Source organism: Notolepis coatsorum (genome assembly GCF_963971535.1).
Source record: "Notolepis coatsorum genome assembly, chromosome: 15".
Lineage (NCBI taxonomy): Eukaryota > Metazoa > Chordata > Actinopteri > Aulopiformes > Paralepididae > Notolepis > Notolepis coatsorum.
Genome location: NC_140179.1, coordinates 65,513,293 through 65,585,381, shown reverse-complemented (window position 1 = coordinate 65,585,381; position 72,089 = coordinate 65,513,293). Strand labels below are relative to the sequence as shown.

At 46.1% G+C, this 72,089-nt stretch overlaps 2 protein-coding genes across 3 annotated transcripts in view; both read left to right on the top strand.

The window, feature by feature from the left end:
- The window catches only part of ercc8 (excision repair cross-complementation group 8), a gene marked incomplete at its 3' end in the record, with an annotated part of 63,373 nt that extends 62,720 nt beyond the window's left edge, over nucleotides 1–653 (top strand). The window contains exon 12 of the mRNA XM_084331020.1: nucleotides 597–653. Within this exon, the coding sequence (XP_084187146.1) occupies nucleotides 597–653 (57 nt within the window). The remainder of the gene's footprint in view (nucleotides 1–596) is intronic.
- A 13,882-nt stretch (nucleotides 654–14,535) lies between these two features.
- On the top strand, nucleotides 14,536–60,188 carry elovl7a (ELOVL fatty acid elongase 7a). 2 transcript variants are annotated; one of them, XM_084330818.1, is made up of 8 exons: nucleotides 14,536–14,662; nucleotides 39,033–39,123; nucleotides 39,647–39,837; nucleotides 48,108–48,188; nucleotides 49,120–49,176; nucleotides 51,710–51,815; nucleotides 51,952–52,088; nucleotides 56,223–60,188. In XM_084330818.1, exons 2-8 carry the CDS (start codon nucleotides 39,057–39,059, stop codon nucleotides 56,472–56,474), a joined length of 891 nt encoding a protein of 296 aa, XP_084186944.1. In that variant the 5' UTR covers nucleotides 14,536–14,662; nucleotides 39,033–39,056; the 3' UTR covers nucleotides 56,475–60,188. The 2 variants fall into 2 exon arrangements, with proteins under 2 accessions (XP_084186944.1, XP_084186945.1); XM_084330819.1 differs by lacking the exons at nucleotides 14,536–14,662; nucleotides 39,033–39,123; nucleotides 39,647–39,837 and adding an exon at nucleotides 40,632–40,652.
- Nucleotides 60,189–72,089: the final 11,901 nt, after the last annotated feature.

Sequence of the window (72,089 nt, the reverse complement as noted above, 5' to 3'; positions counted from 1 at the left end):
TGATCCTACAATGATTTCATATCGAGCCAGGCGATCAGCGTGTGTGGTGTTCAAAACGAATGCCGTTGCTGGCGATCAGAGCATCAAAAAACGCCCCACCCCCCCTTTGATGCATTCATGATGAAACATAATACCTATTATATTCATTTGATTTGGAAATAGTAGCGTGTCCAGGTGAGAAACTTTAGCAAAATTCACACACCGCCCTATAACTCAGCTTTTCAGGAATTAGCCCGGATCACTCTGAAACTATACAATATTCACCACGGGATAACATTTGAACGTATACATGAACAAATTTACTCTTTTTTACATGTTGGACGGGAGATAGTGACTGTCAAATGACCATAGTATTGTCTCCATAGCTATAATATAGAATATAGATATAGCTCTGCAAACATAGTGACGCACAGTGAAAATAGGCTATGGAAAGCTGGCGCATTGACTACAGGGATGAATGAGGGTAATGGCTGGTGCTGAAAGTGTTAATCAATCTGTTGTTGTTGTTGTATTTCACATTTTCTCCATTGACGGTGGAAACTTGTATTCTCGTATGTAAGAGGAAACACTGACTGTCACCTGTCTGTCTGTCACAGGGCCAGCCGACGGTGAACCCCGCCCTCGAGGATGCATGGAGCAGCGATGAAGACTAGTGTTGTTGTTCCTGCACGGGCGGAAGTGCAGGCGGAGGCGTCTTCGTCTCCCAGCGAGGGACCCGGGGAGCCCAGTGAAGACGTTTATACAGAGCCTTGAGGAACCCAGTGAAGACGTTTATACGGAGCCTTGAGGAACCCAGTGAAGACGTTTATACGGAGCCTTGAGGAACCCAGTGAAGACATTTATACGGAGCCTTGAGGAGCCCAGTGAAGACGTTTATACAGAGCCTTGAGGAGCCCAGTGAAGACGTTTATACGGAGCCTTGAGGAACCCAGTGAAGACGTTTATACGGAGCCTTGAGGAGCCCAGTGAAGACGTTTATACAGAGCCTTGGGAACCCAGTGAAGACGTTTATACGGAGCCTTGGGAACCCAGTGAAGACGTTTATATGGAGCCTTGAGGAGCCCAGTGAAGACGTTTATACAGAGCCTTGAGGAGCCCAGTGAAGACGTTTATACGGAGCCTTGAGGAGCCCAGTGAAGACGTTTATACAGAGCCTTGGGAACCCAGTGAAGACGTTTATACGGAGCCTTGGGAACCCAGTGAAGACGTTTATACGGAGCCTTGGAGAAATCCCACATGCTTCATCATCATGGCACTGCAGCGGGGGACGCCCCAGGAGGGCAGGTCCACCAGGCTCTATTCACCAGGCTCTATTCACCAGGCTCTATAGGCTCTATTCACCAGGCTCTATATGCTCTATTCACCAGGCCCTATAGGCTCTATTCACCAGGCCCTATAGGCTCTATTCACCAGGCCCTATAGGCTCTATTCACCAGGCTCTATTCACCAGGCCCTATAGGCTCTATTCACCAGGCCCTATAGGCTCTATTCACCAGGCTCTATATGCTCTATTCACCAGGCTCTATAGGCTCTATTCACCAGGCCCTATAGGCTCTATTCACCAGGCCCTATAGGCTCTATTCACCAGGCTCTATATGCTCTATTCACCAGGCTCTATATGCTCTATTCACCAGGCTCTATAGGCTCTATTCACCAGGCTCTATATGCTCTATTCACCAGGCTCTATAGGCTCTATTCACCAGGCTCTATATGCTCTATTCACCAGGCTCTATAGGCTCTATTCACCAGGCTCTATAGGCTCTATTCACCAGGCTCTATAGGCTCTATTCACCAGGCTCTATAGGCTCTATTCACCAGGCTCTATAGGCTCTATTCACCAGGCTCTATATGCTCTATTCACCAGGCTCTATAGGCTCTATTCACCAGGCTCTATTCACCAGGCCCTATAGGCTCTATTCACCAGGCCCTATAGGCTCTATTCACCAGGCTCTATATGCTCTATTCACCAGGCTCTATATGCTCTATTCACCAGGCTCTATAGGCTCTATTCACCTGGCTCTATTCACCAGGCCCTATAGGCTCTATTCACCAGGCCCTATAGGCTCTATTCACCAGGCCCTATAGGCTCTATTCACCAGGCTCTATTCACCAGGCCCTATAGGCTCTATTCACCAGGCTCTATTCACCAGGCCCTATAGGCTCTATTCACCAGGCCCTATAGGCTCTATTCACCAGGCCCTATTCACCAGGCCCTATAGTAGGGTGACCATAGCGTGGAATAAACTCGCCGAAACGGTAAAGTGTGCCACGGGCACGCCGTGATTCTGATCCGCGTGAAAATATTCACGGCCATAGAGGAGACCGTGGGACACCTTTTTGCAACCGAATATGTGTCTTGAATTTGCTCCCACGCGGCGCGCAAAATCGCGCAAGTCTTGTTTACATCAGGGTCCCCCATTTTCAATTCATCATAAATGTACAGTTCCCTCCCCCTTGTATATATTTACTGTATGTCACAAATGTAACAGTACTGCTTTGAGGTCTTTCTCTGGTCTGCATCCCCTTAACAATTGTGTGTATTGAGCTGTACTGTACCCATTCTGCAATCTGTTAATAAAGTTTTCAATCAATCAATCAATCAATCCCGCAGTGCAATACTCCAATTCAGCCATTGGGTGGGACGGTCATGTGACCCAAATCAGCCAATGGAAGCGAGGGTCCTTAAAGTGTGGGTCCTTAAAGTGTTGCGGTCCTGAGAGTGTTGGTGCTCTCGTCCTGCAGCTGGATACTATTGCCTCACAGCGCGGCCGTCAGCGCGCGGCCCAGAGAGCGCCGCTGGCTCTGCGGCTCTGCAGCTGCATGCTTCTCCGGGAGTCCGGTTGGATAATGCCATGTAAAAAGTCGCATGCCTGACATATTGGCATGTAACTCGAGAACCGAGGCACGGATTTTGGCGATTCAGATGGCATTCGAACGGCAACAAATAGCGCTTTAATTTGGTAATTTATATGTTCGGCGAAAAATGCAGCCCCGAGCCTTCAGATGCTCGCAAAGGGCCGTGAAACTGAAACTGAAACTGAAAAACAGTGAAACCCTGGACATTTAGATGAATTAATAAACCCCCCCCGGACGCCCCGGACAGGGCGTGAAAAGAGGACATGTCCGGGCAAAAGAGGACGTTTGGTCACCCTACCCTATAGGCTCTATTCACCAGGCTCTATTCACCAGGCCCTATTCACCAGGCCCTATAGCAGGGCTGTACGTAAACTTTTTTTGCACATAGCACTGGTGCTACAGAGGTTGATCGTTTTGTAGCACAGGCCAAAATCTTGTAGCACAAGTATAAAATGTGTTATATTTGTAACAGTCACAAATGTGCCTATTGTATTTGTGTTATTTAGTTGCAGTGCCATGTTTGGCTGTCATTTTATGCTGACAAGTTGACGTCACACAGCCAGACACGTTACGTGTAAGGAATTATGGGATTTGGTGTTGGGTGTATGGACTCTACTAGGGGTGGGAATCACCAGTTTCATCACGATACGATACGATATAGATTCTTTGGACAACAATACGATATTTGCTGATATATGCCACGATATGATACGATGCAGGTGCCTGCAATCGATATGAGACGATATCATAACATAAGCCCCATTTAACACAATCAGTAACATTTAGATCAACTCAAAAAAGGCAACGGAAATATCATTTGACATTTTTATTTTTGACCTCTTCCAGACTTTTAACTCTTTCAGTGCCACGCCTGGTTTTCCGTTTTACCGCTTGAATGCCACCATCGGCGCCAATGTTAATGTTAATATCGCCTAATCTATGTTTTAAATTATGGCTATGTGTCTAATCTGCCCATCGCATTATCAAAGACTATTTTCCAGTCAGTGCTGTGAAGGCAGATTGTTTTTTTATCGCGTCGTTTCCGTTTCAGAGCAGTTAGAAAAGCCCCAGTTTTGATATAAAAAACAGCTCATTCTGGAGCATTCTATGAAAATCGTCTTTTAGTGGAATATTCCACAACGTTGATATTCGTCTGCCTTTTTATGAATCGTTTTCAAATAAACGCTAGATGATCAATATTATACGTGCACGCAAGCACATTACGGCCGCGCACTGATAATCGCTCCGTTGATTTCCTCACAGACTTTTACAGTGAAACCGAAAGAAGACATTTCACAAAACAGCTTATAACTTCATCAAACTTACTCCGATTATCCTACCACTGATAACATAGAGTCCTTACCTGACATCAGATGGTATCCAACTGGTATATTCCAATTCCTGATCACCATTCGAAAAAATCGATACGTGTATGGATCCAACGCGACACTGTAGATCTCCATGATCCGCGGGGATCTGAGGCTCCAGAATGAACTCTGGTAACCCCGGCTGGATCAGTGAACTGGAAAATGTGGAGTACCGGATTTTTTTCCCCATTCATTTTCATTGAGTCCATTCCAAAATCACTTATGTCATCTGGGAGACGACAGGGGGCGCTTTTTTCCACAGTGATCACCGGCGCAGCTCGGCTATACTCGGGTAGGCTCGGGTGATGCAATAATTTTTCAGATCGCAAAAAAATAATAATAATAATAATTCCGAGAAATCTCGTGAGTGGCACGCAACCACCTATAAAAAAACCAGAGAAATCTCGTGAGTGGCACTGAAAGAGTTAAAGGAAAAACAATCTATTGTTTTTAATACACATAGACCTCCTGTTCACTGTAAAGTGCCACGTTTTGATATATTGAGCTTTAAACTTTAAGTTAAATGTTTTGGAACTCACAACACGCAACCGTTTTATGTTGCATGATCATGAATACATTTATTTTGTATTGTATTTTTTATGTTTAAATATCAACATTATCTGTCCACCCTCAGTACATTTACTATCAATATAATATACTCGTCTGACTTCATGTGATCTTTCCAAACGCACACACACACACACACACACACACACACACACAGAGAAGGGAGAATGTCTGCCCCCTCCTCCTCACTCTGCCCGTCTGCTGTTCTCTCTATATGGCTATGAACAGCTTGTTGTTAGCTCATGCTAACGTAACGTTCATTTCGGACTTTATGACGCGAGGATTGCAAAGCATGTTATATGCATTTGACCCGTTGCCGAATAAAACAGCAGGGATTTGTTTTGGGTCGCGACAACACTATCCACTAGCTCTGTTTCAATGTCCGCGTTCCAAACGCTACTGTCTGCTGCTGAGACGAGTCCTGCTCACCTGCTGTGTTGTGAGCTGAGCCGAGCGGATATGAGTCACTGCTCGCAACTCGCGGGGATATTGTTCGCTAGGGATTATGGGATTTGGTGTTTGATATATGGAGTCTTACGCAGAAGGGACATTGTATTTAATCGCACAAGACTACAAGTACCAAGCGTGGCGCTGTTCAATTTACCGCGTCACTTTTTTTTTCTTTTTTCGCCAGGCACGGGCCATCGCACCAGTGCTATTGAAGTCAATCCTTTCATCGCACAGACTGACGTCAGTGTCGCACTGTACAGCCCTGCCTATAGGCTCTATTCACCAGGCCCTATAGGCTCTATTCACCAGGCCCTATAGGCTCTATTCACCAGGTCCTATTCCAACACTGTCTCGCGTGATGATGTTGGACTAGTACAAGTTCACCAGGTCCTATTCATCAGAAACCATGATACATGTCCTCACAGCCGGTCAAATGAATGCTTAGTGAGATTAACTTAGAAGGGACATGACTACCTAGCTTAGCGCAAATTAATGGAAGCGGATACGGACCAGCTAGCCTAGCTGTTTGCCGAAAACACAGTGGTCCCTATCCGCTTTCAGTTATTTATGCTAAGCTAGGCTAGTTTGCAGACGTATAGCTTTCTACTGAACACACAGAGACTGAACATATGAAACTCATTCTAATGTTTGGTATGATCAGTGGTGCGTTGGTCAGGGGACGGGGTTGCACGCCGTTCAACCAGGTCTGTGAGCAGGAGCATGCGCACGCACATGCACGGATGTGCACACAATGCGCTGCACTCGACTGATGCGCCAACTCGCCAAGTACCCACCTGGCTACTTTGCATAACAATAGCTCAGGTTGTCAGGTGTGTTCAAATACATCCTCAGATACATTCACACAAAACTTGTGAATGAAATGTATTACATTCCATTCCTAGAGGCAATTAGGCATTGTCTTTAGTCTGTGCACACGCAAGGGAACATTTATGCGCATGCGCGGGAGCGCACGTGACACCATTAAAACACAGTGCAACCAGGTATGAAATCACCAACGCACCACTGGGTATGATGTATCGTTTGCAACCATTTCCTCACATATGAAAACACATCTGATGATACTGTGAGCTTCCTAGGGTCTGGGTTAGAGAAGAAAGTGAACCTGTCCTATAGACTTCAAAGGACATTTTGAATATTGAATAAATGTGAAATATTGTACCTAAAATACTTGGTATCATCAGATAATACTGACATGGACACTTTTCTATTCTTTATATAAATATGTACATTGTGTATGTTTGTAAGTGATATATGATGAGCAGACTCATTTTTGTCTGGTGTCTAAATAAGGCATTTGGGGATCTGTTATTACATTGTTTCTGTTGCTACAAATCTGAATATTTCAATATTTATTAAGCATTGTGGTCCCTCGGATAGCCTTCCCTGGGCAGTGTCAAGTAACTGTTTGCACTGATGTGATGTACTTAAGTACAATTCTGAGATACTTTACTTGAGTATTTTCATTTCATGGAACATTGTACTTTTTCTTCACTACATTTCAACGGAAATATTGTACTTTTTACTCAACTACATTTATCTGAGCCCACCAGTTACTAGTTACTGTGAAGAAAAAGATTTAGCATAGAAAACATGGCAAAGATTGTTGAAGCCCATCAACTTCAAGAGGACGTAATCAGAGCAGCATAACTGGACCACATACCACTTTAACATAACCTTTAATCAGAGCAGCATAACTGGACCATATACCACTTTAACATGACCTTTAATCAGAGCAGCATAACTGGACCACATACCACTTTAACAACCTTTAATCAAGGCGGCTGGGTGGCGTAGCAGAGATTGCGCTCGCCACCAATGCAAGAGACTCCGGTCTCGACTCCCCGAGTCAGCATTGCCTGCGGCTTGGACCAGTCGTCATACTATCTCAATTGGCAGAGGTAGCGGGTGGAAAGTCGATGGGTGGGGATTGGACGTTGTGGACAGCGACTCCTACAGGTCGGTTGGGTGACGCCTGCACAGCAGAGACAGGAAGTATCGGGGGCAGCGTGAGCCTCCCACGCGTTACTCCTCGCCACAGAGTCTGTGCTGTCTGGTGAAAAGATGCTGCCTCCTCATGTACCGGAGGGGACACGTGATGCAAGGCTATCCTCACTACAGCCGACCAGTGGGAGGCATAGTCTAGCAACGTTCAAGACAGGGAAGGGGAGAATTGGCGATACGAAATTGGGATGGGAGAAAAATAGAAAATAAGGAGAAAAAGTGGATTAAAAAAAACATAACCTTTAATCAGAGCAGCATAACTGGACCACATACCACTTTAACATAACCTTTAATCAGAGCAGCATAACTGGGCCACATACCACTTTAATCTTGTAATCGTATTGTGTTACTCCATTGCTCCAATGGATTACCTCATGATTACAATTTTACACACAATCTATCCTCATCCATCTCTTCCCTCATCCCTGACAACATGTGTTTGTAGGGTTGTCCTAGCTGGCTGAAACGCATCCTTCCCATTGTTTATACAGACAAACAGGTCCTGCTTGCTATTGTCCTCAACTTTCACTTCACACACGCATCATATCTACAGTGATCAAATCTGAATGATTTGTTATGTATCATTCCATTTATTGTACTTTTTTGTATAACTTTTTTAATTTTATTTTAATTTAGTTACTTTGTCAGTGATGGGAAATAATGTTGTTAAGCCTAAACAGATTATTCACAGAGGCAAATGTTGTTTAAATAAGTAAAAAACTATATCTAGGGTTCTCTCTTCTGATTGGATAAAGTGGGAATGGAATACCAGAATATTTATATTCTGTAGAGCAGAGGGACTGAGAGACCTGTGTTACTGACCAAGCACTCCATATCAGTGATGGCTGTCGGACTGTAGAGCTATTTAACACTTATTTGAACACTAATACACCACTTACTGCACCTCTAAGCCTCATCAGATTCTTCACGGAGGCTGACGACTGAGTCTTTTTGGTTGAGGGTGTAATGTAATGAAAGCCTGTGTGGCGGCCTGGAGAGATACGGAGGACAGCAGAGGATGAACCACTTGGATCTCAGTGTTTATACAGGCAGTAGACACAATAAGTGGGTGCTCTGTACTTCCTGTTTCCGCCGCACCGGCGTCACCCAATCGACCTATAGGAGTCGCTGTCCACAACGTCCAATCCCCACCCACCGGCTTTCCCACCCTCTAACACTGCCAATTGTGTTAGTATGACGGCCGGCCAAGCCCGTAGCAACGCAGAGAGCTGGGCTCGATACCAGCATATCCTGCGTTAGTGGCGAGCGCCTTGCCCACTGCGCCACTCAGCCGGCCACATTTATTTTACATTTTAGTTTCAGTCCTTTGTCAGAGATATGAGAGGAACCATGAAGTCTATTTTATTATTATAACTTTTTTTTAATGTATTTATATATATAAATGCAACTACTGGAGACAAACTATATGTACAGTATACACTAGGTAAGACTAGAAGAGGGGCCCTTGTTCTGTTGTTAACTGAATTCACCACAGACCAAAACCAAGGTGTCTTGAATGTTAAGCTTTGTACTTGTATTTACTTTTCTAAAATTAAAACATAATTGGTTTCTCAAGACTGCCTTGTTTTTGTTGCCTATTCTCCAACATGCTAAATAATGTGTATTTGTTAACAGGGTATTTTTTTTTTTTTTTTTACTAGACATCACTCCGGTGTATTATTGATGCTCTCATTGATACTATGTTTGTTTCTGAAGTGTGTGTGTGTGTGTGGGATATATAGAGAGAGAGGCTTTGGTAGACTATTGCATTGGTCCATTCATTGAAGATGAACGCAATGCGACATCCTTTACTAGGCTCACCCACCAACAGTGCAGGTGCTGAACTGCTGATCCGAATGTATAGGTAAAAACCATATTATGCGTTTTCATCAATAACAAAATTGCCAAAAAAAATTCGCATTCACTGGGGGCCTACAAATACATTCTTTCACGGGGCCCAGAATCTGGAGCTACACCCCAGTGCATAAACCGTGCCTTCATAATGGCTTAAAGAAAATAAAAATCCATTGGTTGGTTGTCATTTTATAGCGTCGTGAATATAAGCTTTATCGCAGTTTTCGTCTCGTCTTTTTTCTGGGAAGCTAGATATGAGGCTAAAGGCTAGTCACGTTATATAAAACGCCATTTCTGTTGTATATATACGAATGAAATAAAACAAACTGCTTAGCATCCGGACTATTACAGAGCATCTATGGATGAAATGGGGGCGGCGCGGGACGCCGATTAATATTATTGATTAGCAATACAGTGTGCGTTCAAGTAGCCACATTCAACTGATCGATTGCTTGCGTGTTACAACAATGTCCAATCCGGCTAATTTGGGTGAATAGTATCCTACCGTCAGCCCATGTGATCGCCGGCAGCATTTCGTCATTAGTCATCGGAATCTGGTAGATCGATATGTCCATTGGCTGATCATAAATCCCATTATTCCAGGCTGAAATCTGCGTTCGGTAACGTGATCAAAGATGGAGGATGTTCAGCTGGGATCCAGGCCAGGGGCGTTTTTAGGGTTAGAAAACATTTTTTTTTTTTTTTTACACAGAAATACGCAATTTTAGAGTAATTAGAGATGAATACTGAAGAACTAGAATCATTAGAGGTTCTCAAAGTGAGGTCCATGTCCATGAGAGGGATCTGAGCAGTCCCCATAGAAAATTCAAAGTTAACAGGACCAAATCATCAGTTTCTTATTTATTTATTTAACCTTTATTTAGCCAGATAAAACATTGATCTGGTCCAAGAGGCCCCAACAGGAGTACAAATATACATATATACACATATATAATATATATACATATACTGTACATACATACACACATACACCAATAACAAAATAAAAACACAGTTAAGAATCATACACATAAGCAAACAAACAAACAAACATGCACAGCCTATGTACAAAAGAAATAAACAGTTCATCTCTAGTCTTTACAGTTTTCTTCAATTGCATAAACACTCAAATCAAAAGTATTACACAATTATCAAAACCTTACACTCAAGGAGCAAAACATAAGCCCAGATTTGCACCCCTATAAGCACAATGTCAGCCTCACACTTTTTGCAAAACAATACACACAGTGATTTGCAAAACACTAAACACACTTGCATTACATTAGACACAGAATGTCAAATGACCACACATATGAGCCAATTGGTTAAACACAGCCATCAGATGCACAAACACACCATTGCTTAATTGTAGATACACCAATCAGGTTTAAGCACTATACAAATGCAGCAGGTGAGTTCACCTGTCTTCAACCAAAATGGAAGGAGAGTGAAGTACTGTACACAGAGAATGTGAAAATATACAATACATTCACCAAACACTACACAAGACAACCAATGATGCAGACTGATGAAAATATACATTTTCCCAAATCAGTCAACATGTCAACATGGAGAATCACAACAAAAAATTATCTTGCCAGATCCAGCTAGGCAAAGAGATAATGTCTAGTATTTTCTGTACTCTATTTAAAAATTTTCAAAATAGTTTTTGTTTTACTGTAATTTTAACCTGTACTGGATACAGTATTTTATGTTTGTCTGATATTTGCTGAGCTTACAGTGTTATGCACATAGTAGCATGAAAACTGGGACATGTTTTGTTGTGATTCTCCATGTTGAAATGTTGACTGATTTGGTCATATGGAGAGAACATTTATATTTTCATCAGTCTGCATCATTGATTTGGGTATATGGAGAGAAATAAATTATATTTTCATCAGTCTACAGCATTGGTCTTGTGTAGTGTTTGGTGAATTTATTGTATATGTGCACATTCTCTGCGTACTTCACTTACAGTACTCTAATCACTGAGAAGTAGAATTGCTAAATGTGTTTTAGGTTAAGCACAGCAGTGTGTGTAACTGGTTCAAACTGAATTAAGTCATATGAAACGTGTGTTTCATATGGTAACAAAATGTAGTTTTTATAAATTAGTGTATGGTTTTGACAAGTGTTTAATTTAGCAAAGGATCTGAGGTGTTCTGATAATTGTGTGTGGTTGTGCTAATTGTGTGTTTTGAAACAGCGGGCCCCGTTTTCAAAATCATGCTTAAGCAATCGAAAAAAAACTGTATTGTGTGTTTCATTATATACATATGTTTCAGTCTTCTCAAAAAAAAATTTGATTTTTGGGTCTTTTCCTGCCTTTGGTCCGCTTTGCATTCACATCTCAAATGAACCGCAGCAGGGTTCACTTGCAAGAGTGAATGAGCTTTCACACCACCCGAAACCAACCGGACTATCCGAGGAAATGAACCAGGGTTCGATTAAAGCTTATTATAGTTTATCATAGTATCATGAGCATGTCTTTGTCAGTGGACACTGGACATGGGTATGGATGGCTCCAGGTGCTGCTGCGTTAAAGTGCACATCTTCAATACCTATCTGTACTATTTAAAAGCACAGTGCAGGACACACTCAAAGGTTATCGCACCTCAGAGATGGCAGTGGACATGTATGACAGGACAAAGGCCATATGTAATGGCCTTTGGATTGAGGAACATACTACCAGCCAAAGGAGGAAGCAGAAAAGGATGGACGAGTATGTAGTTGAGTCATCTTGTGGCACAAGCTCAGACCTCAGCTCAAGAGATCAGCTGAGACAGAGACTGTTCTATCCAGTCGTCGACAGAATGCTGCAAGAGCTTGAGAGCAGGTTCTCATGAGTTGGATAACAACTTATGAGAGGCATACAGGCATGTTATCCAGCCTCAGACCAGTTTCTCTCAGTGGAATTGCTGCAACCCCTCGCCACACATTACAATATCCAACTATTGCCAGAGGAGATCACAGTTGCAAAGTGTTTCCTGGTCAGGACAGGCAGATATGCAGTCCCTACTATCCAAAGTGTCTTTTCCCTCCTGGATGATGATGATAATAATAATAATAATAATAATAATAATAATAATAATAATAATAATAATAATAATAATAATAATAATAATAATAATAATAATAATAATAATAATAATAATGCATTTGATTTATAAGGCGCCTTTCAGGACACTAAAAAAAAAGTCCACAAATCGGTGAATGAAAAAATTATAGGATCAAATGAAAACTACTTACTAAAAATGGATGTTTAAAAGTACTAAAAACCAACAAAAAATACCAAACACTAACAAACATTCAGCACAGACAATGGGGATGCTGACATAAAAAAAAAAAGAGTAAAAAGAAAAAAAAGGTAAACAATTTTTTACATTTTTTTTTTAAAGGTCCGGGGCTAGGAGAAAAACATCCGGGGCTAGAGCCCCGGAAGCCCAGGGCTAAAGCCCCGGAAGCCCAGGGCTAACGACGCCACTGATCCAGGCTCATATGAAACGCCCCTAGACAATAAAAAAAAAAAATCCCATTCGGCCTCAATGATACTGCAGTGGAGCGATGGCGCCCCTAAGAAGATCTGGCCGGTATTGCATGTTCCGGAAATCAAATATGCGGGTAGATCCTGCAAGTCGATCGGGGACGTTAATACCGTTATTAATATGGAATAAAACAATAACAACTTGCCACGAGTTAACTCGTGGCTCTGGTCCTCAACGCATGGCACCGAAACATGAGTTAACTCGTGGCTCTGGTCCTCAACAGGTGGAATCGAAACATGAGTTAACTCGTGGTTGGGCGGCAAAGTGTTAAAGCAAATGTGCACGTTATTTTATTGTTTGTTATTGTTATTATTATTATTATTGATTGTTAGCTAAGTTGTTTGTTTTAATTCTTTAGTGTGCACTTTACATTTCTTCTTAATTTTCTTTGAAAGCAAATTTGCACATTCTTTTATTGTTTGTTATTGTTATTATTATTATTGTGTGTTAGCTAAGTTGTTTATTTGTTTTAATTCTTTAGTGTGCACTTTACATTTATTCTTAGCTCTTGTTCTTGCTTGTAAAAAATAAAGGTGCAGTACTTTACTGTATAACTGTTAACCCTTTCACTGCCACACGACAGAGGGTTAACCTTTTACTATCACACAACCGACGGTCGTGAAAGGGTTAACCTTCTGTGTATTGTCGCAGTGAAAAGGGTTAACAGTTTGGTAGCGCGGCAGTGAAAGGGTTAAGATGTTTTGATTTGGGGGGGGGGGGGGGGGGGGGGGGTTGCAGTGGTGAAGCTTGCCTAGGGCGCCAAATGTGCTAGGTCCGCCCCTGTGTATGTCCCTATGCCATAAATGTCATACGTCGTGTACGTCATGTCACTATGAATTGAAAATGGGGGACCCTGATGTAAACAAGACGAAAGTCTTTCTCTGGTCTGCATCCCCTTAAAGGGGAACTCCACTTTTTTTGGAAATTAGCTTATTTAACATCTTCCCTGGAGTTAGACAAGAAGATGCATACCTTTTTTGTCTCTGTGCGTGCATTTTAGCTTTGGGAATAGACGCTCCGTTAGCATAGCTTAGCTTCATCACTGGAAGTGAGGGAGGACAGTAGCCTTACAGTGCCTTACAGTGTATTGCAAGGTCTGACATTGACCAAACTTGATATGCATGACCTTGGTGGGCTCTAGGTCAACTCCTGAAAAGGGGGTCAATGTCAGACTTTGCAATCAAAAGTTAGGGGGCTAATAACCCTTGCCATAATTTCAGTGCGCCCCTAACTTTTGATTGCAAGGTCTGACATTGACCCCCTTTTCAGGAGTTGACCTAGAGCCCACCAAGGTCATGCATATCAAGTTTGGTCAATGTCAGACCTTGCAATACACTGTAAGGCACTGTAAGGCTACTGTCCTGCCTCACTTCCAGTGATGAAGCTAAGCTATGCTAACGGAGCGTCTATTCCCAAAGCTAAAATGCACGCACAGAGACAAAAAAGGTATGCATCTTCTTGTCTAACTCCAGGGAAGATGTTAAATAAGCTAATTTCCAAAAAAAGTGGAGTTCCCCTTTAACAATTGTATGTATTGAGCTGTACTGTACTGTACCCATTCTGCAATCTGTTAATAAAGTTTTCATTCATTCATTCATTCATGCATTCATTCATTCATTCATTCATTCATTCATCAATCAATGTTGCGGTGGTCTATTCGTGTAAAAGAAACCCCACCTACTAAGAGGAAGAGGAGGGACGCCCAGCAGAGGAAGAGGAAAGGGACGCCCAGCAGAGGAAGAGGAGGAGGAGGAGGGACGCCCAGCAGAGGAGGAGGAGGAGGAGGAGGAGGAGGAGGAGGAGGAGGAGGAGGAGGAGGAGGAGGAGGAGGAGGAGGAGGGCGGAGGAGGGCGGCTCGCCGGTCAGTAGTTAGTTGCAGACGCACCTGTTGGAGAGAAGCGCCACAGCTAGGCGGGAGGCGGCGGGCAGCAGTGGTTTAAGTAACACACAGTTTGAGGAGGAAGCACAGGGGGATTTCATCGCCGATCGACAGCATCAGAGGTTTGTGAAACTATATAATTATATTTTGTATTTATTTATTTGGAAACGCAGATGATGCATATGATACGCGCCTTGTGCGTCATTCAGCTGAAACGCTTTTATCCAAAGCGACTTAAGGTGCTCCCATAGTCGAGCGGACTGTACACGGACTGGACTCTGCGGAGGTCCACTGGACTCATTGAGCTTTCATAGTCGAGCGGATCTCCCGTGCGTCATTCAGCTGAAACGCTTTTATCCAAAGCGACTTACAAGTTCTGTACGACAAGTCATCAGGAAGGGCACAACTCTATCACCTGAGTAACAATGTTCATCAAAGTGTTGAGTGCTACTGTAACAGTGTAGGTTAGTTTATTGTTTGTTGTTAGTTTGTAAAACAAAACTTGAACATTTGATCTTTACGGTAGACGACTATCATAACTAACAAACTAACCTTACTGTCATGCACTTGTCCTAATAAACTAATACATATAATATTCACATTACAGTGAAATGCTTGGTTTTGCATGAGCCTCCTGAGATTGTGCTTCATACAGTAAAGAATAAAGATCAACACTGTACAATATATGCAATACAACTAAAGTACAACATGCAAAAATGAGGTAGGGATGTAGTGCAAATCTTTTAGTAATAAATAGATCAAATAATAGTGTGGCGTTAATTTTTTTCTTTTAAATAATGACTATTTATGGAAACGACCCGCATCCATGTGTGGCGCCTGTTGGGAGTGGGCTGTGTTGTCCTAACCCTAACCTGTCCAACTCTCTAGGTGGGAGTGGGCTGTGTTGTCATAACCCTAACCTGTCCAACTCTCTAGGTGGGAGTGGGCTGTGTTGTCCTAACCCTAACCTGTCCAACTCTCTAGGTGGGAGTGGGCTGTGTTGTCCTAACCTGTCCAACTCTCTAGGTGGGAGTGGGCTGTGTTGTCCTAACCCTAACCTGTCCAACTCTCTAGGTGGGAGTGGGCTGTGTTGTCCTAACCCTAACCTGTCCAACTCTCTAGGTGGGAGTGGGCTGTGTTGTCCTAACCCTAACCTGTCCAACTCTCTAGGTGGGAGTGGGCTGTGTTGTCCTAACCCTAACCTGTCCAACTCTCTAGGTGGGAGTGGGCTGTGTTGTCATAACCTTAACCTGTCCAACTCTCTAGGTGGAAGTGGGCTGTGTTGTCATAACCCTAACCTGTCCAACTCTCTAGGTGGGAGTGGGCTGTGTTGTCATAACCCTAACCTGTCCAACTCTCTAGGTGGGAGTGGGCTGTGTTGTCATAACCCTAACCTGTCCAACTCTCTAGGTGCGTCGGATTATAACTTGACCCGCACGGATGGAGTGGATTCTCGTAAATGTTTTCTAGAATCCACTCCCATCACTTTTCTCACTTGTATGCCTCGTCTCCCTCCGTTAGCCATGTTCAGCCATGGTCTATTGATTGATTGATTGATTGATTGAAAACTTTATTAACAGATTGCAGAATGGGTACAATACAGTACAGCTCAATACACACAATTGTTAAGGGGATGCAGACCAGAGTGCAAAAAAACCTCTCAAAAAACACCTACGGGAGACTGCAATTCGAAACTGGCCCCTGTAAATGTCCTAACACAACGCCCTCCAATGTACAGTAAATGACCTAAGTATGGTCTTGTCAATATTCCAATGTACAGTTTTGCTTGTACAGCAGTACAGTGTCCCCCACCCACCCCTCCTACCCAACCTCCCCCCACCCACCCAACCACCTCCAATGTACAGTCCCCCCCCCCTACCCAACCTCCTCCAATGTACAGTTTCTACGTCAAATGTATATACTCTCTTTTCTGGACTCTTTTCGTATCACAAACAGTACTGTATTTGCAAATCTGGTATGTCATAAATGTATAGATGTAGCAGTACTGTCTATCTGTATGTCATGTATGTCATTATATGTTATGATGAATTGAAAATGGGGGACCCTGATGTAAACAAGACGAAAGTCTTTCTCTGGTCTGCAGAGAAACAGAAGCTTTTGGATTGCAATAAGAAGATTTTGGATCCGTTTACCGCGCACAGGACCTACCAAAATGAACTGACTAAGACACTTGGACTAACACATTCAGTCATTTGGACGGAGTTGTTAAAACTCACTCCACTCAAATCAATAGTTATAATTCACTCTACTCAAAATCAAATTTAAATCGACGTGGCTGGAAGGAATGTTGCCAGCCAGTCAAAACAAACTCCCGACGACTCACCAAGGACGAACCAGAGAGCTGCTGATAAGACTTTGCAGTGAGACTCCCACTCCCACCCCCCCCTCCCGCGGATGCTCGCGCCAAATATGGCAGTGGAGCTACTGTGGCTGGGGGGGGCCACCAGGATGTTTCTGTCTCGCCCTCCCAACCTCCCTCCCAATTGACGACAATTCTGACACCCGAAGTAACAACCTGTTTATCTGACTGAGGTTATAAAAGAGGAGACTGTTGTTGATTCAACTCAATGTCGGCAGAACTGAACCTTTCCACACTTGGCACAAAATGTGCCTTCGCACACATAACGGTGACGCGATGACTGTTCCTTCTTTTATAGTTTCCTTTGGTTTTGTGTCGTTGTATTTATTTGTCTCCGGTTGCTTAGTTGGCACTTGGCACCCTTTCAAAATCCACCCACCAACTGTGATACACAAGCTGAAGCATGGTGACTGTAGCACGGTGTGAAAGGTGTGTCGGCCAGCTGTGTGCTAAAGACAATGGAGACTAGACACCGACCAGCAGACATTATTATTCACGTTTCTTCTCTGTCGCCTGCTGTACTGGATCAACACTACGGGTCAACACGACACACTGGTGCATTGATTGTTCATGGCATTGATTGATTGATTGAATGAATGAAAACTTTATTTAACAGATTGCAGAATGGGTACAATACAGTACAGCTCAATACACACAATTGTTAAGGGGATGCAGACCAGAGAAAGACTTTCGTCTTGTTTACATCAGGGTCCCCCATTTTCAATTCATAATGACATTTATGACATACCGATATACATCTTGACATTTCTGACATACATGACGTACAGTGTAACTGAGGGGTTACAAAACCCTGACTGTATTAAAGATTGTGATAGATTAAACCACTGCTAGTTATGTACTTTAATTACTGGCCAGACAGTACATCAAATATAGATGGTGAACACCCACAAGAACACGGCATTGACACAGAAATACTATTGGAGGGTAATTTATTATTATTAGGCAACGTTAGGTTACAGAATGAGAATTAGGGTTGCGCTTGTATGGCGAAGAATATACGTAAAGTCAGTCAAGAGCATAAGTCACTAAGAATAACAGGAATCCTACGATGGGTCTAAGCTGACGCCACCTGTTGTATAGTAGCAATTATATAGGGCAACACCGGTACCAACTGGAGACAATGGGTTCCCTCCGGGGTGTAAGGCCTGGAGGGTAGAGGAATGTTCGGGTACTCCGTCTGAGTCAACGAGGAATAAAGAGACTCCAGGTACAGGAGTCGGTGCTTGTACTCCCTTGATCAGCAGACAAAAGCAATAGTTGTAATCCAAGATGCTCGACAGCATTGACGACAGCTAGCCAGCCCCGTCCACGAGGCAGGCCCGAGTGGTAATCCTCACGAGGTTAAATCCCAAACGATAGTGGAAATCAACGGTGCTCTTCTCCGGTAGTCACGTCCCAAATCAATATAATCCAACCAGGAATGGTTCTGCAATCGCCGGCGCCGATTCTCCTGTGTACATGTCCAACGGTTCTCGCCTAGGACTCCTCGGGTGTGGGCGACGTATTTAGGCCACACAGCCTGGATAAGTGCACTAGCTAAAGACACGACGAACCGATGGGTAATGCTACACACGGAAGAACTGTGACCGCACGATATACAATAAATGATCGACTATTGACTTCACATTAGATTAAGTCGAACTCAACGTTACTTCATTAAACTCTGACACTTTAACATTCTATTCGCACGCGGTTCTCAATGCTCTATTTAGACGCAAGGTTGCTCACTTCACTGCACGTTGACTCGTGGTGAAGGTGGGTAAGGTAAGACATAGTAAGGTACTGCTGTTTACACCTGCGCCGTATTTATACTTAAGTGAATATCTAGTCCCAACCTCAGTCCTTGTCTCGTATTACTACGCTGACTCTGGGCATGTTCTGACATGCCTGCAGTTGTCTTTGAACTTGCCGTTGGGGGCTTGCGCGTTGGCGCCTGGGGGCGCTGTCCAATAGGAGAGCGAATATTACTCTGGTTTGTACGCAGGTAAAGGGATATTCCGTGTATATATATAAATAATATACAAAGTATATCAAACGATGCATATATATATTCAGTTTAATCTGGCCCTTCACAACAGCCGCCTCCTAATTAGTCCGCACCTAATTAGTTAAAAGGAAGACAGATTAATAGTCCAGTCAACTGCTCAATGTCTGTTGTGGGGAATAGGGCAATCTACAAAGTCAGTGGGTCATGATCGTCATCAAGGGAGTCAGGGAGCCTCGGCAATTCTATCAGCCTCGCCACGGGTCGGGTGTGACGGTGAGGCAGGTCGGCCCTCCTGGGTATACTGGGCTGTGCTCGCCACTGGCGACAGTCTGGTCGAGTCCGCTGGAAGCGACGTACTGCTTCTCTTCCGTTCAGTATCCAATAGCGACGTCGGATCTCAGCGAAGACTCTCTCTGCCCCAGCGTGGTGCACATCCTCGTCGTATTTCTTTATGATGAGCTCAGTGACCTTGTGTCGGCTGTTGAGGACTATAGGAAACTTGACGTCATCCGTTAAGTCCGGGGCCCGTCTCAGACGACCACCCACCCTGATGAGGCCATGGGTGTCGCGCTCGGGGGCCAAGTGGAGCAGTCTGCTGTCTGACGGGACTGGCTTTGTTCCCTGCAGGCAGTCTAGCTCGTCAGGGAACGAGTCTCTTTGGGCTCGCTGTAGCAGAAGGAGTTTTGCCTCTTCGTAGTTAGCTGCGTTAATGTCGGTAGTGGGGGGAACCTCAGGGTGGTGCCACAGGAATGTCTTTAGCTGCGCACTCTCAAAGGTGAGGCAGTCGTCTATGTTAGGGTCAGTGGGGACTGGGGTGTGCGTCAACCCACAGAACATAGATTTCTTGATCTCTGCCTCCTCTTGACTAGCCTCCCGAGGGGTGGGGTTAGGCCACTCTTCTTCCGGGAGCTTGAGGAACTCAGGACCGTCACTGTAGATATTGTGACGTGTGAGGTCATCTAGGGACATCCCCCGTGTGATGACATCGGCTGGGTTCTGTTTCGTGTCCACGTACCTCCAGCACGTTGATCCTACTAGGTCTTGGATCTCTGTGATTCTGACTCCCACGAAGACCTTGTATCTACAAGAATCGGACTGGATCCATGTGAGTACGGTCATGGAGTCTGACCACAAGATTGTTCTTTGCACCGGGATGGTGAGTTCACGTTGGATTAACGTGGCGAGTTGCGCGCCTACCAGAGCTGCGCAGAGCTCTAAGACGCGGGATCGATTGTTGCTTGCGGGGGGCTATCCTTGAGCGAGCCAGGATGAAGGCTGTGTGTATTTCTCCTCCCTCCTCTCGGGCCCGCAAGTAAGCCACCGAGCCGTAGGCCACTTCTGAGGCGTCGCTGAAGACGTGCAGGTCCATCTGGCACGTCTCCAGCCGCACTGTGGGTGGGAAGTAGCTTCGGCGTATGTTCACATTTTGGAGCGAGTTGAGTTCTCTCTCCCACTCTCTCCAGGTGGAAGCTAGGTGCTCGGGTATGGGGTCGTCCCAGCCCTGTTCCTTGTCCCACAGCTCTCGTACAATCATTTTCGCCCGGGTGGTGTGAGGTAGGATACACCCCAGCGGGTCGTATTGCCTTGCGAGTGTTCTGTATACGCTCTGTCTGGTGGTCGGTAGAGGGGTCGACCTTCCCTGCTCCGTGGTCAGGGGTGTGTATTTGTAATGGAGCGAGTCTGTTTTGAAGCGCCAGACTAGGCCCAATGTCATTTCCTGTGCTTCACCTGGGATGGTCGCCATCCAGGTCTCGCTGCTTGCTGCCTTTGTCTCTGGGGAGAGGCTGCGAAGTACTTGAGGGTCACTGCTGGCCCACTGCCGGAGATCAAAGCCGCCTTTGATCAGTGAGGCGCGGAGCTTGAGTAGGAGGGCTTCGGCTTCTTCTGGCGTCGAGACGCTTTGCAGACAGTTGTCCACGTAGAAATTCCTCTCTACACTTTGTCTGACCTCCTCGTCAGCTTCAGGGTCTTCTGTCACATGTTTTTGCAGTGCGAACGTAGCACAGCATGGGCTGCATGTGGTTCCGAAGGGGAGGACCTCCCATTGGTAGATGGATGGTTGCTCATCTTTGATCCTCTCTCTCCATAGGAACCGCAGCAAGGGCTTGTCCTCCTCCACTAGTCGCACCTGCAGGAACATCCCTTTGATGTCGCCGCTGATGGCCACCTTGTCTTGGCGGAAACGTAGTGGTACGCCGAGGAGGGAGGGGCCGAGTGTTGGGCCGGGCAAGAGTTCTTTATTCAGATTCTGTAGTCCGATCTCGTAACTGCAGTTGAATACAATGCGATCCTTGCCGTTGTGGTGGACCTTGTGGTGGGGCACGTACCATGATTCGATCGTCTGGTCGGCCTCTTGAATGTCAATTTTCTTTATGTGTCCCGCTGTGATCAGCTTGTCGATCTCAGCGCGGTACACAGTGGCTTGAGTGGGGTCTTTGGCTAGACGCCGCTCGGTGTTCAGTAGATATCGCTCTGTCGCTTCTTTTGAGGCGTGGAGGGTGGGCATACCCTCTCGCCTCAAGAGTGGAGTTGCGTATCTCATCACTCCGTTGACCTCGACTCTCTTTGTCCTCTGCTCGAGGAGGGTTATGGCATAAGTGTCTTCCTTTGAGCGAACGAGTTTCTTTTCATTCTTAAAGGGCATCGCGTCTAATGTCCATAGCCTCTCGACGTGCTGTAAGAGGGCGGTGTCTTCTTCGTTTATCCTCGAGTGGAGGCAGCGAGTGGCTGTCGGTCGGTTGGAAGACCCGGAGAGGGGGCCTTGTAGTGTCCAACCCAGGCGGGTCTCGACCGCTGCTGGACAGCCTCTGGGCCCGATGTGGACCCGGTCCGTTGGGACGATGAGGTGTGCGTGGTCGGATCCTATGAGCAGGGTCGGGGTGGCGTCGTCGATGAGCGGTATAGGTAGTTGACGTAGGTGCACGTATTTTTCCATCAGCTTTGGGATGGGGTAGTGTACTGTGACAGGCCTATGTCGTGGCTGGTGAAGGCGTTAGTAATGCTATACTGCTTCTCGGGCTGCCCGACCGCTGCTATCGTGAAGGAGACATTTTCACCCTTTATGGTCTTCAGGTCTCTTCTAATGGTACGGATTGTCATTGTTTCTTCGCTCCCCCGCAGACCCAGCCGGGCTGCGGCGGATGCGAGGAGGAGAGTCTTTTCTGACCCATCGTCTAGGACGGCGTAAGTGTCCATGACCTTGTCCTCGTAGCTTAATATCACTCGGACCACCTTCAAGAGCACTCGGGAGCTCCCGCTCTTCGCAGGGTCTATGTACATGACGTTCACTCTCGAGCTGCTTGGGGGTACGGGTTTCTTCTTGTTGCTGTCGTGTAGGACCTCCAAGTGGGCGCCGTCGCACTTGCTGCATTTCTTCTTTAAACGGCACTCAGCTGCCATATGGCTGCGCGCGCAGCGGAAGCAGCGGCGGTTGGCTTTGATCCACTGACTCACCTCGTCAGCGGTCAGCTTCTTGAAAGTGTCACATTGAGACAGCCAATGTTCCTTTTCACAGTACTGGCATACAATCTTCCACTTCCCCTTGGTCGGGGGGGTGCTGTGGTTCTTGTGCTGCGGCACTGACTCGGCCTGGTGCATAACGGTCACTGACCGGCGGTTATCGTTGGACCTCCGAGGTCCATCTCTTGGGCTAGATCCACTCCACACGAATGTGTCCAGTCGTAGGCTGCTAACTTCCCTTGCGAGGAAAGGGGCCAGGTCTAGGAGTGATGGCTCGGGGCCGTCGGGATCACGGTGGTCTCTCTGCCGCCGAAAACGCTCTTGGCGGGCTGGAGGGAGCTTCTCCAGTATTCGCTCCACATTAGAATTTGCATACAGTTCATATCTTCCCTTCTCCTTTTGGGACCCCAGCATCCCTACTAGGGATTGTACCTTGATAGAGAGGTCATCCAGTGCTCTATTGTCTTTGGCTGGGGGGAGGCGGTCGATATCCCGTATTTCTTGGATCACGTAATCCCATATGCGTCCATAACGCTGGTCGAGGGCCACTAGAGCCGCGGAGTATGGGGTGGTTGAGTTGGAATATGCCAGCGCTATGTTATGCGCTCTGGGCACCTTGAGATGCTTGAGGAGGATGGCATATTTGTACGACTCGTCGGGGACGTCGGACATCATAGTCTCCAAACACATGCGTAATTCCGTGTACTGTGCTCTGTCCTCGCGCGTAAAGTCTGGGAACGCCGGTGTGCCAAGGTACGATGCCATGGATGGCTGGCACATTGGTGAGCGTAGGGGAAGAGGCCTACTGGGCGAGTCTCCCCGTACGTGTGGTCGTGGGTTAATACTTGGTGGGTACCAGAGGCCGGGTCCCCAGGTGCTGTTCCTCGGTGCTGACTGTACGTCAAACTCACCCGTGAGTTGAGTCGGGGGTTTGTAGTGCAGTGACTCGGGGCTGAAGTCGGGGCTGTACTGGGCCTCCTGGTCCAGAGTACGTTGCTGCTGGTGGGCTTGACATTCCTCCTCTTCCTCTTCCTCTTCTAGGTCCTGGAGTCTTCTAGTCAGTCTCTCGGCGACGTAGGCCGGTTCTTCCCGTTGGCTGGGTCTCGTATGGACCGGTCGGGGAGGGGGGTCGGAGACGTAGACAGGTTCCTCCTGTTGGCCGGGTCCCGGGTAGGGGAAGGTGCCCTAGACCCTTGTCGTGATGATCTCCGGGAGCTCCGTGCGGAGAGAGGGGGTGTCGCCCTGGCAATCAATTGTTCTATCATCTGCGCCTGCAGCCGGTCGCGCTCTGCTTCGCGCTGGGCATTGGCGGCGTCGCGCTGTGCATTGGCGCGGTCTCGTTCGATGTTCTCTTCCGTCTGAAGGCGCCTCTCCTCCAGTCTTATGCGGTCGTCCTCACTCCTTTGTTGCGCCTGGAAGCGCTCTCGTTCGGTTGCAGAGTGTTCGCGCTCACTAAGGGCTTGCGCTTGGAGTTGCGCGTGAAGGCGTTCTCGTTCCGCTGCAGAGTGTTCGCGCTCGCTTAATTGTTGCGCCTGGAGGCGCTCTCGTTCCGCTGCAGAGTGTTCGCGCTCGCTTACTTGTTGCGCCTGGAGGCGCTCTCGTTGTTCGCGCTCGCTCATCTGTTGAGCCTGGAGGCGCTCTCGTTCCATGGCAGAGTGTTCGCGCTCACTTAATTGTTGCGCCCGGAGGCGCTCTCGTTCCACGGCAGAGTGTTCGCGCTCACTAAGGGCTTGCGCTTGGAGTTGCGCGTGGAGGCGCTCTCTTTCCGTGGCGGAGTGTTCGCGCTCACTAAGCGTCTTTGCTTGAAGCCGGTCGCGTTCGGTGGAGGCTGTCAGTGTGGCGATCAAGGCTTGCGCCAGTATCTGGTCCGCCTCGCTGGGGGATGACACTGACGGAGGTGATCGGGTGCTGACGGGGCTTGTTGGAGATCTGTTCTCCTGGCGCGCTCCGAGGTCTATCTCCTGGGCGCGGTTCTCTTCTCTTGGTTGTGTGTCGGGTTCTATCCCTGGAGCGCTTTCTTTATCCTGGAGCGCTCCGGGGTCTATCCCGGTGACGCTGTCTGGAGGTATAGTCATGTCATGTCCCACCTGGTCCCCCCCCCGTGAGCTGAGTCAGTTTCGTTTGAACCCACTGGGGTCTCTACTGGCAGGGTCGCCAAGTCGATAGGATTGGACATGCTTTGACTATCCGCTTTATCCGTATTTAACGTCTGTTTAGATAAGCTAGGGGGTAGAACGAAAGCGAATTCCTCCAGATATGGAGGTGGCTGACGTTTGCGCTGTGGGCGTTCTAGCTTAGGAGAGCCGCTTGGGGAGTGTTCACCGCTGGCCATGGTTAATATTAATATTATATTAAATATTACACTGATACCCTCCGGCTCGAAGGACCAATTGTAACTGAGGGGTTACAAAACCCTGACTGTATTAAAGATTGTGATAGATTAAACCACTGCTAGTTATGTACTTTAATTACTGGCCAGACAGTACATCAAATATAGATGGTGAACACCCACAAGAACACGGCATTGACACAGAAATACTATTGGAGGGTAATTTATTATTATTAGGCAACGTTAGGTTACAGAATGAGAAATAGGGTCGCGTTTGTATGGCGAAGAATATATGTAAAGTCAGTCAAGAGCATAAGTCACTAAGAATAGCAGGAATCCTACGATGGGTCTAAGCTGACGCCACCTGTTGTATAGTAGCAATTATATAGGGCAACACCGGTACCAACTGGAGACAATGGGTTCCCTCCGGGGTGTAAGGCCTGGAGGGTAGAGGAATGTTCGGGTACTCCGTCTGAGTCAACGAGGAATAAAGAGACTCCAGGTACAGGAGTCGGTGCTTGTACTCCCTTGATCAGCAGACAAAAGCAATAGTTGTAATCCAAGATGCTCGACAGCATTGACAACAGCTAGCCAGCCCCGTCCACGAGGCAGGCCCGAGTGGTAATCCTCATGAGGTTAAATCCCAAACGATAGTGGAAATCAACGGTGCTCTTCTCCGGTAGTCACGTCCCAAATCAATATAATCCAACCAGGAATGGTTCTGCAATCGCCGGCGCCGATTCTCCTGTGTACATGTCCAACGGTTCTCGCCTAGGACTCCTCGGGTGTGGGCGACGTATTTAGGCCACACAGCCTGGATAAGTGCACTAGCTAAAGACACGACGAACCGATGGGTAATGCTACACACGGAAGAACTGTGGCCGCACGATATACAATAAATGATCGACTATTGACTTCACTAGATTAGATTAAGTCGAACTCAACGTTACTTCATTAAACTCTGACACTTTAACATTCTATTCACACGCGGTTCTCAATGCTCTATTTAGACGCAAGGTTGCTCACTTCACTGCACGTTGACTCGTGGTGAAGGTGGGTAAGGTAAGACATAGTAAGGTACTGCTGTTTACACCTGCGCCGTATTTATACTTAAGTGAATATCTAGTCCCAACCTCAGTCCTTGTCTCGTATTACTACGCTGACTCTGGGCATGTTCTGACATGCCTGCAGTTGTCTTTGAACTTGCCGTTGGGGGCTTGCGCGTTGGCGCCTGGGGGCGCTGTCCAATAGGAGAGCGAATATTACTCTGGTTTGTACGCAGGTAAAGGGATATTTGTGTATATATATAAATAATATACAAAGTATATCAAACGATACATATATATATTCAGTTTAATCTGGCCCTTCACAACATACAGGTATACAGTACTGTTACATTTGTGACATACAAGATATGCAAATATACAGTACATGACAGTGCTTTTGCTTTTTAAAATATGCCGAATTGATACTAGATACACTTTCAACACTACACTATATTTCTATCTATTTATTTTATTACAAAAAGATTTGCACTACATCCCTACCTATTTTTTGCATTTTAAAAAGCTTGCATTTGTACTTTATTGTTTGCATCTTGTACTTTGGTTTGTATTTTGTATAGCGTTTGGCCTTTTTATTCTTAGTTTTTACTGTATGAAGCACAATCTCAGGGGGCTCATACAGAACCAAGCATTTCACTGTAATGTACACGTACCTTATATGTGGCAAATAAAACAACTTGAAACAGGGGCACTATCGCACTTTAGAAACAACCAATGCACCCATGTCTAGAATAAAAGTAATCAAATAGATTTTTATCATAAATTCATAACCTTGTGAATCTGGAGACCTGATGTCGTGTATGTTATGAATTGAAAATGGGGGACCCTGATGTAAACAAGACGAAAGTCTTTCTCTGGTCTGCATCCCCTTAACAATTGTGTGTATTGAGCCGTACTGTATTGTACCCATTCTGCAATCTGTTAATAAAATGTTCAATCAATCAATCAAACTGCGTCTCCAATCGATGTACTGTAGGCCTATGGACGTCCCTATGGAGTTATTCCTGACAGTAATGGGGTTAGGGTTAGGGTTAGAATCACCTCAGGATGGAATAATGGTAGCCCTCATACTCTCATACTCTCTTGACTTGACTAGAAAAAGTAGTCCTTGTATTAAATATGAGGTTCAATTGTAAGGAAGGGGTTGCTCTATTTGGGGATGTGCACATGAACTGTTTTGAGTTATCGATGGCCTTGATTGATGAGGATCTACTACTATAGGACCTGTGAGCACTTGACAGCTGTTCAGTTAGATATATCTATCTAATGATTTGTCTTGAAAGTCCAGTTTCAAGTTGTAGTCAAATAAGCCGTCAAGTTCCTCACATCAGCAAACCTGACCCTTGTTTAGAGAAACGGCCTACTTTGTATGAAACGAGATTAGGTTCGACCACGTAACTTCTTAAAGTGCGGAAGTTCAGTTATGTCCTGTTTTTCTGATGACTTCTTGATAAGACACCGGCGACGTAGTGTGTTGTGGTCGCATCTGGATGGAAAGCCACGCTGTAACTGAAACGGGCGTGTTGAAGCTTTTGTGTTTCAGCATTTACACTTCAATGACTCAGACTGGCTATAATCCTTTGTTTTAGTTTTTTTTTTTTTAAGTTGTTCCAGGAAGGACCGCCTTAGGGAAGCGTTTCTGGCAGAATGTTTTGCCTGCTTTACTAGTGGGAGAGCTGTGAGTAATCTGGGGGGGGGGTTAGGACCGTCGTGGGAGAGCTGTGAGTAATCTGGGGGGGGGTTAGGACCGTCGTGGGAGAGCTGTGAGTAATCTGGGGGGGGGTTAGGACCGTCGTGGGAGAGCTGTGAGTAATCTGGGGGGGGGTTAGGACCGTCGTGGGAGAGCTGCGAGTAATCTGGGGGGGTTAGGACCGTTGTGGGAGAGCTGTGAGTAATCTGGGGGGGGGTTAGGACCGTCGTGGGAGAGCTGTGAGTAATCTGGGGGGGGTTAGGACCGTCGTGGGAGAGCTGTGAGTAATCTGGGGGGGGGTTAGGACCATCGTGGGAGAGCTGTGAGTAATCTGGGGGGGTTTAGGACCGTCGTGGGAGAGCTGCGAGTAATCTGGGGGGGTTAGGACCGTCGTGGGAGAGCTGTGAGTAATCTGGGGGGGGGTTAGGACCGTCGTGGGAGAGCTGTGAGTAATCTGGGGGGGGTTAGGACCGTCGTGGGAGAGCTGTGAGTAATCTGGGGGGGGTTAGGACCGTCGTGGGAGAGCTGTGAGTAATCTGGGGGGGTTTAGGACCGTCGTGGGAGAGCTGTGTAATCTGGGGGGGTTTAGGACCGTCGTGGGAGAGCTGCGAGTAATCTGGGGGGGGTTTAGGACCGTCATGGGAGAGCTGTGAGTAATCTGGGGGGGTTTAGGACCGTCGTGGGAGAGCTGCGAGTAATCTGGGGGGGGTTTAGGACTGTTGACTTTCACTTATTCACACTCTCCTGTGAAGGAAGGTATACTGTTTTCTGGTAGGCATGATATCGTTATGACATTTCTTTTGTCGAAACTCTGTCTTTTTATGTTTGTCCATTTTTGGGGGCCATGCACGGGTGTTGCTCTGCTTTTTTGGGACCATGAACTCAAAAGGATCAGAACCCCTGTCTTTTTAAAGGAGCACGCCAACATCATGTGCGTTCAGTAGAAGGATATACGGGTGCAAGCTAGCCTAGCTGAGCACAAACGAATGCAAGCGGACACGGACCAGCTAGCCTAGCTGAGCACAAACGAATGCAAGCGGACACGGACCAGCTAGCCTAGCTGAGCACAAACGAATGCAAGCGGACACGGACCAGCTAGCCTAGCTGAGCACAAACGAATGCAAACGGACACGGACCAGCTAGCCTAGCTGAGCACAAACTAATGCAAGCGGACACGGACCAGCTAGCCTAGCTGAGCACAAACTAATGCAAGCGGACACGGACCAGCTAGCCTAGCTGAGCACAAACAAATGCAAGCGGACACGGACCAGCTAGCCTAGCTGAGCACAAACTAATGAAAGCGGACACGGACCAGCTAGCCTAGCTGAGCACAAACTAATGCAAGCGGACACGGACCAGCTAGCCTAGCTGAGCACAAACTAATGCAAGCAGACACGGACCAGCTAGCCTAGCTGAGCACAAACTAATGCAAGCAGACACGGACCAGCTAGCCTAGCTGAGCACAAACTAATGCAAGCTGACACGGACCAGCTAGCCTAGCTGAGCACAAACTAATGCAAGCAGACACGGACCAGCTAGCCTAGCTGAGCACAAACGAATGCAAACGGACACGGACCAGCTAGCCTAGCTGAGCACAAACTAATGCAAGCGGACACGGACCAGCTAGCCGTTGGCCGAAAACGCCTCTCCCGGAGTTTTAAGCTAGGCTACTGGTCCGTATCCACTTCCATTGATTTGCGCTGGGCTAGCTTGCAGTCAGGATAGCTTTCTACTGAACACGCAGAGTGGAAATTGGTATCAAGGGTTATATATCCCTGTATCCCATCTTCTTGTCTGACTCTGAAGACTAGTTTCATCATGCCCCCCCCCCCCCCCCCTTGTTAATAGTATTGGCTCGAGTTACAGCTTCAGTTGTAGTTTAAGGCAAAGTAGCCTGTTTTAACGGCAGTCTCCTCCGGTACGGTTCCCAGGGATGTTCTGATGGAACCTGTCGGACAACAACATGTACGGGTTCATTCCTCCATGTGCCTGTTCCTTCTGTGAAGCTGCCAGCTATCAGTCACAACATCAGTCACGACTCACGACTATATCCTGCAGCGTAGAATCTGACTGGAGCGTTTCACAACAGGCCTCTGGTTGCATTCACACGTCAGGGATGTGTGTCTGTGTGGGTGGGTGTGTCGATCAAGAATCAAGAGGTTTATTTGTCACATACATACCAGGGCATACAGTGAAATGCGGGCGGTCATGCCTGCATCGATTGTGCAATAATACAATAATAAAATAGACATAGAAAATACTGGGTGTGGACTAAGCCTTACATCACGTGTCTCCTCCGGTACTCGAGGAAGCAGCCGTCGCATCTTTTCACCTGCACAGCGCGATCTTTCAGCGTTGCGGGTCTGCGTGGGAGGGACACGGCGCCCCCGTCGCTTCCTGATTCTGCTGCGCAGGCGCACCAACCGACCTGTAGGCGTCGCTGTCCACAACGTCCGATCCCCACCCATCAGCTTTCCCACCCCTAACACTGCCAATTGTGTTAGTATGAACGACCAGCCAAGCTGATAGCAATGCGGAGAGCTGGGCTTGAACCCAGCGTCTCCTGCATTGGTGGCGAGCGCCTTGCCCACTACACCACCTAGCCGCACTTTTCCATTATTTAAAGTGACATTTTGTTTAGAGTGATTGTTTAAGTGTGTGTGTGTGTGTGTGTGTGTGTGTGCGCTCATGTGTACTTGTGAGTGGAGAGTTCAGTGTTCTGATGGCCTGGGGGAAGAAGCTCAGCCGGAGTTTCTCTCTCTCTCTCTCTCTCTCTCTCTCTCTCTGTGTGTGTGATGGCCCCCGGTCTCGTCTGAAACGTTTAAAGATGGTATCTGTAATGCTGTCAAACGGTGACATTGTACTTTGATTACTTCTGTGTGTGTGGGTTGGAGCTGAGAGCTATCTGCCAAGAGAGGTCTGGAGAAAACTTGCACTAAACTCCAACCCACACATAGAGTAGAATAGAAGTACTTTATTAATCCTGAGGGAAATTCGGCACCACAGATCGCTCACAATAAACATTTTGGTGGTAAAAAAATAAGAATATGCAGTCAAAAGATATACATTCTAAAATATACATATACATTCTATTAAAATATACAGAAAAATCAACAGGGAAGATGTACAAGGATTTATACAGTCCAGTGCAAAGAAACTGCAGTGCAAAAACATCAGACCAAAGACAACAAATGTCAACAAAGTGCAATACCAATCATGTATTAAATTCGACTTAACAAAGTCTTGGGTCCTACTGAGAGACCAGACAGACTGATAAATCAACTAATGGAATATGAGGGGGAATCCCTTAGCATAAACATCTTAATGTGATCTGGAACACTTAGCATAAACATCTTAATGTTGAGGGATCTGGATTAACTTTCCATAGAATCTGCAGCATCAGTGAGTGAGTGAGTGAGTGGTGTAACGTTCAGCTGCCGTCCTTCATACGGGGCTGGTGGAGATAATGGCTGTTTTGTCTCCCGCTGTCCCCATGTGTCCTCGTGCGTTCAGTCGAAAGATATACGGGTGCAAGCTACACATGAACACACACACACATCACACATCCTGCACTCTTTCACACACAAACTCACTACAGGTCACTTTAAACACAAAAGAAAAGGTCACTTCTTTTACTATGTTTTTAGTATAGCTAGTAGTATAGGATAGTTATATATATATAGTATAACTATATATTGTATAGTAGTGTATATAGGACTCGTTACCTTTTCATTCGGAAGCTTAGCATTGTATTGTATTTGATCTCTTAATACTTTTTATCATGTCTATTTTATTATCCATCCTAATATTATTTGTATTTTTGCACAATCAAGGCGGGCATGGCCACCTTCATTTCATTTACATTTACATTTAGTCATTTAGCTGACGCTTTTATCCAAAGCGACTTACAAGTTCTGTACGACAAGTCATCAGGACTTCATACAACTCTATCGGCTGAGTAACAATGTTCATCAAAGTGTTGCGTGTTACAGTGTAGGTTAGTTTATTAGGACAAGTGCATCACAGTAAGGTTAGTTAGGGTTAGATTTTAATTTTAATTTTGTTTATTTAAAAAATGTTCAGATAATGGTTGAAGTGCGTCTTTAGACGACGGCGAAAGATTGGACGGGTTTCGGCTCCTAACTGGGGTGGGTAGTTCATTCCACCATTTTGGGGCAAGGACTGAGAATAGGCGACTTCTCTTTGATGACCCTCCCAGAGCTTGGATAGGAGTAGGTCTGAGGTCGGCCAGAAGATTCAGATCGTAGGTCCTAAAAAAAAATAATGGTTTGTTTCCGGTTGCCGACCGACCTTGCCGATTTAGGTGCGACCCAATATATTTTATGAGTAAAAAAAGAAAAAAAAGATTTAGAATAAAGTTTCATAGAAATCTTAGTCAAACCTTTAGTATTATGGATATTAAACATGCTGGCAGAGTACATGCATCCATGTTGTTGTAAACATTTTAATTAAATAAAGAAATTCCCTATCCATAGTCGCCGTGGGAAAGAATAAAATAAAAAATAAAATAAAATAAATTCCCTACCTACCCATGGCCTTAACTGACAACAGGAAACAAACAATATTTTTTGTTATGCCTCAGGGTGTGTGTCTTGGATGGGGATGTGGTGGGGATTGACGTGGTGGAGATTGATGTGTGGGGTGGGGTGTTTGGAAAACTGACATGGGCTGACTTCGGTAGGTTTGAGATCAGGCGGGCCGCTGCGTTCTGAATGAGTTGAAGAGGCTTGGTGGCAGTGGCCGGGAGGCCAGCGAGCAGTGCGTTGCAGTAGTCGAGGCGGGAAGATGACTGTTGATTGGACGAGGAGTTGGGTGGCTTCTTTTGTCAGGAAGGGGCGGATCCTTCTGACGTTGCTCAGGAGGAATCTGCAGGTTCTGGTTGTCGCTGCGATGTGACCAGAGAAGTTCAACTGGTCAACAGGACATCACCAAGGTTCTTGGCGGTCGGGGACGCGGTCACAGCTGCATTCTCGACTGTGATGGAAAGGTCGGTCAGGGGGGAGGATTTGGCCGGCAGGTGGAGCAATTCTGTTTAGCTTAGGTTCAGTTTGAGGTGGTTGGTCGTCATCCAGGTGGAGATGTCAGACGGACAGGCCGAGATCCGCTCAGAGACGTGGATATCTGAGGGAGGGAAGGAAGGAGAGGAAGAGTTGAGTATCATCGGCATAACAATGATACGAGAAGCCATGAGACGTGATAATGTTACCCAGTGATTTAGTGTAGAGGGAGAAGAGAAGGGGTCCTAGGATAGAGCCCTATATTCACTATATGTCTCGTGTCTGTATGTGATGAATACATCTCTTGAATCTTGTGAGGAATAGTTTCATGTAGCTGTCTGTCTGTCTCCTGCTGTCTGTCCTCTCTGTGAGGAATAGCTTCATGTAGCGGTCTGTCTGTCTCCTGCTGTCTGTCCTCTCTGTGAGGAATAGCCTTATGTAGCTGTCTGTCTGTCTCCTGATGTCTGTCCTCTCTGTGAGGAATAGCCTTATGTAGCTGTCTGTCTGTCTCCTGCTGTCTGTCCTCTCTGTGAGGAATAGCCTTATGTAGCTGTCTGTCTGTCTCCTGCTGTCTGTCCTCTCTGTGAGGAATAGCTTCATGTAGCTGTCTGTCTGTCTCCTGCTGTCTGTCCTCTCTGTGAGGAATAGCCTTATGTAGCTGTCTGTCTGTCTCCTGCTGTCTGTCTTCTCTGTGAGGAATAGCCTTATGTAGCTGTCTGTCTGTCTCCTGCTGTCTGTCTTCTCTGTGAGGAATAGCTTCATGTAGCTGTCTGTCTGTTTCCTGCTGTCTGTCCTCTCTGTGAGGAATAGCCTTATGTAGCTGTCTGTCTGTCTCCTGCTGTCTGTCTTCTCTGTGAGGAATAGCTGCATGTAGCTGTCTGTCTGTCTCCTGCTGTCTGTCTTCTCTGTGAGGAATAGCTTCATGTAGCTGGTTGCTCTCAGTAAATGACACGTGTGTGACCCCTGACCTTAACCCTTATTGACAAGGATTCAAGAGAAGAGGACGGTCTGCTGTTTCCTCCCTGAAGGTGAAGCAGAAACGACCACTTCCCTATAGAGCTGGTAGTCTTTCATTTTGCACACCTAGCAACAACGTGTTCCATGACAACTTTCTTTCTTTTTTTTCTTTCTTTTTTTATTAGCTGCTGTTGGCTGTTTTTAGACTCGAAGAGCTTCCATGGCCGGCAATGCCACAGTCATTCAGTCACTCAGTCACTCAGTCACTCAGTCACTCACTCATTCAGTAATTAAGCAACTCAGATGAAGAACCATATAAATCTGTTTGTTTTTAAATATCTTTAGATAACTTTTATCTAAAGATGGTGAGTTAGTGGTGTGTTCATTCATAGTTATAGACCGTAGAGGTTGAGTACTTTATTATCTAAAGATGGTAAGTTAGAGTGTTGTGTTCATTCATAGTTATAGACCGTAGAGGTTGAGTACTTTATTATCTAAAGATGGTAAGTTAGAGTGTTGTGTTCATTCATAGTTAAAGACAGTAGAGGTTGAGTACTTTATTATCTAAAGATGGTAAGTTAGAGTGTTGTGTTCATTCATAGTTAAAGACAGTAGAGGTTGAGTACTTTATTATCTAAAGATGGTAAGTTAGTGTTGTGTTCATTCATAGTTAAAGACAGTAGAGGTTGAGTATTTTATTATCTAAAGATGGTGAGTTAGTGTTGTGTTCATTCATAGTTAAAGACAGTAGAGGTTGAGTACTTGTTGATATAATGCATTCACACTCAAGTGATTTTTCTATTGATTTTAAAACTCTGAAGGGTTCAATTCACTCACACTTAGCTACTCTGCCCCCAGTGGCGGCTCACATACATGGCACTTTGTGTGCTTTGCATCTATGACTGCCCTGGTCGTATTCCACACTAAACATGTAGCATGGTGTCTGCTGATGGTGGGAAGCCAGTCTCCCAGCCCTGTCCGGTGGTAGTGTAGTGTTACATGGTAGTTCTATGTGTGTGTGTGTGTGTGTGTATGTGGGGTGGTGGTTATTTCCCGTGTACTGCGGCAGGTGAAGATGGGGAGGGATGCTGGTATCAAGAATCAAGAGGTTTATTTGTCACATACATACCAGGGCATACAGTGAAATGCGGGTGGTCATGCCCACATAGATTGTGCAATAATACTATAGACATAGAAGGGTGGAGCGGAGCTAAGTTAACAATATACTCGTTATCACCATACATAACGCTTATATTGAAACACGTTGACATTAGGGACGTTCTTTCAACCTAAAAGTGCACTTTCTTCAACCTCGAACCTAAATTCCTTAGCGACCCGTGTGTTACCAAGTAAACAAACCAGCGCGCACATTCGATACACACAGATATGAAACGAGTCATACGGAACGTATAACGGAGGCTGAAATTAGAGCAATATGACTCACAAACTCACGACAGTAGTACACAACTACACATACAGACGCACAAAATGTATTCTGCATTGATTAAGTGATAATCAAAACCCAGCTTAAGCCGTTAATTATAATAAATGTATTTGTTAAACGGGCGGCTACGTGGCGTACTGGGCAAGGCGCTCGCCACGAATGACGGAGACGCTGGGCTTGCCTGTTCGAGCCCAGCGCTCCACATTGCTTTCAGTTTAGCTGGTCGTTCATACTAATACACATTGGCCGTATTAGGGGGTGGGAAACTGATGGGTGGGGATCGGGCGTTGTGGACAGCGACTCCTACAGGTCGGTTGGTGCGCCTGCGCAGTAGAATCAGGAAGTGTCGGGGGCAGCGTGAGCCTCCCACGCGTTACTCCTCGCCACTGAGAGATCGAGCTGCGCAGGTGAAAAGATGCGACTGCTGTTACCTCAAGTACCGGAGGGGACTTGTGCTATGTATGACTTAGTCCACATTGCAGCCGGCTTGTGGGAGGCAAGAAACAGCGTTCGTGACAGGGGAGGGTTGAATTGGATGATACGAAATTGGGATGGGAGAAAATATAGAAAATGGGAGAAAAAGTGGATAAAAAATAAACGTTATTTGTTAAACCAATGTAGTGAATCGCGAAGCCAATACGCACACACACACAGTCGAACTGGAACGCTTTACCAAACATACACTACCAGCATTCATATCTCATACGTTCATCTTCCAATCGCTTAACCATAACATAACTTACCGGTAAACAACGTGTCCCAGAGTCCACTCATGTGAATAAATTTCAAAGGAACACGCGCGTTGCGTCATCCTGCTCTGACTGAGAGATGGAAAGACAGACTGCCCTGCCCTCTGCTGGCGCGTGCTGTGCATTACAATCACAGTGTAATAGAAGGAAACCCATCCCATTTGTGATTTGGCGCACAGTCTGTGACGTCACGGTATTGAGAATCATACCGGCGGGATTGCGAAATACCCTGGTATACCGTAATACCGTCATATCGCCCAAGCCTAACTTACACCCACACTACAGACACATACATACAGACATGACTTACACCCACACTGCAGACACAGACACATACATACAGACATGACTTACACCCACACTGCAGACACAGACTCATACATACAGACATGACTTACACCCACACTGCAGACACAGACTCATACAGACATGATTTACACCCACACTGCAGACACAGACTCATACAACAGACATGACTTACACCCACACTGCAGACACAGACTCATACAGACATGACTTACACCCACACTGCAGACACAGACTCATACATACAGACATGACTTACACCCACACTGCAGACACAGACTCATACATACAGACATGACTTACACCCACACTGCAGACACAGACTCATACATACAGACATGACTTACACCCACACTGCAGACACAGACTCATACATACAGACATGACTTACACCCACACTGCAGACACAGACTCATACATACAGACATGACTTACACCCACACTGCAGACACAGACTCATACAGACATGACTTACACCCACACTGCAGACACAGACTCATACAACAGACATGACTTACACCCACACTGCAGACACAGACTCATACAGACATGACTTACACCCACACTGCAGACACAGACTCATACAACAGACATGACTTACACCCACACTGCAGACACAGACATACAGACATGACTTACACCCACACTGCAGACACAGACTCATACATACAGACATGACTTACACCCACACTGCAGACACAGACTCATACAACAGACATGACTTACACCCACACTGCATACACAGACTCATACAACAGACATGACTTACACCCACACTGCAGACACAGACTCATACAGACATGACTTACACCCACACTGCAGACTCATACATACAGACATGACTTAAGTTACACCCACACTGCAGACACAGACATACAGACATGACTTACACCCACACTGCAGACACAGACATACAGACATGACGCAACTGACTCCAAACAGAGGAGATAAACAATATAAAGATACAAAAAAGTCAGGATGTCTGGCAACACCACATATATATAGTATGACCAAATATCGATTATCTATAATATTACAACCAAATATCGATTATTCGATAATTGCTGGCCATTTATCTGGCACTATTTAAAAGTTTAACTGAGATGAGATCGGAATAAAGGAGTTTTTAAACCTATTTAGTCTAGAGCGTGGAACTCTAAACCTCCTCCTCCCAGAGGGCAGTAGCTCATACTCGGCATGTAAGACATGGGAGGGGTCCGAGACTATTCTATTGGCTTGCCTTAGAGTAGCCTGTTCAAAAATAGACTGCAGGGATGGGTGACCTTTCACCCCTATGATCTTCCATGCAGTCTGCATCAGACAGACCAGTTTGGACTTTAGTTGTACAGACAGGTTACCAAACCAAGCTGTAATACCGTATCTGATGAGACTCTCTAATACAGACCGGCGGATAATAAAGTAACATAACTAAGATAAGATGATCCTTTATTAATCCCCTTGGGGAAATTCGGATGTCAAAGCAGCATGGGGCAGGGTGGGGGATACATAGCTTCACACAGTCCTATACAGTCCAGTATCTATATACACTATAGATGCACTATATGAGTCTTTGGCTGAACGTGCTCTTCATTCTGGCTAGCTCCTCTCCAGGATGGCTTCTAGCTTTTTCCTCATCCTCCTCTCAGCCACCACCTCTAGATTATCCAGCTCACCACCCACTACTGAGCTAGCCTTCTTCACCAGCTTGTTCAGCTTGCTGGAGTCCCTCAAGTTGATGTTGCCCCCCCCCCCCCCCCAAAGAGAGCAGCAGTCGGTTGCACACGTTGAGCGACCTGTGTCTCTTCAGGAAGAACAGCCTACTCTGTCCCTTCCTGTAGAGGGCCTCAGTTTTTTTTTATCAACATCTAAGACAATTTATATAAAAACTCTTGGGTGCCTAAGACTTTTGCACAGTACTGTGTTTTCTATGCACTTTAGTCAAAAATACACACACACACACACACACACACACACACACACACACACATTATATATACACTACTGTGAGAAAATAATAATAATTTATTATCAGCAATGTTATAACATCCTACTGGTAAACCTAACACTGTAAAGGTGTGTGTGCATCGTCTTGTTTGCTGTAGTTGAAGTGACGTCACACTACGAAGTCAGACATCAACACGGAGTTGGAACCTAAAGGAGCCTGATGCATGAAGCGATATATAGAAACGAACAGGCCAATAAATGTGAAGTTATCTTTGAACCTCTGTTGTGAAGCCTCGTCAATATAACCCCCCCCCCCCCCCCTTCCCCCACTAATGGAACTGGTTTCGTGTAGGGATGTCCGATATTATCGGCCTACCGATATTGGCATTAAAATGTGATATCGGAAAATATTATATTTATTATATTATATTTTTTTTTTTTCATTTCTATAACCTTTATTTACCCAGGCAAGCAAGTAAGAACAAATTCTGATTTTATTTATTGTCAAAAGTATGCATAATGTTATGTTAATTCCACAACAAGACATATGTCATGTTAATTACCTGAAATTATTACGTTTTTTTGGGGGGGGGGAAACCCTGCATATATCGGTATCGGTTGATATCGGTATCGGAAATTAAGAGTTGGACAATATCGGTATCGGTAAAAAAGCCAATATCGAGCATCCCTAGTTTTGTGGCGTCATTCTGTTGTGAGCGTTTCCAGGGTTAGCGGCTAACGTTAGTTACCTTAGCTAGCGGCTAACTTAGTTACCGCCTCTCTGTCTCTGGGTGTGTGTGTGCGTGTACGTGACGTAAGTTGGGCGAGTGTGTGTGAAATTTTCTGTCTGTGAGAGGGAGCGACGAGAGAGGAAAGTGCTGCCGCTAAAGTAAGTCTCATCTCAGCCGCGGCGGCTTAGAAACTGACGTGAGGGTTTGTGTAAAACATCACGATGTCCACGATATGTTTAAAAAGTATCGTTAATGAACTGTACCCGATATGTATTTAATATCGTCATATCACCCACCCCTACCTTGAATTGAATTAGCCGGCTCTGCTTGATGCTGTAAATCAGTTCAGACCGGAGAGTAACCGCTTGATTCCTCACAGAACCTTGACTGACCTCTGACCTTTCCCTTTTTAGGAGCTACAGGAACCTCGTGCAAAGATGGAATTTGGATGGAATCTAAAGTCCTCATTTGCACAAGCATATGACAAGTTCATTCAAAATGCAGGTGAGTGTCTTAACCATCTTTGACTAATATAAGAGAATGCTATGATAAGACTTTTCTTTAATTCGCTTCATAGGGAGGTATAGTGGTTACGTCATTGCCGTTTTTCGTGTTCCACCCTCTGTCCAATGCAACGTATTTCCCCATTGCCCATTTATAAATCGTCTCGTTTAAAACAAATAAAGCATTAACATTTGCATGGTGTACCTTTCTGTGCTTATTCATCCACAATCTATAGCTCAACATGAAAATATTTGCAATTAATCATACAAGAAAATCACTAATAGAAGGGAACTCATTTTGTGCAAAAATGGAAAGCTTTTCAATTTCCATGCGGCAGAATTGTTACAATAGCCGTTAATCCATTTTCCCAATGATAAATCCCTATACGGGTGGAACAACCAGTGACGTCAGACTACACCTCCCTATTTAGATTGAACCCTTCCTAGATGTAATTCCTTGCAATTAAATTACAAAGATCTGACTTTTGTTGTTGACATAATTCTTCTTTCTGCCCGTTCCCCAGACTCCCGGACGGAGGGCTGGTTCCTCATGTCGTCGCCCCTCCCCCAGACCCTCGTCATCGCGGCCTACATCTACTTCGTCATTTCGCTGGGGCCTCGTTTGATGGAGAAGCGCAAGGCGTTTGACCTCAAAGGGCTCCTCATCTTCTACAACTTCTCAGTGGTGGCCCTCTCGCTCTACATGGTGTACGAGGTGGGTTGGGTTAGGGTTAGGTTCTGACTCCGTGGTGCCCTCTCACTGTACATGGTGTACGAGGTGGGTTGGGTTAGGGTTAGGTTCTGACTCCGTGGTGCCCTCTCACTGTACATGGTCTACGAGGTGGGTTGGGTTAGGGTTAGGTTCTGACTCCGTGGTGCCCTCTCACTGTACATGGTCTACGAGGTGGGTTGGGTTAGGGTTAGGTTCTGACTCCGTGGTGCCCTCTCACTGTACATGGTCTACGAGGTGGGTTGGGTTGGGTTAGGTTCTGACTCCGTGGTGCCCTCTCACTGTACATGGTGTACGAGGTGGGTTGGGTTAGGGTTAGGTTCTGACTCCGTGGTGCCCTCTCACTGTACATGGTGTACGAGGTGGGTTGGGTTAGGGTTAGGTTCTGACTCCGTGGTGCCCTCTCACTGTACATGGTGTACGAGGTGGGTTGGGTTGGGTTAGGTTCTGACTCCGTGGTGCCCTCTCACTGTACATGGTGTACGAGGTGGGTTGGGTTAGGGTTAGGTTCTGACTCCGTGGTGCCCTCTCACTGTACATGGTGTACGAGGTGGGTTGGGTTAGGGTTAGGTTCTGACTCCGTGGTGCCCTCTCACTGTACATGGTGTACGAGGTGGGTTGGGTTGGGTTAGGTTCTGACTCCGTGGTGCCCTCTCACTGTACATGGTGTACGAGGTGGGTTTGGTTAGGGTTAGGTTCTGACTCCGTGGTGCCCTCTCGCTCTACATGGTGTACGAGGTGGGTTGGGTTGGGTTAGGTTCTGACTCCGTGGTGCCCTCTCGCTCTACATGGTGTACGAGGTGGGTTGGGTTGGGTTAGGTTCTGACTCCGTGGTGCCCTCTCACTGTACATGGTGTACGAGGTGGGTTGGGTTGGGTTAGGTTCTGACTCCGTGGTGCCCTCTCACTGTACATGGTGTACGAGGTGGGTTGGGTTAGGGTTAGGTTCAGACTCTGTGGTGCCCTCTCACTGTACATGGTCTACGAGGTGGGTTGGGTTGGGTTAGGTTCTGACTCCGTGGTTGCCCTCTCGCTCTACATGGTCTACGAGGTGGGTTTGGAAATAATATAGGTTTCAGGCGAGCAACCCGAACGATTTGCGCATATGCATATAACCCATCATATCTCGCGATCCAGAAAACAAGACTGGATTATTTTGAAACGGGCCGATGTTTAGCATGGAATAGCGCACAAACGAAAGTATGTGGAAATGAACTGGTTTGTCAGTGTTGGACTATAAATAGTGCCCTTCAAATGAGCCATACTATTGTCTCCATAGCTATAATATAGAATATACGATGGGTCCGCAAACATCGTGGAAATGGTCAATAACGCTGGCGCCAAGGAGTAAAGATGGGAAAAAAGCGTGGCAGTCGACAGTTAAAAGTCAGACGCACTTAGTAGTCAGACATTCCTAATAGTTCACGAGTTCTGCAGCCATACATGGTTTATTAGTAAAACACTAATACTTAGAATAACACTTAGATTCTGAATATATATACTGTATATATATATATATATATGCTGAGTAAGTAAAGTATACAGTATACATTATCTGAAATAATAAATTAAAAAATATATTATAATCTAACCCTAACTAACCTTACTGTCATGCACTTGTCCTAATAAACTAACCTACACTGTAGCACTCAACACTTTGATGAACATTGTTACTCAGCTGATAGAGTTGTACCCTTCTTGATGACTTGTCGTACAGAACTTGTAAGTCGCTTTGGATAAAAGCGTTCAGCTAAATTACTTTTCTATGCAGCGAGCAAACCTGCATGCTTCAAACCTGCATGCTTCAAACCTGCTGCTTCAAACTTTCATGCTTCAAACCTGCTGCTTCAAACCTGCTGCTTCAAACCTGCTGCTTCAAACCTGCATGCTTCAAACCTGCTGCTTCAAACCTTCATGCTTCAAACCTGCTGCTTCAAACCTGCTGCTTCAAACCTGCATGCTTCAAACCTGCTGCTTCAAACCTTCATGCTTTAAACCTTCATGCTTCAAACCTTCATGCTTCAAACATGCTGCTTCAAACCTGCTGCTTCAAACCTGCTGCTTCAAACCTTCATGCTTTAAACCTTCATGCTTCAAACCTTCATGCTTCAAACCTTCATGCTTCAAACCTTCATGCTTCAAACCTGCTGCTTCAAACCTGCATGCTTCAAACCTGCTGCTTCAAACCTGCATGCTTCAAACCTGCATGCTTCAAACCTGCATGCTTCAAACCTTCATGCTTCAAACCTTCATGCTTCAAACCTTCATGCTTCAAACCTGCTGCTTCAAACCTTCATGCTTCAAACCTTCATGCTTCAAACCTGCTGCTTCAAACCTGCATGCTTCAAACCTGCTGCTTCAAACCTGCATGCTTCAAACCTGCATGCACAACCAATAACGCTGGTGTCGTATTCAAGTCTTCTGCCACACGCACTCTACACCCACCCACGGCTGCTACTGCCCCGCCCACGGGCGCGTGAAACCAAGAGGATATCTTCCTAATCTCTTTGTTTCAGAAGTCACATGGTGAATCATTGGTCGAGGGGGGTGGAGGAATCTGTGTGTAATTCCTTTTCTTATCTAGTTTCTCCTGGGGTGTAAGCAAAGCTGAAAAGTATCTCTAACACTTGACTGGAGAGGTGAGAGGTCAGTGATCAAACGCTTGAGGGATTCGTTTTAGAAGGTGTGTGTGTGTGTGTGTGTGTGTGTGTGTGTGTGTGTGAACCCTACCTTTGTTTCAGCGTGGGGGGGGGGGGGGGGGTGGGGGGGTAAACATGCACAGGGGTGGATTACTTTCCAACGACTAGAGTGTTAGACCTGTTGGGTTGTCTTGACAACCTGGTTCTTAAACCTGCATGGCAGGTATATACGCCATGGCTGAGCAGAAAGGGAGCATGTGTTTATTTTTTTTGGGTTTGTTTTTTTCCCCAGAGGGGAGTGTCTCTTGTTTTATTCACATGTGCCATTTCTTCCCCACGATGATCTCATTAATGAACACAAACCAGGTTCTTCCTCAGCAGCACAGAACCCAGAGAACCAGGGTACATCTTTACATCTAGTCGTTTAGCTGAACGCTTTTATCCTGAGCAACTTACAAGCTGTGAACCGAGTGGGCAGGAAGGGCAGCTGAGGATCAAATCAAATGGTGTCGATCTCCAGTGTTACACTCTGGAGTGCATGGACATATTAGCACGATAGTTAATAGTATAAGTATAGTAGTAAGGTACATAATGGTAGAAAATACAGTAAGAAGGTTCGTTTTATTCTTTTATTTCAGATATTTTTTGAAGACCTCCGTTTTTAGTCAACCGCGGGGTTTCAGCTGTCCTTTAAATTGGAATGTTGGTAATCGATGGGCATGGTGATAATTCCCACACATAACCACACATCTACACAGAGCTGTGATAACCTCACATCTACACAGAGCTGTGATAACCACACATATACACACTGTGATAACCTCACATCTACACACTGTGATAACCTCACATCTACACAGAGCTGTGATAACCTCACATCTACACAGAGCTGTGATAACCTCACATCTACACAGAGCTGTGATAACCACACATCTACACACTGTGATAACCTCACATCTACACAGAGCTGTGATAACCTCACATCTACACAGAGCTGTGATAACCTCACATCTACACAGAGCTGTGATAACCTCACATCTACACAGAGCTGTGATAACCTCACATCTACACACTGTGATAACCTCACATCTACACACTGTGATAACCTCACATCTACACTGGCTGTGATAACCTCACATCTACACACTGTGATAACCTCACATCTACACAGAGCTATGATAACCTCACATCTACACAGAGCTGTGATAACCTCACATCTACACAGAGCTGTGATAACCTCACATCTACACACTGTGATAACCTCACATCTACACAGAGCTGTGATAACCTCACATCTACACAGAGCTGTGATAACCACACATATACACACTGTGATAACCTCACATCTACACACTGTGATAACCTCACATCTACACAGAGCTGTGATAACCTCACATCTACACAGAGCTGTGATAACCACACATCTACACACTGTGATAACCTCACATCTACACACTGTGATAACCTCACATCTACACTGGCTGTGATAACCTCACATCTACACACTGTGATAACCTCACATCTACACAGAGCTGTGATAACCTCACATCTACACAGAGCTGTGATAACCTCACATCTACACAGAGCTGTGATAACCTCACATCTACACACTGTGATAACCTCACATCTACACAGAGCTGTGATAACCTCACATCTACACAGAGCTGTGATAACCTCACATCTACACAGAGCTGTGATAACCTCACATCTACACACTGTGATAACCTCACATCTACACACTGTGATAACCTCACATCTACACAGAGCTGTGATAACCTCACATCTACACACTGTGATAACCTCACATCTACACAGAGCTGTGATAACCTCACATCTACACAGAGCTGTGATAACCTCACATCTACACAGAGCTGTGATAACCTCACATCTACACAGAGCTGTGATAACCTCACATCTACACAGAGCTGTGATAACCTCACATCTACACAGAGCTGTGATAACCTCACATCTACACAGAGCTGTGATAACCTCACATCTACACACTGTGATAACCTCACATCTACACAGAGCTGTGATAACCTCACATCTACACAGAGCGGCTCTAACCAAATTAGTCGTCAGGAAAATGCAGTAATGACTTTGAATTGCATGTATACATAGAACCAGGGGTGCGTTGGTCATGGGACGGGGTTGCACGCCGGTCCACCGGGTCTGTGAGCAGGAGCATGCGCTGCACTCGACTGATGCACCAACTCGCCAAGTTCCCACCTGGCTACTTTGCATAACACTAGCTCAGGTCGTCAGGGGTGTCCTCGGATACATTCACACAAAACTTGTGAATGAAATGTATTACATTCCATTCCTAGAGGCAAGTAGGCATTGTCTTTAGTCTGTGCACACGCAAGGGAACATTTATGCGCATGCGCGTATGCAGTGATGGAGTTATCAATATGCAGTGATGGAGTTATCAATATGATGCAGTGATGGAGTTATCAATATGATGCAGTGATGGAGTTATCAATATGATGCAGTGATGGAGTTATCAATATGCAGTGATGGAGTTATCAATATGATGCAGTGATGGAGTTATCAATATGATGCAGTGATGGAGTTATCAATATGCAGTGATGGAGTTATCAGTATGATGCAGTGATGGAGTTATCAGTATGATGCAGTGATGGAGTTATCAGTATGATGCAGTGATGGAGTTATCAGTCTGATGCAGTGATGGAGTTATCAGTATGCAGTGATGGAGTTATCAGTATGATGCAGTGATGGAGTTATCAGTATGCAGTGATGGAGTTATCAGTATGATGCAGTGATGGAGTTATCAGTATGCAGTGATGGAGTTATCAGTATGATGCAGTGATGGAGTTATCAGTCTGATGCAGTGATGGAGTTATCAGTATGCAGTGATGGAGTTATCAGTCTGATGCAGTGATGGAGTTATCAGTATGATGCAGTGATGGAGTTATCAGTATGATGCAGTGATGGAGTTATCAGTATGATGCAGTGATGGAGTTATCAGTATGATGCAGTGATGGAGTTATCAGTATGATGCAGTGATGGAGTTATCAGTATGATGCAGTGATGGAGTTATCAGTATGATGCAATGATGGAGTTATCAATATGATGCAGTGATGGAGTTATCAATATGATGCAGTGATGGAGTTATCAGTATGATGCAGTGATGGAGTTATCAGTATGATGCAGTGATGGAGTTATCAGTATGATGCAGTGATGGAGTTATCAATATGATGCAGTGATGGAGTTATCAATATGATGCAGTGATGGAGTTATCAGTATGATGCAGTGATGGAGTTATCAGTATGATGCAGTGATGGAGTTATCAGTATGCAGGGACACCATACCTTTTTTATGGCAGCGTTCATCGCTTCCATGGATACAGTGAATAAACAAGGCAGCACAGACTCTACTAGACTAATTTCCGGTTCTTATTCATAAAGTAGACTACAAAAGAAGGCGGGGGGCAGTAGTATAGTATTTATTAATTGCGAGAACATTATAAAAGTATTATTTATTAAATGCGTTAAGAGAACATTATAAAAGTATTTATTAAATGTCTTAAGAGAACATTATAAAAGTATTATTTTCAGGGGGGGGGGACTGTACAACTGTACAAGCAAAACTGTACATTGGATTATTGACGAAACCATACTTGGTTCCAAGAAGAGGGTCTCGTGTATTCTTGGGTTAGGTCATTTACTGTACATTGGAGGGGGTTGGGTTAGGACATTTACAGGGGCCAGAATTGCAGTCTCCCGTAGGTGTTCTTTGAGAGTGGTTTTGAAAGTGGGTAGTGATTAGTGGGTAGTGTTAGTGCTAGCTGGTTAGACTTATGTAAGCTATTTAATGTGTTCTATGTTATTATTGATGCTTACGTTATTGGGTGGAGTTGCAGGGCGCGTGCCTAGTTTGAAGGTATAGGCGGACTATTCCTCGGTTACATTGGTGGCAGCGGTGTGATTGTTTCCTGCATTAGTGTCCAGCGTGAGAAGTAAAGGGAATGCGAGAATGAATTGGAGATTATGCCAAACTTGTTTATGTTGTACTGTACTTGTGCTGTATGATGACAATACATTTAAATCTAATTATTACATGGCGTTTTAACATTCGCCGAAATGCTTGATTGTGATTGGTCAATAGCGCTCGTCAGAGGTCCGTTATTACTCGATAACGGACCTCTGCCGAGCAATAATGACCGTTGTGCGCAGCTGTAGCAATCAAGCCCACTGACACACACTGCATCAGTGCAGCCAATCAGACACACCTGCCGGCTGCTGGCGAAGCTGCCGGCGATGACAGCGGAGCGACAGAACAGAACTGCGTCTGCATTTGATCTCGTCTTGTCGATGGTGTAAAATGAATTAGGTATATTGTTAGTAAGTTAGCCATGTAATAAGCGGGATAATGTATAGCTATACTCTGTCATTGTCGCAAAATAATTTACCTTCACTACGTTTAAAGAACACCTCACCTCGGTGTTCTAAACTCCGTGTCGGTCAATTATTTTGTGACAATGACCTCGTAGCTATACATTATCCCTTACATATTACATAGTTCTCTTGAGAAATGAAGCACTTGAGGAATAAAGATCAATCACTCTGACCTTCATGTCTGAGTTACAAGGAAAACAACCTTTTGACTTGCATTATGTTAAATTACTTACGTAAAAGAAATGAGCAAGTCCTGGTTTGTGTGCGCACAGACCTTTTAAAAAAAATTATGTAAAAGTATTCTACCAATTGATGGCACAACCATTTGATGTCATGTTGTATTGTGTTCTCAGTGTGTGATGTCATGTTGTATTGTGTCCTCAGTATGTGATGTCATGTTGTATTGTGTCCCTCCTCAGTATGTGATGTCATGTTGTATTGTGTCCTCAGTATGTGATGTCATGTTGTATTGTGTCCTCAGTGTGTGATGTCATGTTGTATTGTGTCCTCAGTATGTGATGTCATGTTGTATTGTGTCCCTCCTCAGTATGTGATGTCATGTTGTATTGTGTCCTCAGTATGTGATGTCATGTTGTATTGTGTCCTCAGTATGTGATGTCATGTTGTATTGTGTCCTCAGTGTGTGATGTCATGTTGTATTGTGTCCTCAGTATGTGATGTCATGTTGTATTGTGTCCTCAGTATGTGATGTCATGTTGTATTGTGTCCTCACTATGTGATGTCATGTTGTATTGTGTTCTCAGTGTGTGATGTCATGTTGTATTGTGTTCCTCCTCAGTGTGTGATGTCATGTTGTATTGTGTCCTCACTATGTGATGTCATGTTGTATTGTGTCCTCAGTATGTGATGTCATGTTGTATTGTGTCCTCAGTGTGTGATGTCATGTTGTGTTGTGTCCCTCCTCAGTATGTGATGTCATGTTGTATTGTGTCCCTCCTCAGTATGTGATGTCATGTTGTATTGTGTGTCTCCTCAGTATGTGATGTCATGTTGTATTGTGTCCTCAGTATGTGATGTCATGTTGTATTGTGTGTCTCCTCAGTATGTGATGTCATGTTGTATTGTGTGCCTCCTCAGTATGTGATGTCATGTTGTATTGTGTCCCTCCTCAGTATGTGATGTCATGTTGTATTGTGTCCTCAGTATGTGATGTCATGTTGTATTGTGTCCCTCCTCAGTATGTGATGTCTGGCTGGGGAACAGGATACTCGTTCCGCTGTGACCTGATCGACTACTCGGACTCTCCGAAAGCTGTGCGGGTAAGACGTGACTCGTTTTTACAATACCGTTTATAAGATCAGACGAGATATAGCAGCATGGGGGAGTAGGGGGGGGGGGGGGTACAGGTATGGGCAGGGTAATAGCAGCATGGGGAGGAGGGGGGTTGGTACAGGTATGGGCAGGGTAATAGCAGCATGGGGGAGTAGGGGGGGGGTACAGTTATGGGCAGGGTAATAGCAGCATGGGGAGGGAGGGGGGTTGGTACAGGTATGGGCAGGGTAATAGCAGCATGGGGGAGTAGGGGGGGGGTACAGGTATGGGCAGGGTAATAGCAGCATGGGGGAGTAGGGGGGGGTACAGGTATGGGCAGGGTAATAGCAGCATGGGGGAGGAGGGGGGGGTACAGGTATGGGCAGGGTAATAGCAGCATGGGGAGGGAGGGGGGTTGGTACAGGTATGGGCAGGGTAATAGCAGCATGGGGGAGTAGGGGGGGTACAGGTATGGGCAGGGTAATAGCAGCATGGGGGAGGAGGGGGGTGGTACAGGTATGGGCAGGGTAATAGTAGAGACATAATACAGGTAATACAATTCATAGTACAGTAGAAAAGTTAAAATAGGCAGTGTAAACAATATAATGAACTCTTGAATATACGCATATGAGCAAGTAGGCAGTGTGATCAAGGTGCAGATGAGGGTCTGTATGCCCCATCAGTTATATTATACATTACAATACATATGGTCAATAACATTTGTAATCTGAATATATACTAGGAGGCAGTAAAGTGTGCAGTATACATAAGGCACCCTAACTGGCATGATATACGTTGTAGTGCATACTTGTTACTGTAATACTGTTTATTTGACCTTTGTGTCCAGTGCTCTTCATGGACTATCTGATCTGTTTACCTGATGAATGTCTCTTTTGTACAGCACTATTAATAATACAAATGTCTTGTCTCTCCTCCTAGATGGCAGCAACGTGCTGGCTTTACTACTTCTCAAAGTTCATAGAGATGTTGGATACGGTGAGTGGTGCAGTAATGAGCTTCTGTTTGGAGAAGAATGAGTCTCGTTTTGCCCGGGGGCTGAACTAGGCCATAAGGTGAAGCTCGTTATCGTTTCCTCCTGTTCCCACCTCGGGGGACTACGCAATTTTCACTCTGGGTGAAAAGATATCTATTGGTGTCGATTTAGGAATAAAAAGTTCTCCATTTAGAATCCCCCCGGTTTTGCGCAATTATAATTTTATAATAAAAAGGTTAATGAGTAACTTATTGATTTGTCCATTTTTTGACATCATTCCAAATTAAGGGGATGGTGTAGTGTTTTGATTGATTAACTATCTTGATAAAAAGTGTGTGGGTCTATTCTTTTTCTCATTATACTATCCACTGAACTGTTTTATGTGTACAACCTCAATCTTTAGAATATCTACATCCTGACCTGCACTGCACACTTTTTTTAGAACTGTATAGTAATCTTTATTTTAGTCATCTTATTTTTGTCTATGCTAAATTTATTATATTTTATTATTGGAAGCTGCTATAGTCGAGGGACCACAATAAATAGATGTTCACTCTTCTTGCTGTAGTACTGAAAAAAGTGACAATAAAGGAATCTGAATCTGAATATTGCTGGTTGGGAATCACAAGGTAAAGTGTTTTTGATACAAATTTGCTGCATATTATGGTCTTGCAAGTTATGCACAAGACTGGAAGTACAGGACTGTATTTTAATGCCATTATTATGTCACACTTAACATACTGTCTGACTAGCTGGACACAAGCCTCCTGTACAACATTACGATCTGTACAGGTAGTTTACCATCAGGCTGTGAAAGTTCTGGACAGGAAAACAAACAGCCACCACCATTGTTATAGCATAGCAAACCAGAACCTACTGAGCTGGGACAATCTTGTCAAATTCAAAGATGCCTGCCTTACCTATAAAATCCTACATGGCTTGGCTCCTCCCCCCCTCTGTACTTTCATAAAACAGAAAGCATCTGCTGATAGATATACCAGGTCTGTAGTCAGAGGGGACTGTGTAGTCCCAAACAGGAGGTCTGCTTTTAGTCAGACAGCCTTTTCCGTGAGAGCAGCCCACACCTGGAACAGTCTGCCAACACGGCTCAGGGAGTATCAAAGTTACATCTCATTTAAAACTAACTTAAAATCATGGTTGAGAGATGGTCAAGTGTGCGACCATTTTAACTGAGGGGTTGTATTTTAATGTATGTATTTTAGTGTATTGTAACCTATACTGATTCCTACTGTGTTTTAATTATTGTACTATGTTTTTTAACTGAGGGGTTGTATTTTAATGTATTTATTTGTATGTATTTTAGTGTATTGTAACCTATATTGATTCCTACTGTGTTTTAATTATTGTACTATGTTTTAATTATTGTTGTGCTCATGTCACCTGCCCCAGAGACTACAGTTGAAAATTAGCCAACTTGGCTAAACTGGCATATTTACAGTCAAATGTTCCTTAATATGCACTGTCTCTGTATTTTAAACCAATAAATACAAATACAAAATACAGGGCCGGCCAAAGCTGGTAGGCCTGTCCTGGATCAAAGTTTTTTCAGAGGACTTTCACTTGTAGAACCATGTCTCGGACCCTACATACACATCTTGAGCTGCAGAACACGTTGTGGCCCGTTTCTCAGCTGTATCCAATCACTTTGTGTCGATAAAACACCTATAGCAAGTAGCGTATATGCATATAACATTGTTTAGAAACCTTTTTGCGAACGTTAGATGGCATGCCAACATCACGTTAGACTGTTTACACAATGTGTTGTGGTCTGTAACTCTGCAACAAAGAGGCTGCTATTGGTCGAGCGCAAGACACGTGACAGAATCCGTTTGCGAGTCCCGACTTTAAAATTATAATTGCGCAAAACCGGGTGTATTGTAAATGGAGAACTTTTTATTCCTAAATCTACACCAATAGATCTTTCACCCAGAGTGAAAATTGCATAGTCCCCCGAGGTGGGAACGAGAATAATAATAACTTCTCAGGCTTCACCTTATGGCCTAAACTGGCTGCCTCGGCCATTTCACACATCTGAACTAAACCTGTGGTTCTCAACCTCTGATCCGAGGACCATCAGGGGTCCTCGGGCCGGTTCCAAGGGGTCCCCGGCTAAATCGGGAATAGTTTTTTTTATTTAGCTATTTTATTCACTTGGCATTAGTAACTGAATGTACAAGAGCTCCACTATCTCCTCTGTTATCTACCTACAGTAAGGTATAGATGGATGGAATTCTGAACTAAATCATATCACACTGATATCTTATCAGATGGTCCCTGGGGGACAAAATAGGTTATTGAATGTAGCTCCATTGGTCTGAGGCATGACAATGAATGTAAATGTAGAATGAGATGTCCGCATTTAGTCCAGTTGCTAAACTGGCTAAATGTGTTTTATACTTTTCCAGGCATATTTATAGAAATGTAGGACTTGTGTGCTCTCTATAAACTACACCACTGTATGTGAATGTGATCCTGTTGGATCAACTGAACTACTGCATGTGTTGTGATCCTCAGATCTTCTTCATCCTGAGGAAGAAGAACAAGCAGGTGACCTTCCTCCACGTCTACCATCACTCCATCATGCCGTTCACCTGGTGGTTTGGAGTTCGCTTCGCCGCAGGTGCGTCGTCCCTCCTCGACAACCCCGTGTTTCCTCTTGATTCCCTGATGATGAACCACAGCGCTGGAATGAAGATATGATTAGCTGGTCTCTATTTTTAAACGTCCCACACTTTCTCTCTCTCTGGTTTCTGTAGGCGGGTTTGGGACGTTCCACGCGATGCTCAACTGTGTGGTCCATGTGATCATGTACACGTACTACGGACTGACGGCCCTGGGCCCCAACTACCAGAAGTACCTGTGGTGGAAGAAGTACCTCACGACCATCCAGCTGGTAGGTTTCTGTTTCTGTAGCCTAGAAGTACCTCACGACCACCCAGCTGGTAGGTTCCTGTTTCTGTAGCCTAGAAGTACCTCACGACCACCCAGCTGGTTTCTGTTTCTGTAGCCTAGAAGTACCTCACGACCACCCAGCTGGTTTCTGTTTCTGTAGCCTAGAAGTACCTCACGACCACCCAGCTGGTAGGTTCCTGTTTCTGTAGCCTAGAAGTACCTCACGACCACCCAGCTGGTTTCTGTTTCTGTAGCCTAGAAGTACCTCACGACCACCCAGCTGGTTTCTGTTTCTGTAGCCTAGAAGTACCTCACGACCATCTAGTCAAGTCAAGTCAAGTAATTTATTTATAGAGCACATTTAAAAGCTCGAGAGCCAACCAAAGTGCTGTACAGTACAGTCAAAGCATAAAATCAATGTCCTATAAAATACACAAATACAAAACGGCACAACAGGACAGGACAGTACATTAAAAAAATAGGACAAGCGGATAGGGGAGCACAAAGTACAGTATAGCACACCAGGGACAGAGGAGCACAAGAAGAGATACAAGAGGGAGGGGGCAGGATAAAATTGCATGGGAGTGTGTGGGTTAGGGTGTGGGAGAATCAGGATTAATCGAAGGCTAGGGAATAAAAGTGGGTTTTTAAACGGGCCTTAAATGTCTCCAGCATAGGGGCAGATCGAATCTCCAGGGGAAGCTGGTTCCATAGTTTGGGGGCTACGGCCTTGAAGGAGCGATCGCCTCTCTTTTTTAGTCTGGTGCGGGGGGGGGACCAGCCGAGCCTGGTTGGAGGATCTTAGTGACCTGGGTGCTGCGTAGGGGGTGATGAGCTCGGTGATGTATAGGGGTGCTGCACCCGATAGTGCCTTGAAGGTGAGGAGGAGGATTTTGAAATATATTCTAAGTGGGACTGGGAGCCAGTGTAGGGAGGCTAGGACTGGTGTGATGTGCTCTCTTTCTGGTGCCGGTAAGGAACCTAGCTGCAGAGTGCTGGACCATTTTGAGGCGGAACATGGCTGATCTAGAAGTACCTCACGACCACCCAGCTGGTTTCTGTTTCTGTAGCCTAGAAGTACCTCACGACCACCCAGCTGGTAGGTTCCTGTTTCTGTAGCCTAGAAGTACCTCACGACCACCCAGCTGGTACAGTAGGTACCTGTTTCTGTAGCCTAGAAGTACCTCACGACCACCCAGCTGGTTTCTGTTTCTGTAGCCTAGAAGTACCTCACGACCACCCAGCTGGTAGGTTCCTGTTTCTGTAGCCTAGAAGTACCTCACGACCACCCAGCTGGTTTCTGTTTCTGTAGCCTAGAAGTACCTCACGACCACCCAGCTGGTTTCTGTTTCTGTAGCCTAGAAGTACCTCACGACCATCTAGTCAAGTCAAGTCAAGTAATTTATTTATAGAGCACATTTAAAAGCTCGAGAGCCAACCAAAGTGCTGTACAGTACAGTCAAAGCATAAAATCAATGTCCTATAAAATACACAAATACAAAACGGCACAACAGGACAGGACAGTACATTAAAAAAATAGGACAAGCGGATAGGGGAGCACAAAGTACAGTATAGCACACCAGGGACAGAGGAGCACAAGAAGAGATACAAGAGGGAGGGGGCAGGATAAAATTGCATGGGAGTGTGTGGGTTAGGGTGTGGGAGAATCAGGATTAATCGAAGGCTAGGGAATAAAAGTGGGTTTTTAAACGGGCCTTAAATGTCTCCAGCATAGGGGCAGATCGAATCTCCAGGGGAAGCTGGTTCCATAGTTTGGGGGCTACGGCCTTGAAGGAGCGATCGCCTCTCTTTTTTAGTCTGGTGCGGGGGGGGACCAGCCGAGCCTGGTTGGAGGATCTTAGTGACCTGGGTGCTGCGTAGGGGGTGATGAGCTCGGTGATGTATAGGGGTGCTGCACCCGATAGTGCCTTGAAGGTGAGGAGGAGGATTTTGAAATATATTCTAAGTGGGACTGGGAGCCAGTGTAGGGAGGCTAGGACTGGTGTGATGTGCTCTCTTTCTGGTGCCGGTAAGGAACCTAGCTGCAGAGTGCTGGACCATTTTGAGGCGGAACATGGCTGATCTAGAAGTACCTCACGACCACCCAGCTGGTTTCTGTTTCTGTAGCCTAGAAGTACCTCACGACCACCCAGCTGGTAGGTTCCTGTTTCTGTAGCCTAGAAGTACCTCACGACCACCCAGCTGGTACAGTAGGTACCTGTTTCTGTAGCCTAGAAGTACCTCACGACCACCCAGCTGGTTTCTGTTTCTGTAGCCTAGAAGTACCTCACGACCACCCAGCTGGTAGGTTCCTGTTTCTGTAGCCTAGAAGTACCTCACGACCACCCAGCTGGTAGGTACCTGTTTCTGTAGCCTAGAAGTACCTCACGACCACCCAGCTGGTAGGTTCCTGTTTCTGTAGCCTAGAAGTACCTCACGACCACCCAGCTGGTACAGTAGGTACCTGTTTCTGTAGCCTAGAAGTACCTCACGACCACCCAGCTGGTAGGTACCTGTTTCTGTAGCCTAGAAGTACCTCACGACCACCCAGCTGGTAGGTTTCTGTTTCTGTAGCCTAGAAGTACCTCACGACCACCCAGCTGGTAGGTTCCTGTAGCCTAGAAGTACCTCACGACCACCCAGCTGGTAGGTACCTGTTTCTGTAGCCTAGAAGTACCTCACGACCACCCAGCTGGTAGGTTTCTGTTTCTGTAGCCTAGAAGTACCTCACGACCACCCAGCTGGTACAGTAGGTACCTGTTTCTGTAGCCTACTCCACCGCCGGCTCATCAGTAAACGGTACACAAGGTGAAGGTACCCTACCTGGCATGATATACGTCGTATGTCTGCAGGTTTTGGTGGTTAAGAGTCGGACACACTTGATCAGACATTCCTAGTAGTTTATACGCAGTATATTCTTGGGCTGTCCTCGACTACAGAACTCCTTTGTGTTCCACTTAACACTTTCAGCGCCACGCCTGGTTTTCCGTTTTACCGCTTGAATGCCACCATCGGCGCCAATGTTAACGTTAATATCGCCTAATCTATGTTTTAAATTATGGCTATGTGTCTAATCTGCCCATCGCATTATCAAAGACTATTTTCCAGTCAGTGCTGTGAAGGCAGATTGTTTTTTTATCGCGTCGTTGCCGTTTCAGAGCAGTTAGAAAAGCCCCCGTTTTGATATAAAAAACAGCTCATTCTGGAGCATTCTATGAAAATCGTCTTTTAGTGGAATATTCCACAACGTTGATATTCGTCGGCCTTTTTATGAATCGTTTTCAAATAAACACTAGATGATCAATATTATACGTGCACGCACGCACATTACGGCCGCGCACTGATAATCGCTCCGTTGATTTCCTCACGGACTTTTACAGTGAAACCGAAAGAAGACATTTCACAAAACAGCTTATAACTTCATCAAACTTACTCTGATTATCCTACCACTGATAACATAGAGTCCTTACCTGACATCAGATGGTATCCAACTGGTATATTCCAATTCCTGATCACCATTCGAAAAAATCGATACGTGTATGGATCCAACGCGATACAGTAGAACTCCATGATCCGCGGGGATCTGAGGCTCCAGAATGAACTCTAGTAACCCCGGCTGGATCAGTGAACTGGAAAATGTGGAGTACCGGATTTTTTTCCCCATTCATTTTCATTGAGTCCATTCCAAAATCACTTATGTCATCTGGGAGACGACAGGGGGCGCTTTTTTCCACAGTGATCGCCGGCGCCCCTCGGCTATACTCGGGTAGGCTCGGGTGATGCAATAATTTTTCAGATCGCAAAAAAAAAAAAAAAAAAAAAAAATCAGAGAATCAGGTGGCATGCAACCACCTATAAAAAAACCAGAGAAATCTCGTGAGTGGCACTCAAAGTGTTAATAGCCATTGGATTTGTTGACCTAATCGATGTTTTTATCAACAAATCAGTATATTTGTTAGAAAACTACTAATCGACAACAACAATACCTTGGTGCACCGAGACAACATGGGGCGGTTATTGGACCAGTTTACCGTTCACGTTCATGTTCTTATTCACCTTTTTGTATTATTCTCTCCCAACCGTTGCCGGGTAGCATTGGCATGATGGTTTAATGACCTGCGTCTCCCTCCTCCAGGTCCAGTTTGCGATGGTGACCACCCACATCTCGCAGTACTTCTTCATCAAGGACTGCGGCTACCAGTTCCCCATCTTTGTCTACATCATCGGCAGCTATGGGCTGATCTTCCTCTTCCTCTTCCTCAACTTCTGGTACCACGCCTACACCAAGGGCAAGCGGCTGCCCAAGGTCCTGCAGAACCAGAGCTGGGCCCACCACTCCAACGGAGTCATGAACGGCAACGCCAACACGCACGACAAGGATGAGTGACGCGCCGGCCGGCCAACCGCCACCAAGGGTTTGGGTTGAACTCGTTTCCGTGTGCGAGGCGTTGTCGGGACTCCAGCTAGATTCAGCTCCAAACCCTTTTGGACTCTATTTCCGATACACAGACACACACGCCCCTCTCCGTCTTGTATCCGCAAAGGCAATCGGAATTACAACCAAAGCTGTGTTTTTAGAAGTTTCCTACATATTTTTTACCAAAGCTGTGCTTTCCCACTAAACCTAAAGCCTAATTTGGGTCTTATTAACCCCTCGTACGCCTGCATCCCTTTTTACCAATCCTGGCGAGATGTCTCCAGATTCCCTCTGTACGTTTTCCACTAATGGTTACAGCCATTGCTGTTTTTACTCCCAATTTTGAAATTGACCCTTTTTATTAGTGGATACCAGCGTTGCGGCGGCCTCACTGCTGATGGTCCGATGAGCCTCTTCTCACACGGCATCACGTCATCACGGCTTTCCATAAAGGCATCCGCACATTGCTCAATTGTGCGTCAAAGGGGAAAACGATGACCTTAGCGCTGAGCTTTCGGGAAAGTCAGCCCGCCTCTTTGTCGAGACCTTCGCTGAAGAGGTTAGTTTGCTTTTGGATCAGGTCCTGAATTCCTGAGGGACAGTTTTACAATACCCGCCCACCCAATGATGTCTGGTCCATAAATATCAACACGATTTTCATCATTTTGTCTCTGTACACCACCACAATGGATTTGAAATGCAACGGATCAAGATGTGCTATAAGTGCAGACTTTCAGCTTTGATTTTAATCGGGTGAAGGGTGTAGGAATTACAACAGTTTCTCCATGTGGTCCTTTTAAGGGACCAAAAGTAATTGGACAAACAAACGATCACCTGGCCACACCTAATGTTCTCTCTCTGATGGGTTTGTTTTGATGTTTCAGCCTAATGATAGCTTGCTTCCCTGATGGTGACGGCTCTCTGGACCTCATATTGACAGTTGACCGCAACAGATTCCAAATGCAAATCCCACACTTGGAATGAACTCTAGACCTTTTATCTCCTCCTCGTAAATAAAATAATGGCCATCGAACATCTGAGCAGCCAATTGTCTAGTTACTTTTGGTCCCTTAACAGGTTCAGCGCCAGAGGTCGCTATGGGCGTATGGCCGTTGTGTGCCAGCGCTTTGTTCAATGGGGATAAATGCCTGTGTTTGCAGTGCTAAAACTATATTAAATATTATAGCTATGGATCTAATAACATAGTCGATTGTCAGTGAGTTTCTTCCGGTCAACATGCAAAAAACAGATAATCTGTTCATCCATACATTTCCGTTTTATACCGTGGTGAATATGAGTATAGTTTTAGAGTGATTCTGTGTAATCCCGGGAAACGACGCCAAACAGCGTTTTACTGCATTTCATTATAAATCGTGCCATTTCTCACCTGGATAAATAATCAATCTGAAATCAACGCTATATTATCGGTATTATGTTTCATCATGCATGCAAGAAAGGGTGGGGGGAAGGTCGTTTTTCTATGCTTCGATCGCCACCAACGGAACACGGCCCACACACACCGTAGACACACGCTCCGATCGCGGGGACAAATTATCGGATCAACGCAAGATTGATAACATATAGTCCTTACCTTGTCTATGATTTACTGTAAAAAGAATAATCCAATTATCTGATCGCCATTCCAAATACTGATCGCAATCGTGTGTCCAACGTAATCCAGCATTGAACATGAACGGGGTGGCGGGGACCCTCGTCGATGCCATCTCTATAAGCGCTTGTCTTGCCGGAGTATTTAGACCCCGCCCGCATGCCGCAGCTTGGCCCAGAAAACAAACCACATCGTTTCAAATGGAGTGCAATAGCGGCCGCAAGGCGTTAGGCGGCGGTATTGGCCGTTTGCGATCTCAGAGCCATTCCCAATGATAACATCAGGCTGGATGGATGAATTATGAATGGATATAGCGAATAAAAGAAATAACGCTTTAAAACCCGACTTTTCTCGGGTTTGGCGCTCAAGCGATGGCGAGTTAACCCGATTTAGCCCGGCCCGGGTCTGGCGTCCAATGTGTTAAAGAGGAAGGGGCACCGATAGAAACTGTGCCCACACCGTTCACCTGATGCCCTCACATGAAGGATGAAAGTCTTGCACTTAATTAAAGCACATCTCGTTTAATTTAAAGTCCATTGTGGTGGTCGCCAGAATGATAAATTGTGTTGATGTCCAAATATTTACAGACCTGACTAAACCTTTGAATCCCCAGACTAAGCTCAATTGTTTGTATGTTAAGTTTCTACTGAGACTGGATTTAAGTTGCTTTTCTTTCTAATTGATGTTATCTTTTTTTTTATAAGACTTTTTTTTAAAGGAATGCAGTATATTGTATGTAGATTTAATTGTAAAACATTTTGTATATTGTGTAACTTGGTTGCTTTAAGTATTGAGGGTTTATGAAATGAAATGCAGGAGGACGGCTGTTCACCAGTAAGAGTGTTTCTGGTGTTTCCTTCCCCCCCACCACAACATTATTGTTTCTGTAAACCCGCTCTTCTCTGGCTGGAGTCTGGCGTTCACACTGCAAACCTTAGTGCTCAATTCTGATTTATTGATCAGATCAGATGGACGTAAAAAAAATAAAAAATTGTGACAAATGATGTGAAAGTCACATGACTCAGACTGAGGTCGCCTTGCAAAAGATCAGACCCGTTATCTGATTTAGGACCACATTATGAAAGTGGCCCGAATTGAAAAGATCAGATTCCATGTGGTTTCTGCTGTTCACACTGTTGTGAAAATCAGATTTTGGGCCACTTTTACCTGCAGTGTGAACACGGCCTGAGAGGAAAGGCCAGAGGAAACGGACGACTCTTTATCGGTTCTTGTAGGAACCGGAGCAGAGCTTTGCTTTTAGCCGCAGCTGCCTTTTTATAAGTTCTTTATCACGAGCACGGCACAATACTTTAAAACCATATCCCAGAACTACTGTACATGCAGGGATCTAGGGTTCAGCCAACCGTAGCATCACTGTGTCTGGCAATGATTTTGTATCTAGTGTTTTTACAAACTGAGGTCTCCAGAGACGCTTCTGACGTGTGGCCGTGCCGTGCGGTTTGGTGAAGAGCGGCAGTTTTCATGCGAGCTCTGCTCCAGCGGTGATTGAGAACACAACAAACAGTTAGCACCGAGCGTTCGGGCTCGATATGGTTATTTAAACCCTCCCCCGGTGTCATACCGAGCGCTCAGGCTTGATATGGTTATTTAAACCCTCCCCCGGTGTCGTACCGTTGTGGGCAGGCTTCTACTGTGATCCAGTCCCCTTGGGTGTAACTAACTCATAATTTCAAACCCCCCCTCTCCTTTGGATCATTTTCAGGTGGTTTATTCCACCGGCCCAGTCGCGTGCCGCCCGTTAGCGGAGGCTAGCTTGGCGGCGCGGGGCCTGGTGGAGTGGCTGCCACAGTGCGCATGCGTTACACAAGCCGTATACCATGGGGATGCACCGCAGCAGATCTCTAGTGCCTCCATGTGATCCTATCCAGATGGTTTACTGTGCAGTGCCTTTCTTCTCGTCTTTTACTAGTCCGAGCCCCTCGCACTCTATTGTAGTTATGAGTGTCCCTCCGAGACATGATGCAGCATGAGTTCTTTACCAAAAGATTTAATGTGTATATTGAGTATTTTATGTTTTTATTTATGATATCAAAATAAATGCTGATTGTACTTAATGAGTTTTTTTCTTTGTTTTTGTTCCTTCCGAGTCATCATTCATTGTTTACCAGGTCCTTCCTGACTGTTAATGAGCCACATGTCGACCTAAAGACAGGGTGAGCAGTTTTAAGTACCTGGGGGTCCACTTCTCAGAGGACCTGACATTGACAACACACACAGACACTGTGTAAAAAAAGGCGAAGCAGCGCCTCTATCACCTGAGACAATTAAGGAAGTTCAGAGTATCAGGGAAGATACTCCACTCCTTCTACTCCGGGGCTGTAGAGAGCATCTTGACTGGAAACATCACTGCCTGTGTGCTGGATGATATTCCAGGAAGTGTCTTACCAGACACGGTGGGGTTTAGGGTTCTGATTCAAGTCTGTAGCTTTTGCGAACTTCACCAATGGGAAGTGCCCACAATCCAAAGCGAAAGTGATGATTAAAGTGTCTTATTTTAACATGTATTCCAACGCAATGCTGTACTTATTACCCACTAAGATCAGTGGCAAAAGAAGAAAATGTGCTTATTTATGCTAAGCTTATTTAATGTTAGCTGCTTCAGTGTGATAGAACGATGTGATAATAACAGGACTGACCTGGAGCAGTACTCAAGGATGAACGATGTGATAATCACAGGACTGACGTGGAGCAGTACTCAAGGATGAACGATGTGATAATCACAGGACTGACCTGGAGCAGTACTCAAGGATGAACGATGTGATAATCACAGGACTGACCTGGAGCAGTACTCAAGGATGAACGATGTGATAATCACAGGACTGACCTGGAGCAGTACTCAAGGATGAACGATGTGATAATCACAGGACTGACCTGGAGCAGTACTCAAGGATGAACGATGTGATAATCACAGGACTGACCTGGAGCAGTACTCAAGGATGAACGATGTGATAATCACAGGACTGGTGATCAGACCAAGGAACTACGCTCAGGCTGCGAGAGGGGTCACATCAGAGAACGGTGTACATGAGGAGACCAGGAGGAGCAGGTAACGGCGTTCCTTCAGAGCAAAGCATTGTGATTGACAAGGAATGTATCGAAGCATGTCACACACTGCCAGCTAGGGATTCCAGGAACAAGCCTGCCATCATCATCCGTTTTGCAAATAGGGAAAATAAAGTTGATCTTCATGTGTCGGTTATCACACTTTTTACTTCTTACTGATGACTATTTTTAAACTGAATAATTTTTAACTATTTTTATTATTTGTATTACTGAATCAAACTGTAAACAGAGCTATATTCTTACCCTACCTACTTTCATACACGTCCAATGAAATTCATATGTATGTTAGAGTGATGCTCTGTTGTGAGGAGAAGATGACTTTTGACCTAAATCTAGCAAAGTTGTTTACCATTCCAGTTAGGTACATCATGCCAAGGTTGATTCTCCGAACTGGGCCATTTTCATCTGCTTGAACAATCTTATCACACTTTTCACTGTAACCTTGCTATTTACATTTTTTATTTTTATGCTCGCTTATGCCTGTATTTTTTACTGTTGTATGTCCGTTCTATTTTATAATTTTTAGACTATTTTTTAAACTTAATCATTTTAAACTATTTTATTATTTGTATTACTGAATAGAGAGCCTATTAGGATGTTAGATCCTAATGTGAAACACTGTGATTTACCATACCTTGCTATGCTCGCTCATGCCTGTATTTTTTACTGTTGTGAAGCACTTTGAACTGCAACCTCTGTATGAAAAGTGCTATACAAATAAAGTTATTATTATTATTATTATTATTATTATTATTATTATTATTATTATTATTATTATTATTATTATTATTATTATTATTATTATTATTATTATCTGCTTAGGCAGGGAAGGCAGCTGAAATGTTCTAATGTTTATATTAATGAGCACCCCACCAAGAGAAATGCAGATATAGCTTGGAAGGCAAGGTTACTCAGGAAACGGGGCAAGATTCAATCAACTTGGACTGCAAAGTGTTTATCAAACCAAAGGGTGCATCAGGAGCCTAGACCAACTGGACAGGTTTGATAGAGGCTAGGAGCAGGTGTGTCCAGCATAGGGTAGGCCTATAGACAAGTAGGCTACTGTGCCAATCATGGATTTTGAAAATGAGATAGACCCAGATTATAATCTCCTGGACAATATCCACACAAACTGCTGCTATTACACAGAGCAACAGTTTAATTCAAGTGTTACATATGAGCATGGTATATCTATAGTTCATTTCAACAGTAGAAGTTTGTATGCTAATTTTCAGAAAATAAAAGATTATTTAGGACATTTAATTAAAAAAAAAACTTTAACATCATAGCTGTGTCAGAAACATGGATTGAGGAAGACAGATGATCCAATTTTGTTCTACAAGGATACGGTTTTCATTGCATCAGTAGAGGGAATGCAAAGGGGGGTGGTGTGGCATTGTTTGTGGATGAAGGGCTCATGTAAGGTGGTTGATAACATGTCAATAGCAATTGATGATGTGATGGAATGTATTACGGTTGATGTTGTGAAGGGCCAGATTAAACTGAATATATATATGTATCGTTTGATATACCTTGTATATTATTTATATATATACACGGAATATCCCTTTACCTGTGTACAGACCAGAGTAATATTCGCTCTCCTATTGGACAGCGGCCCCAGGCGCCAACGACCAAGCCCCCAACGGCAAGTTCAAAGGCAACTCCGGGCATGTCAGTACAACGTGCAGTGAAGTGAGCAACCTTGCATCTAAATAGAGCATTGAGAACCGTGTGCGAATAGAATGTTAAAGTGTCAGAGTTTAACGCAGTAACGTTGAGTTCGACTTAATCTAATTTGAAGTAATAGTCGATCATTTATTGTATATCGTGCGGCCACAGTTCTTCCGTATGTAGCATTACCCATCGGTTCGTCGTGTCTTTAGCTAGTGCACTTATCCAGGCTGTGCGGCCTAAATACGTGCCCACACCCGAGGAGTCCTAGGCGAGAACCGTTGGACATGTACACAGGAGAATTGGCACCGGCGATTGCAGAACCATTTCTGGTTGGATTATATTGCTTTGGGACCGTGACCACCGGAGAAGGGCACCGTTGATTCCACTGTCGTTTGGGATTTAACCTCGTGAGGATTACCATTCGGGCCCGCCTCGTGGAAGGGGCTGGCTGGTTGTCGTCAATGCTGTCGAGCATATTGGATTACAACTATTGCTTTTGTCTGCTGATCAAGGGAGTACAAGCACCGGCTCCTGTACTTGGAGCCTCTTTATTCCTCGTTGACTCAGACTGGGTACCCGAACATTCCTCTACCCCTCCCGGCTTTACACCCCGGAGGGAACCCAGTGTCTCCAGTTGGTACCGGTGTTGCTCTATATAATTGCTATACAACCGGTGGCATCAGCTTAGACCCATCATAGTATTCCTACTATTCTCATTGACTTATGCTCTTGACTGACTTTACGTATATTCTTCGCCATATAAGCGCGACCCTAATTCTCAATCTGTAACCTAACGTTGCCTAATAATAATAAATAACCCTCCAATAGAATTTCTGTGTCAATGCCGTGTTCTTGTGTGGGTGTTCACCATCAATATTTGATGTACTGTTTGGCCAGTAATTAAAGTACATAACTAGTAGTGGTTTAATATATCACAATCTTTAATACAGTCAGGGTTTTGTAACCCCTCAGTTACAATTGGTCCTTCGAGCCGGAGGGTATCAGTGTAATATTTAATATAATATTAATATTAACCATGGCCAGCGGTGAACACTCCCCAAGCGGCTCTCCCAAGCTAGAACGCCCGCAGCGCAAACGTCAGCCACCTCCCTATCTGGAGGAATTCGCTGTCGTTCTACCACCTAGCTTATCTAAACAGACGTTAAATACGGATAAAGCGGATAGTCAAAGCATGTCAAATCCTATCGACTTGGCGACCCTGCCAGTAGAGACCCCAGTGGGTTCTAACGAAACTGACTCAGCTCACGGGGGGGACCAGGTGGGACATGACATGACTATACCTCCAGACAGCGTCACCGGGATAGTCCCCGGAGCGCTCCAGGATAAAGAAAGCGCTCCAGGGACAGAACCCGACACACAACCAAGAGAAGAGAAGCGCGCCCAGGAGATGGACCTCGGGGCGCGCCAGGAGAACAGATCTCCAACGAGCTCTGTCAGAAGCCGATCACCTACGTCAGTGTCATCCCCCAGCGAGGCGGACCAGATACTGGCGCAAGCCTTGATCGCCACCCTGACAGCCTCCACCGAACGCGATCGACTTCAAGCAAAGACGCTTAGTGAGCGCGAACACTCCGCCACGGAAAGAGAGCGCCTCCACGCGCAACTCCAAGCGCAGGCCCTTGGTGAGCGTGAACACTCTGCCGTGGAACGAGAGCGCCTCCGGGGGCGCAGCAATTGAGTGAGCGCGAACACTCTGCCATGGAACGAGAGCGCCTTCAGGCTCAACAGACGAGCGAGCGCGAACAACGAGAGCGCCTCCAGGCACAACAAGCAAGCGAGCGCGAACACTCTGCAGCCGAAAGAGAGCGCCTCCAGGCGCAACAATTAAGCGAGCGCGAACACTCTGCGGCGGAACGAGAGCGCCTTCACGCGCAACTCCAAGCGCAAGCCCTTAGTGAACGCGAACACTCTGCAACCGAACGAGAGCGCTTCCAGGCGCAACAAAGGAGTGAAGACGACCGCATAAGACTGGAGGAGAGACGCCTTCAGACGGAAGAGAACATTGAAAGAGACCGCGCCAATGCACAGCGCGAAGCCGCCAATGCCCAGCGCGAAGCAGAGCGCGACCGGCTGCAGGCGCAGATGATGGAACGATTGATTGCCAGGGCGACACCCCCTCTCTCCGCACGGAGCTCCCGGAGATCATCACGACAAGGGTCTAGGGCACCTTCCCCTACCCGACAAAGCGACCCGGCCAACAGGAGGATCCTGTCTACGTCTCCGACCCCCCTCCCCGACCGGTCCATACGAGACCCAGCCACCGGGAAGAACCGGCCTACGTCGCAGAGAGACTGACTAGAAGACTCCAGGACCTAGAAGAGGAAGAGGAAGAGGAGGAATGTCAAGCCCACCAGCAGCAACGTACTCTGGACCAGGAGGCCCAGTACAGCCCCGACTTCAGCCCAGAGTCACTGCACTACAAACCCCCGACTCAACTCACGGGTGAGTTTGACGTACAGTCAGCACCGAGGAACAGCACCTGGGTACCCGGCCTCTGGTACCCACCAAGTACCAACCCACGACAACACGTACGGGGAGACTCGCCCAGGAGGCCTCTTCCCCTACGCTCACCAATGTGCCAGCCATCCATGGCATCGTACCTTGGCACACCGACGTTCCCAGACTTTACGCGCGAGGACAGAGCACAGTACACGGAATTACGCATGTGCTTGGAGACTATGATGTCCGACGTCCCCGACGAGTCGTACAAATATGCCATCCTCCTCAAGCATCTCAAGGTGCCCAGAGCACATAACATAGCGCTGGCATATTCCAACTCAAGTACCCCATACTCCGCGGCTCTAGTGGCCCTCGACCAGCGTTATGGACGCATATGGGACTACGTGATACAAGAAATAAGAGATATCGACCGCCTCCCCCCAGCCAAAGACAATAGAGCATTGGATGACCTCTCTATCAAGGTACAATCCCTAGTAGGGATGCTGGGGTCCCAAAAGGAGAAAGGGAGATATGAACTATATGCAAACTCTAATGTGGAGCGAATACTGGAGAAGCTCCCTCCAGCCCGCCAAGAGCGCTTTCGGCGGCAGAGAGACCACCGTGATCCCGACGGTCCCGAGCCATCCCTCCTAGACCTGGCCGCCTTCCTCGCAAGGGAAGTCAGCAGCCTACGACTGGACACGTTCGTGTGGAGTGGATCTAGCCTAAGAGATGGACCTCGGAGATCTAACGATAACCGCCGGTCAGTGACCGTTATGCACCAGGCCGAGTCAGTGCCGCAGCACAAGAACCACAGCACCCCCCCGACGAAGGGGAAGTGGAAGATTGTATGCCAGTACTGTGAAAAGGAACATTGGCTGTCTCAATGTGACACTTTCAAGAAGATGACCGCTGACGAGGTGAGTCAGTGGATCAAAGCCAACCACCGCTGCTTCCGCTGCGCGAGCAGCCATATGGCAGCTGAGTGCCGTTTAAAGAAGAAATGCAGCAAGTGCGACGGCGCCCACTTGGAGGTCCTACACGACAGCAACAAGAAGAAACCCGTACCCCCAAGCAGCTCGAGAGTGAACGTCATGTACATAGACCCTGCGAAGAGTGGGAGCTCCCGAGTGCTCTTGAAGGTGGTCCGAGTGATATTAAGCTACGAGGACAAGGTCATGGACACTTACGCCGTCCTAGACGATGGGTCAGAAAAGACTCTCCTCCTCGCATCCGCCGCAGCCCGGCTGGGTCTGCGGGGGAGCGAAGAAACAATGACAATCCGTACCATTAGAAGAGACCTGAAGACCATAAAGGGTGAAAATGTCTCCTTCACGATAGCAGCGGTCGGGCCGCCCGAGAAGCAGTATAGAATTACTAACGCCTTCACCAGCCAAGACATAGGCCTGTCACAGTACACCTACCCCATCCCAAAGCTGATGGAAAAATACGTGCACCTATATACGTGCAACTACCTATACCGCTCATCGACGGCGCCACCCCGACCCTGCTCATAGGATCCAACCACGCACACCTCATCGTCCCAACGGACCGGGTCCACATCGGGCCCAGAGGCTGTCCAGCAGTGGTCGAGACCCGCCTAGGTTGGACACTACAAGGCCCCCTCTCCGGGTCTTCCAACCGACCAACAGCCACTCGCTGCCTCCACTCAAGGATAAATGATGAAGACACCACCCTCTTACAGCACGTCGAGAGGCTATGGACATTAGACGCGATGCCCTTTAAGAATGAAAAGAAACTCGTTCGCTCAAAGGAAGACACTTATGCCATAACCCTCCTCGAGCAGAGGACAAAGAGAGTAGAGGTCAATGGAGTGATGAGATACGCAACTCCACTCTTGAGGCGAGAGGGTATGCCCACCCTCCACGCCTCAAAAGAAGCGACAGAGCGATATCTACTGAACACCGAGCGGCGTCTAGCCAAAGACCCCACTCAAGCCACTGTGTACCGCGCTGAGATTGACAAGCTGATCACAGCGGGACACATAAAGAAAATTGACATTCAAGAGGCCGACCAGACGATCGAATCATGGTACGTGCCCCACCACTAGGTCCACCACAACGGCAAGGATCGCATTGTATTCAACTGCAGCTACCAGATCGGACTACAGAATCTGAATAAAGAACTCTTGCCCGGCCCAACACTCTGCCCCTCTCTACTCGGCGTGCTACTACGTTTCCGCCAAGACAAGGTGGCCATCAGCGGCGACATCAAAGGGATGTTCGTGCAGGTGCGACTAGTGGAAGAGGACAAGCCCTTGCTGCGGTTCCTATGCAGAGAGAGGATCGGGGATGAGCAACCATCCATCTACCAATGGGAGGTCCTCCCCTTTGGAACCACATGCAGCCCATGCTGTGCTACGTTCGCACTGCAAAAACATGTGACAGAAGACCCTGAAGCTGACGAGGAGGTCAGACAAAGTGTAGAGAGGAGTTTCTACGTGGACAACTGTCTGCAAAGCGTCTCGACGCCAGAAGAAGCCGAAGCCCTCCTACTCAAGCTCCGCGCCTCACTGATCAAAGGCGGCTTTGATCTCCGGCAGTGGGCCAGCAGTGACCCTCAAGTACTTCGCAGCCTCTCCCCAGAGACAAAGGCAGCAAGCAGCGAGACCTGGATGGCGACCATCCCAGGTGAAGCACAAGAAATGACATTAGGCCTAGTCTGGCGCTTCAAAACAGACTCGCTCCATTACAGATACACACCCCTGACCACGGAGCAGGGAAGGTCGACCCCTCTACCGACCACCAGATGGAGCGTGTACAGAACACTCGCAAGGCAATACGACCCGCTGGGGTGTATCCTACCTTACACCACCCGGGCGAAAATGATTGTACGAGAGCTGTGGGACAAGGAACAGGGCTGGGACGACCCCATACCCGACCACCTTGCTTCCACCTGGAGAGAGTGGGAGAGAGAACTCAACTCGCTCCAAAATGTGAACATACGCCGAAGCTACTTCCCACCCACAGTGCGGCTGGAGACGTGCCAGATGGACCTGCACGTCTTCAGCGACGCCTCAGAAGTGGCCTACGGCTCGGTGGCTTACTTACGGGCCCGAGAGGAGGGAGGAGAAATACACACAGCCTTCATCCTGGCCCGCTCAAGGATAGCCCCCCGCAAGCAACAATCGATCCCGCGTCTAGAGCTCTGCGCAGCTCTGGTAGGCGCGCAACTCGCCACGTTAATCCAACGTGAACTCACCATCCCGGTGCAAAGAACAATCTTGTGGTCAGACTCCATGACCGTACTCACATGGATCCAATCCGATTCGTGTAGATACAAGGTCTTCGTGGGAGTCAGAATCACAGAGATCCAAGACTTGACAGGATCAGCGTGCTGGAGGTACGTGGACACGAAACAGAACCCAGCAGATGTCATCACACGGGGGATGTCCCTAGATGACCTCACACATCACAATATCTACAGTGACGGTCCTGAGTTCCTCAAGCTCCCGGAAGAAGAGTGGCCTAACCCCACCCCTCGGGAGGCTAGTCAAGAGGAGGCAGAGATCAAGAAATCTATATTTTGTGGGTTGACGCACACACCAGTCCCCACTGACCCTAACATAGACGACTGCCCCACCTTTGAGAGTGCGCAGTTAAAGACATTCCTGTGGCACCACCCTGAGGTTCCCCCCACTACCGACATTAATGCAGCTAACTACGAAGAGGCAGAACTCCTTCTGCTACAGCGAGCCCAAAGAGACTCGTTCCCCAACGAGCTAGACTGCCTGCAGGGAACAAAGCCAGTCCCGTCAGACAGCAGACTGCTCCACTTGGCCCCCGAGCGCGACACCCATGGCCTCATCAGGGTGGGTGGTCGTCTGAGACGGGCCCCGGACTTAACGGATGACGTCAAGTTTCCTATAGTCCTCAACAGCCGACACAAAGTCACCGAGCTCATCATAAAGAAATACGACGAGGATGTGCACCACGCTGGGGCAGAGAGAGTCTTCGCTGAGATCCGACGTCGCTATTGGATACTGCAAGGAAGAGAAGCAGTGCGACGCTTCCAGCGGACCTGTCTAGACTGTCGCAAGTGGCGAGCACAGCCCAGTATACCCATGATGGCAGACCTGCCTCCCTGTCGCCTCCGACTCGGCGATAAGCCCTTTCACTCCACCGGACTGCTTCGGCCCGCTCTACGTGAAGAAAGGAAGAGGGACGGAGAAGAGGTGGGGCATTGTATTCAAGTGTATGACCACCCGAGCAATACACATAGAACTCCTTCCGACCATGAGTACGGACTCATTCCTCATGGCCTTCCGGAGATTCACAGCGCGAAAGGGAAAACCGTCTATGTTGTTGTCTGATCACGGGACAAACTTCAAAGGCGGAGAAAGAGAGCTGAGAGAGAGCTTCCAAGCCATGGGCCCAGAACTTAAGACCCACCTCGCTCCTTCTCAGATCGACTTCCAGTTTAACCCCCCGAACGCCCCTCACTTTGGGGGAACCTGGGAAAGAGAAGTACGTTCCATAAAGACAGCTCTGTACGCCGTGCTTGGGGCCCAGACCGTGGCTGAAGAAGTCCTCACGACAGTCCTCACAGAGATCGAGGGAGTATTGAACTCAAAGCCCCTTGGTTACGTCTCAAGTGATGTAGCAGATGTCGACCCAGTCACCCCCAACACTCTTGATGGAGCGGCTGGACCCCGCGCTCCCATAGACGGTGTACAGACCCGAAGAAGCGAACGGCCGAAGAATGTGGAGGTACAGTCAAGTATTGGCTGACAAGTTTTGGAACAGTTTCCTCCTCCACTACCTACCATCTCTCCAAACCCGCCAGAAATGGGTAAAAGATAGAGACAACTTACAAGTGGGCACAGTCGTTATGATCATAGACCAGTCACTACCCCGAGCTATGTGGCCGGCCGGCCGCGTAAGCAAAGTGATCACTGGTGCCGACGGAAAGGTCAGAGCGGCAGAAGTTCTTGTCCAGGGACGGACCTACACCCGACCCGTGGCGAGGCTGATAGAATTGCCAAGGCTCCCTGACTCCCTTGATGACGATCATGACCCACTGACTTTGTAGATTGCCCTACTCCCCACAACAGACATTGAGTAGTTGACAGGACTATTAATCTGTCTTCCTTTTAACTAATTAGGTGCGGACTAATTAGGAGGCGGCTGTTGTGAAGGGCCAGATTAAACTGAATATATATATGTATCGTTTGATATACCTTGTATATTATTTATATATATACACGGAATATCCCTTTACCTGCGTACAGACCAGAGTAATATTCGCTCTCCTATTGGACAGCGGCCCCAGGCGCCAACGACCAAGCCCCCAACGGCAAGTTCAAAGGCAACTCCGGGCATGTCAGTACATGCCCAGAGTCTGCGTGGTAATACGAGACAAGAACTGAGGTTGGGACTAGATATTCACTTAGGTATAAATACGGCGCAGGTGTAAACAGCAGCAATTCGTTCATTACTAGTAATACCTTCACCACGAGTCAACGTGCAGTGAAGTGAGCAACCTTGCATCTAAATAGAGCATTGAGAACCGTGTGCGAATAGAATGTTAAAGTGTCAGAGTTTAACGCAGAAACGTTGAGTTCGACTTAATCTAATGTGAAGTAATAGTCGATCATTTATTGTATATCGTGCGGCCACAGTTCTTCCGTATGTAGCATTACCCATCGGTTCGTCGTGTCTTTAGCTAGTGCACTTATCCAGGCTGTGCGGCCTAAATACGTGCCCACACCCGAGGAGTCCTAGGCGAGAACCGTTGGACATGTACACAGGAGAATTGGCACCGGCGATTGCAGAACCATTTCTGGTTGGATTATATTGCTTTGGGACCGTGACCACCGGAGAAGGGCACCGTTGATTCCACTGTCGTTTGGGATTTAACCTCGTGAGGATTACCATTCGGGCCCGCCTCGTGGAAGGGGCTGGCTGGTTGTCGTCAATGCTGTCGAGCATATTGGATTACAACTATTGCTTTTGTCTGCTGATCAAGGGAGTACAAGCACCGGCTCCTGTACTTGGAGCCTCTTTATTCCTCGTTGACTCAGACTGGGTACCCGAACATTCCTCTACCCCTCCCGGCTTTACACCCCGGAGGGAACCCAGTGTCTCCAGTTGGTACCGGTGTTGCTCTATATAATTGCTATACAACCGGTGGCGTCAGCTTAGACCCATCATAGTATTCCTACTATTCTCATTGACTTATGCTCTTGACTGACTTTACGTATATTCTTCGCCATATAAGCGCGACCCTAATTCTCAATCTGTAACCTAACGTTGCCTAATAATAATAAATAACCCTCCAATAGAATTTCTGTGTCAATGCCGTGTTCTTGTGTGGGTGTTCACCATCAATATTTGATGTACTGTTTGGCCAGTAATTAAAGTACATAACTAGTAGTGGTTTAATATATCACAATCTTTAATACAGTCAGGGTTTTGTAACCCCTCAGTTACAGTTGAGATAACTATGGAAAAAATGAAAATTGTGAGCTGTGTGTATAGAAAACCAGGATCTAACATTGACACATTCATGGTGAATATGGAGAGGTTGTTTTCCACGTCAAAGCAAAAGGTTAAGTATGTCTGTGGGGACTTTAACATCGACCTGTTGAACCCAAACAAACATGGAAAAATTGATGAATTCATGGAAATAATGTACAGTATGAGCCGTTTCCCAACAATTACAAGACCTAGTAGAATAACATATGTGTGCTACCCTAATCGATAAAATTTTTACAAACAATATGGAAAGTAATA

Bases quoted from the DNA above. Each gene is read 5' to 3' on its own strand.
- elovl7a (XM_084330818.1), top strand. From the start codon at position 39,057: ATGGAATTTGGATGGAATCTAAAGTCCTCATTTGCACAAGCATATGAC. The intron at 48,189-49,119 runs GTAAGACGTGAC...CTCTCCTCCTAG, and splicing joins ACTCTCCGAAAGCTGTGCGG to ATGGCAGCAACGTGCTGGCT. The intron at 52,089-56,222 runs GTAGGTTTCTGT...TCCCTCCTCCAG, and splicing joins ACCTCACGACCATCCAGCTG to GTCCAGTTTGCGATGGTGAC.